The sequence below is a fragment of the Triticum urartu genome, chromosome 7 (assembly GCF_003073215.2).
Source record: "Triticum urartu cultivar G1812 chromosome 7, Tu2.1, whole genome shotgun sequence".
NCBI classification, from domain to species: Eukaryota; Viridiplantae; Streptophyta; class Magnoliopsida; order Poales; family Poaceae; genus Triticum; species Triticum urartu.
This window is the reverse complement of record NC_053028.1, coordinates 29,863,174-29,935,262: the sequence shown is the minus strand read 5'-3', so window position 1 is coordinate 29,935,262 and position 72,089 is coordinate 29,863,174. Positions and strand designations below refer to the sequence as shown.

Below are 72,089 nucleotides of genomic sequence, written 5' to 3'. Positions count from 1 at the left end.
CTGTAGCGACAAGACCTCAAACGGTCCAATCTCTATGCTCAGGTGTCATCCCTGGATCAGTAATGCTGACACCACACAGTACTTGAAGGATTTATAACAGAGTAGCAATCACACACTTAATACATCGAGTGTCTCAAAAGAGAACTTATTACAATAAATATGGCTTAAGGCCATCTACTAATGATAACAGCGGAAGGCTTGGAAGATAAGTGAGTCCATCAACTCCAACGGCATCACTTAGTATAGAACCACGACCTAAAAACTCCTTAATCGTCGTCTGAAAAGTCTGCAACATTAACGTTGCAGCCCGAAACGGGTCAGCACATGGAATATGCTGGCAAAGTAACACATAGAGAATAATGGAATGAAACAGCTATTCTATATGCATATTTGGCTGGTGGAAAGCTCTATGGTTACAGTTTTGCGTAAAGCCAATTTTTCCCTACTGCAAAGGAATAAATTTATTTAACTATCATGGTAGTTGTTAAACATTGAGAATGGTTGACAGCATTCTCAATCCCAATTAAGCATCATCATTAAACAAAACTGAACAAAATTAAATTTTAGAGTAACATGTTGAGATTCACATGATAATCCAGGTACTAGATACTCAAGATGTCCATAACCGGGGACACAGCTAATCATGATTAGTTTATACACTCGGCAGAGGTTTGCGCACTTTTCCCCACAAGACTCGATCGCCTCCGTTTGATTTCTCGCACTACATGGTGTTTGAGAAGACGGATGACCGAGACATAGTCTTTCAGAAGCGCTAGCACCTTACGATCGGGTAGACCGTTACACATACTTTCCCCTACATCTGCTAGTCTACCACTGTAAGAGTTCGCACAACTTAATCAACTATGCTAGAGCCCATAATAGCTTGTGGCTGCACATGAAAGTTTCTAGCATGAATAATCATGATCCATTTGAGCCTGGGTGGCGGTCCATAAAGAAAAACAGGCAATCGCTGGAATACCCAGGTGCCTCAATCCACCCAGATGTGTATTTAAGTTGCCACCTTAAGTAAACCATTAATTAACAATCTCACATCTGTCATGGATTTCACTCACCCAATCCACGTCTACTAGCATAGCATGGCATAATAAGCAAACGTAGAAGTAACTCCCAAAGGTTTGATAATAACAGGTAATAGGTACTCCTCATCTACTTCCCAAACCCACAATTTAATTAGATCCTAATCATGCAAAGTGTGAGGATTGACCTAATGCAATAAAACTGGGTAGTGGGAAAGCATGATCAAAGTGTTACTTGCCTTGCTGATGATCCGGGAAACCTAGCGATTCGAAATAGCAAGCGGCGCATTCTGGGTACTCTATCGCAAACAAACAAGCATACAATAAGTACTCAACTAATGCACAGGTAAAACTCAAATAAGAGATCTAACCAGAAAGTTCAACTTAAGAACTCCGGTTAGCAAAAAGAATCAAATCGAACGAAGCAACAAAAGACAAATGACAAAAGAAACAGGCTTCGTTTACTATTCTGGATCTAGGGCAATTTTTATAGTGGCAAAAACTAGTTTGAGTTTGTTAAACAGAAAGAGGGTTTCGAGGCGAAACTCTAGGCGCTTGAATCGCCTGATTCCAATAAACGAGCGAAAAGTTAGACTAAAACGAAAATCGGATCAGAGATCGCGATCAGAAAAATCGCGGATTAAATCCGAGAAAAAGAAAAACGACGAACGTTCGTTAAAACGAACGAACGGACGAACGCTCGCTATTTAAATAAACCGGAAAAACCGATTTATTTAAAAAATCGAAACTAAAAAAACGAGCAAAACCGTCGGAAAACCGAACGGTTTTTCAAGAAAAATCGGAGGCTAAAAAAACTACCTCCGGCGACTCCGACGGGGCGGCGCGGCGGCCCGGCGGCGGGGCGGGGCGGTGGCGGGGCGGCGCGGGTGTAACGCCCCGAGACCGATGTGCCAGGTGTCGTTCAGTTATTCGATGTTGTTGCCTTGTCATTGCTTGCGTGTCATGCATTGCATATCATGTCATCATGTGCATTTCATTTGCATACGTGTTCGTCTCATGCATCCGAGCATTTTCCCCGTTGTCTGTTTTGCATTCTGGCGCTCCGTTCTCCTCCGGTGGTCATTTCTACCTGTCTTTCTTGTGTGGGGGTTAAACATTTCCGGATTGGACCGAGTCTTGCCAAGCGGCCTTGGTTTACTACCGGTAGACCGCCTGTCAAGTTTCGTACCATTTGGACTTCGTTTGATACTCCAACGGTTAACCGAGGGACCGAGAAGGCCTCGTGTGTGTTGCAGCCCAACACCCCTCCAATTTGGCCCAAAACCCATCCTAAATCCTCTCCATCTTCTAGAGCGTTCGATCACGATCGCGTGGCCGAAAACCGCACCTCATTTGGACTCTCCTAGCTCCCTCTACCTATAAAAGAGCACCCCTCCCCGAAATTTCGGATCAATTCGCGGATGAAACCCTAATCCTCTTCCCCTCTCGCCCGCCGGACATGTCCGTCCCGGACGGACGAGATCGCGCCGCCCGCCGCAGCCAATCCGCTCCTGCCACGTCATCGATCGCCGCCGTCTCCACCGCGCGGCCCGCGGAACCCAGATCGGGCCCGCGCGGGCCCATCTCGCCGCCGCCTACCCGCGGCCTCCCGCTCATGCCCCGCCGCCTCAGGAGCTACGCCGCCGCAGAGCCCCATCGCCGGCCGCCTCGCTGACCACCCTCGCCGGCGAACCCCAGTGATCCTCGCCGCCACCGCCATGGAGTTCGTCGTTGGCTCCCTACTGCCGCCCTGCTCCAGCGACGGATCCGGCAGGATCTGCCCCCACCGCCCGGATCCTTCCATCCCCGATGGGATTCGCCTCCCTCCTCCGCCGGAGACCCGCTGAAGCCTCGCCGTTGACCTAGGGCGCCGCCACCCCTGCTCCTGTTCGTGCGCCAGGCGCGAGGAGGACGACGCCTCGCTCGCGTGGGCCGCCTTCCTCTCCAAGGCCCAGCATCGCCGGCCTGCTTCCCCTCCAGCTGGGCCAAGAGCCCATGGTGAGCTGCCACCCCAGCGCCCCGCCTCTGTTTTTTTCCTCCTGTTGGGCCATCTTGATTCGGCCCATATCATGTTTTTTTCAGCGCCTGGGATTTTCCTATTTATCCAGAGATTGCTAGTTTTGCAGAAAAGTCCTCCTAGTTCATGCATTTAATAACTCACTAACCGTGCATCGGATTAAAATGTTTTATATATGAAACTTGCTCAGAATTTTGTGTAGATTAATAATATCCAACTTTCATATATGTTTGAGATGTTAAAAATGTTGTTTGCATTAATTTGCTCCTATGCCATGCTAAAATGATTTAATTCATAACTAATTAACCGTAACTCTGAATTTAATAAATTATATATGTAAATGGGGTAGAATTTTGCCTAGTTTAACATGGTGGCCTTATTTTGCATGTTTAACAACTCTAAAATAATGTTTAGGGCAGAACAGTACCAAACCTAATTTATGCATATGAGGATTTTCCGGAATTGTTGTTCGTTGCTTCCGGCCTCATTTAAACTTGCCTAGATAGGTAGTTTTGTTGTGCTTCACCTCTTTCCATGTTAATCAACATTTAATCTTGTTGGGTACATAAACGAGATCGAACTAAATAACTTGTCGTGGTGTTTCGTCAATATGCAACTCGTTGCATATTGAGCTCCACTTAATTTGTAGGATTGCTTGTGCATTTTGCCATGCCATGCCTCTTTAAACTGGACATGCATCATACTTGATTGTGCATCATGCCATGATTATGTGTTGGTTGTTTACTATGTTGTTTGCTCTTTTCCGGTGATTGCTTCTTCGGGTTGGTTCCGGTAACGTCGTGTTGTGAGGATCCGTTCGTCTACGTTCCGTTTGTCTTCTTCATGGACTCGTTCTTCTTCCTTGCGGGATCTCAGGCAAGATGATCATACCCTCGAAATCACTTCTATCTTTGCTTGCTTAGTTGCTCGCTCTTTTGCTATGCCTATGCTGCAATACCTACCACTTGCTTATCATGCCTCCTACTTTGTTGAACCAAGCCTCTAACCCACCTTGTCCTAACAAACCGTTGATTGGCTATGTTACCGCTTTTCTCAGCCCCTCTTATAGCGTTGTTAGTTGCAGGTGAAGATTGAAGTTTGTTCCTTGTTGGAACATGGAGTTGTTGTTCCTTGTTGGAACATGTTTACTTGTTGGGATATCACAATATACCTTATTTAATTAATGCATCTATATACTTGGTAAAGGGTGGAAGGCTCGGCCTTATGCCTGGTGTTTTGTTCCACTCTTGCCGCCCTTGTTTCCGTCACATCGGTGTTATGTTCCCGGATTTTGCATTCCTTACGCGGTTGGGCTATTATGAGAACCCCTTGACAGTTCGCCTTAAGTAAAGCTCTTCCAGCAATGCCCAACATTGGTTTTACCATTCGCCACCTAGCCTCTTTTTCCCTTGGGTTTCGCGCGCCCAAGGGTCATCATTATTTTACCCCCCCCCCCCCCCCCGGGCCAGTGCTCCTCTGAGTGTTGGTCCAACCTGTCAGCTGCCGGTGGCCACCAAGGGTAACTCTAGGCTGGCTTACCCGTACCTACGACAATCTGAGTGTGCCCTGAGAAAGAGATATGTGCAGCTCCTATCGGGATTTGTCGGCACATTCGGGCGGTGTTGCTGGTTTAGTTTTACCCAGTCGAAATGTCTTGTTGTACCGGGATACCGAGTCTGATCAGAACGTCTCGGGAGGAGGTCTATTCCTTCGTTGATCGTGAGAGCTTGTCATGGGCTAAGTTGGGACTCCCCTGCAGGGATTTGAACTTTCGAAAGCCGTGCCCGCGGTTATGGGCAGATGGGAATTTGTTAACGTCCGGTTGTAGAAAACCTGAACTTGACCTTAATTAAAATGAATCAACCGCGTGTGTAACCGTGATGGTCTCTTTCCGGCGGAGTCCGGGAAGTGAACACGGTGTTGGAGTTATGCTTGACGTAGGTTGCTATAGGATCACTTCTTGATCATACTTTTAACGACCGTGCTTTGCCTTCTCTTCTCGCTCTCATTTGCGTATGTTAGCCACCATATATGCTAGTCGCTTGCTGCAGCTCCACCTCATACCTTTACCTTACCCATAAGCTTAAATAGTCTTGATCGCGAGGGTGCGAGATTGCTGAGTCCCCGTGGCTCACAGATACTTCCAAAACCAGTTTGCAGGTGCCGATGAGACCGTGCAGATGACGCAACCAAGCTCAGGAGGAGCTCGATGAAGATCTTGTCCTTTGTGTTGATTTCATTCTAGTTGATCAGTAGTGGAGCCCAGTTGGGGTCGATCGGGGACCGTGTCGCATTTGGGGTTCTTCTTCTATTTTGGTTCCGTAGTCGGACCATGAGTGGATTTGATTGATGTAATGTTTATTCATGTAATTGTGTGAAGTGGCGATTGTAAGCCAACTATGTTTCTCTTTCCCTTATTTATTACATGGGTTGTGTGAAGATTACCTCACTTGCGACATATGCCTTCAATGCGATTATGTCTCTAAGTCGTGCCTTGACACGTGGGAGCTATAGTCGCATCGAGGGTGTTACAGCGGGGCCGGCTAGGGTTAGGGTTTGGGCGGGGCGGCGCGGGGCGCGGCGGTGGCGCGGGGCCGGCTAGGGTTAGGGTTTGGGCGGGGCAGCGGCTTGGGCTTCGGCCGGGGGCGGGGCGTGGCTTATAAGAGGCCCGGCAAGGAGAGTCCTGGCCGGTTACGGCCCAAGGTCGGTTCGGACCCTTTTTTAAAAATAATTACGCTCGGAAGAAAAAACGAAAGAAATACTAAACGGACTCCAAAAATCCCGAAATAAATTTTCCCCGGCTTCTAAAATCAAGCCGCACAGGATGAACATTTATTTGGGGCCTAAATGCAGTTTTGAAAAACGCGCATTTTTCCTAAATTCAAATAAAATAGCAAATAAAACCAAAATAAAATATTATTTGATTTTTTATTAAATCCTCAATATTTCTTTATTTTGGGAAAGTCATTTTATTCCCTCTCTCATATTTTTGTAATAGAAATAATTGAAGATAGAATAAATAAAATCAAATGATCCTATTTTCAAAATTTGAGACAACTCAAATATGAAAATAACGAAATCCCCAACTCTCTCCGAGGGTCCTTGAGTTGTGTAAAATTTCTAGGATCAACCAAAATGCAATAAAATATGATATGCAATGATGATCTAGTGTATAACATTCCAAATTGAAAATTTGGGATGTTACAAACCTACCCCCCTTAAGATGAATCTCGCCCTCGAGATTCGGGTTGGCTAGAAAATAGGTGAGGGTGGACCTTCAGCAAATCTTCCTCTCGCTCCTAGGTGGCTTCATCCTCCGTGTGGTGGCTCCACTGAACCTTGCAAAACTTGATAACCTTGCTGCGGGTGACTCGACTGGCATACTCTAGAATCTTAACTGGTTTCTCCTCATAGGTCAAATCACTGTCCAACTGAATTGCTTCCAGTGGTACCGTATCTCTTAGTGGTATATCAGACATCTGTGCGTGGCACTTCTTCAACTGGGATACGTGGAACACGTCGTGAACTCCCGACAATCCTTCAGGCAATTCCAACTTGTAGGCTACTTCTCCCATACATTCCAAAACTTGGTATGGGCCTACAAAACGTGGCGCTAACTTTCCCTTAACTCCAAAGCGCTTAACTCCTCGAAGTGGAGATACTCGAAGATAAACTCGGTCTCCGACTTCGTAAACTGTCTCCTTGCGTTTAGAATCTACATAACTCTTCTGCCTGGATTGGGCTACCTTGAGCCTATCGCGAATCAATTTCACTTTCTATTCAGACTCCCTAATCAGATCTAGTCCAAACAACTAGCGGTCTCCAATTTCATCCCAAGACAATGGGTCCTGCACCTCCTTCCGTACAAGGCTTCGAAAGGTGCCATCTTCAAACTGGATTGATAGTTGTTGTTGTAAGAGAACTCTGCATATGGCAAATTCCCGTCCCAACTAGATCCGTAATCTAGTGCACAACCTCTTAGCATATCCTCCAAAATCTGATTGACTCTCTCAGTTTGTCCATCTGTCTGCGGGTGGAAAGCTGTGCTAAACTCCAATCTGGTACCCAAAGTCTCATGCAACTGATTCCAGAACTTTGAGGTAAACTGGGTTCCTCTATCTGATACAATGCTCCTTGGAACTCCATGCAGACATACGATCCTGGTCATATATATCTTTGCCAACTTTGCACTGGTATAGGTAGTCTTCACTGGAATGAAATGAGCTACCTTTGTCAAATGATCGACTACAACCCATATCGAGTCATAGTCTGAATGTGTTCTGGGCAATCCTGTAATAAAATCCATGCCTAGCTTATCCCACTACCATTCGGGTATCGGCAATGGTTGTAGCAATCCGGATGGCTCCTGATGCTCTGCCTTTACTCTCTGACATACATCACAAACTGCTACATACTCCGCAATATCCTTCTTCATTCCGGTCCACCAGAAAGTATCCTTCAAATCCAAATACGTCTTGGTATTTCCTAGGTGAATTGAGTATGGTGAATCATGGGCCTCCTACAGAATTAACTTCCTGATCTCCGGGTCATTGGGCACATAGACACGGTCTTCAAACCATAAGGTATCGTGCTCATCCTCACAAAATCCCTTAGCTTTTCCCTTGCTCATTTTCTCCTTTATGGAGGCAATCTCCTTGTCAGTCTTCTGGACTTCTCTGATCTTATCCATCAAAGTAGACCGAATCTCCAGTGCTGCTACATAGCCTCTCGGAACTATCTCCAAACATAGCTCTCAGAGATTTTCGGCTAACTCCCTTGGTAAATCTCCTGTCATTAGGGTGTTGACATGGCTCTTGTGGCTCAACGCATCAGCTACTACGTTAGCCTTTCCGGGGTGATAATGCAATTTCATATCATAATCCTTGATGAGCTCCAACCATCTTCTTTGTCTGAGGTTCAACTCCTTCTGTGTGAAAATATACTTCAAACTCTTATGATCCGTGTACACCTCGCAATGGTTTCCAATCAGAAAATGTCTCCAAGTCTTCAATGCATGCACTACGGCTGCTAACTCCAAATCATGCGTAGCATAATTCAACTCATGAGGCTTAAGCTGTCGTGAGGCATATGAAACAACTCTTCCTTCCTGCATAAGAACTGCTCCAAGTCCTCGACGTGAAGCGTCACAGTACACCTCATAATCCTTGGTCTGATCAGGTAAAGTCAACACTGGTGAGGTAACCAAACGTTTCTTCAACTCTTGGAAACTAGCCTCACATTCCTCAATCCATTTGAACTTGGTATCCTTCTTCAAAAACTCCGTCATAGGCTTCGCAATCTTTGAGAAATTCTCAATAAACCTCCGGTAGTATCCTGCGAGTCCAAGAAAACTCGGGATCTCTCCAACTGTTGTTGGCGCTTCCCACTTGGTCATGGTATCAACTTTAGTGGGATCTACTGCTATACCTTCTCCGGATATAACGTGTCCGAGAAATCCAACTTCCTTCAACCAAAACTCACATTTGCTGAACTTGGCATATAGTTGATGTTCTCTGAGTTTACCAAGCACCAAACGCAAATGCTCCTTATGTTCCTCTTCATTCTTCGAGTAAACCAGGATATCATCAATGAACACTACGACGAACTTATCCAAGAACTCCATAAACACTTTGTTCATCATGTTCATAAAATATGCAGGTGCGTTAGTCAGACCAAATGACATAACGGTATACTCATACAGCCCATACCTGGTGGTAAAAGCTGTCTTGGGTATATCCTGTTCTCGAATCTTCAACTGGTGGTATCCTGATCGTAGATCGATCTCGGAAAATACCTTAGCTCCTTGCAATCGATCAAACAGATCATTGATCATCGGTAGTGGGTACTTGTTCTTGATGGTTACTTCATTCAATCCTCGATAGTCAACAACCATCCTTAACGATCCATCCTTCGTCTCCACTAGAAGTACTGGCGATCCCCAAGGCGATGAACTTGGGCAAATGTATCCTTTATCCAGTAACTCCTTAATTTGCTTCTTAATCTCCACCAAATCCTTTGCAGGCATCCTATATGGTCTCTTTGATATTGGCCCTGTGCCTGGCAAAAGCTCAATCAAAAAATCAATATCTCTATCCGGTGGCATGCCTGGCAACTCTTCTGGAAATACTTCGGGGAAATCTTTCACTACTGGTACTTCCTCCTGCACAACTCCTGTTAAACAATTTACTTGAGTCCTCTTCGGCACATGCCGGGATACATACTTGATCCTTCTACCTTATGGGTGGTAAGCAAGATCAACTTACTGGCGCAATCGATGTTTCCTCCATACATCGACAACCAATCCATACCCAGAATTACATCCAAACCTTGTGATTCCAATATTATCAAATCTAAGGGGAACACATGCCTACCTATACTTAATGGCACTTGAAAACATCCTTGGCTAGCCATATACTCCGCTCCTGGTGAGCTTACTAACATAGGTGTTCTAAGAACTTTGGTGGGCAGGTTATACTTATCCACAAATCCCCTTGATATGTATGAATGCGATGCACCAGTATCAAAAAGAACGAGTGCAGTAAAAGACTTAACCAAAAACTTACCGATTACTGCATCCGGCTGCTCTTCAACTTCCTCCACGTTAATGTGGTTCACCTGTCCCCTGTTGAAAGGGTTCGGCTTCTTCCCAGAGCTTCCATTGCCATTTCTATTCTGTGATACGAGACATTCATTAGCATAATGTCCGGTCTTCTGGCACTTAAAGCAAGGGACTTGGCTCAGGTCTCTCTTGGCTGGGGTCGATGGGTTGGTGCGATTCTGGCCGTTGCTTCCTCCATTCCCATTACCATTTTTGGTGCCATTGGGATTGCGACTACCTCCTCCATGGGTATGCTGAAAATGATCTCCCGGTCTAGGGGTAAAACGTGGCTTCTGCTGAGCTCCTGAAGTGTGCTTCCCTTGTCCATACTTCCTCTTGCGGTTCTCAATCTGCTGCTGCTTCCCTTCAATCATGAGAGCACGATCTACCAACTCCTGGTAGCTGTTAAAGGTGGCTACCATCAACTGCATGCTCAACTCACCATTCAGTCCTTCCAGAAACTTATCCTGCTTAGCTGCATCCGTAGCAACGTCATCTGGGGCATAACGTGCTAATTTACTAAAGTCCTCCACATACTGGCCAACTGTCCGTCCTCCTTGGCGCAAGTTGCGAAACTCTCGCTTCTTCATGGCCATAGCTCCTGCTGAAACATGGGCAGTTCGAAAAGCCTACTGAAACTGGTCCCATGTGACAGTGTCGACAGGGAAAGTGGCTGTGAAATTCTCCCACCATGATGTTGCGGGTCCTTCAAGCTGATGTGCGGCAAACTTCACCTTCTCTGCATCTGTGCATCCTGCTGTGGTCAACTCCCTAGCTGTCTTGCGGAGCCAATCATCTTCTACTATCAGCTCGGTGCTACTGGAAAACACCGGCGGATTCAGCCTAATAAAACGGGCTAAGTGATCAACAGGTGGTGGTGGTGGTGGTGGGTTGTTGTTGTTGTTGTTGTTCCCCTGATTCTGATTCTGGACTAGCAACTGCATCAATGTGTTCTGCTGCTGGATCAATTGGGTGAGCTCCGGTGGGAAGGTAAATCCGGGGTCACGTCTCGGAGGCATCTGAGGGTTTTAGAAAAGATGAGATTTAAGAATAGAGAGGGGTCTAAAGAGAAAACACCACCCATATGAACATGAGGCAAAAGCAAACAATTCACTTCATTCAATCAATCAAACAAGGGCATACAATCGATCTAACTATCGCAAAAGTGCTCGGGCTACTATATTTTCATGGTGGGCTACTACTACTGATGAGGTGGTCTACTAAAAATATTCTTCGGTTGCAGACTCCATGATATCTGCTCCAGCTTCATCAACATAGTCATCATCGCTATCATCTGGATCTGAGTCAATGTCGTTGATGATGATGTAGTCTTCTGGGCGAATCTCCTTGGGTTCTTCGTCTTCTTCTACTGGTGTAGGGCCTCCCATGAATATTCCAATCTTCATGGTTAGATCGGCATTTTTGTCCACTAGTACTTCGATTTCCTCTTCATAATCTTCACATGTAGCATTGAGCTCTTCCTCCAGTTCCTTGATTCTTGTCCTCGCCTTCTTCAGATCTATCATGTCGGCACACATCTGGTTTTCCTGACGTCGAATGTGTTGGTTTAGCTCCTGGATAAAAGCTGCAGTTGATCTATCCTTCCTGGTGCTGATCATCTCCCAGTGCTCATCTCGGCGCCCACAAATCTGGTAGATAGTATCCTTAAGATCTTTGCAGTAGACTTCTCCAATACGTCCCATGGTGATGTGAGATGCCATGCTCTTTCCTAGACTCCAAGTTGGTGCATCAAAAGAAAACTCTATGGGCTCGGTGACTAGCATGAACGTCCTTCCTGGAACTTGAACTTGAATCATCCATCACTCTTCTTTAGGTAAAGTGGCGTTGTAGGTTCCGGTGAAGCTTGGTACTCCTATGTTCAGGTATCTAGTGACTTCCTTCAAGTGACGTCCAAAGGGCGTATCTTCATCTGGTTGCGTGAACTTGTTCCTTGCATCCGCCATCGTAAAAGAGTAGAAAAGATGAGAATTCAGAAAGAGAAGAGAGTGAGTACTGATCTACGTCTTTAGCTTAGTGGTCGTGTCCTACAGTCAGTCTGTGCTATGATACCATCTTGTAGCGACCAGACCTCAAACGGTCCAATCTCTATGCTCAGGTGTCATCCCTGGATCAGTAATGCTGACACCACACAGTACTTGAAGGATTTATAACAGAGTAGCAATCACACACTTAATACATCGAGTATCTCAAAACAGAACTTATTACAATAAATATGGCTTAAGGCCATCTACTAATGATAACAGCGGAAGGCTTGGAAGATAAGTGAGTCCATCAACTCCAACGGCATCACTGAGTATAGAACCACGACCTAAAAACTCCTTAATCGTCGTCTGAAAAGTCTGCAACATTAACGTTGCAGCCCGAAACGGGTCAGCACATGGAATATGCTGGCAAAGTAACACATAGAGAATAATGGAATGAAACAGCTATTCTATATGCATATTTGGCTGGTGGAAAGCTCTATGGTTACAGTTTTGCGTAAAGCCAATTTTTCCCTACTGCAAAGGAATAAATTTATTTAACTATCATGGTAGTTGTTAAACATTGAGAATGGTTGACAGCATTCTCAATCCCAATTAAGCATCATCATTAAACAAAACTGAACAAAATTAAATTTTAGAGTAACATGTTGAGATTCACATGATAATCCAGGTACTAGATACTCAAGATGTCCATAACCGGGGACACAGCTAATCATGATTAGTTTATACACTCGGCAGAGGTTTGCGCACTTTTCCCCACAAGACTCGATCGCCTCCGTTTGATTTCTCGCACTACATGGTGTTTGAGAAGACGGATGACCGAGACATAGTCTTTCAGAAGCGCTAGCACCTTACGATCGGGTAGAACGTTACACATACTTTCCCCTACATCTGCTAGTCTACCACTGTAAGAGTTCGCACAACTTAATCAACTATGCTAGAGCCCATAATAGCTTGTGGCTGCACACGAAAGTTTCTAGCATGAATAATCATGATCCATTTGAGCCTGGGTGGCGGTCCATAAAGAAAAACAGGCAATCGCTGGATTACCCAGGTGCCTCAATCCACCCAGATGTGTATTTAAGTTGCCACCTTAAGTAAACCATTAATTAACAATCTCACATCTGTCATGGATTTCACTCACCCAATCCACGTCTACTAGCATAGCATGGCATAATAAGCAAACGTAGAAGTAACTCCCAAAGGTTTGATAATAACAGGTAATAGGTACTACCTCATCTACTTCCCAAACCCACAATTTAATTCGATCCTAATCATGCAAAGTGTGAGGATTGATCTAATGCAATAAAACTGGGTAGTGGGAAAGCATGATCAAAGTGTTACTTGCCTTGCTGATGATCCGAGAAACCTAGCGATTCGAAGTAGCAAGCGGTGCACTCCGGGTACTCTATCGCAAACAAACAAGCATACAATAAGTACTCAACTAATGCACAGGTAAAACTCAAATAAGAGATCTAACCAGAAAGTTCAACTTAAGAACTCCGGTTGGCAAAAAGAATCAAATCGAACGAAACAACGAAAGACAAACGGTAAAAGAAATAGGCTTCGTTTACTATTCTGGATATAGGGAAATTTTTATAGTGGCAAAAACTTGTTTGAGTTGCTTTAACGGAAAGAGGGTTTCGAGACGAAACTCCAGGCGCTTGAATTGCCTGATTCCGATAAACGAGCGAAAAGTTAGACTAAAACGAAAATCGGATCAGAGATCGCGATCAGAAAAATCGCGGATTAAATCTGAGAAAAAGAAAAACAACGAACGTTCGTTAAAACGAACGAACAGACGAACGCTCGCTATTTAAATAAACCGGAAAAACCGATCTATTTAAAAAACGAAACTAAAAACGAGCAAAACCGTCAGAAAACCGAACGGTTTTTCGAGAAAATCCGGAGCTAAAAAAACTACCTCCGGCGACTCTGGCGGTGGCGGCGGTCTGGCGGGCGGCGGTGGGTCCGGCGGTGGCGGCGGGGTGGCGCGGCGGCGGCGGCGCGGCGGCGGTTTGGGCTTTCGCTGGGGGCGGGGCGCGGCTTATAAGAGGCCCGGCCAGGAGGGTATTGGCCGGTTACGGCCCAAGGTCGGTTTGGACCCTTTTTTTAAATAATTACGCTCGGAAGAAAAAACAAAAGAAATACTAAACAGACTCCAAAAATCCCGAAATAAATTTTCCCCGGCTTCTAAAATCAAGCCGCACAGGATGAACATTTATTTGGGCCCTAAATGCAATTTTGAAAAACGCGCATTTTTCCTAAATTCAAATAAAATAGCAAATAAATCTGAAATAAAATCTTATTTGATTTTTTTATTAAATCCTCAATATTTCTTTATTTTGGGAAAGTCATTTTATTCCCTCTCTCATATTTTTAATAGAAATAATTGAAGATAGAATAAATAAAATCAAATGATCCTATTTTCAAAATTTGAGACAACTCAAATATGAAAATAACGAAATCCCCAACTCTCTCCGAGGGTCCTTGAGTTGTGTGAAATTTCTAGGATCAACCAAAATGCAATAAAATATGATATGCAATGATGATCTAGTGTATAACATTCCAAATTAAAATTTTGGGATGTTACAGAGACTAGTTCATTCTTTTCAACAAAGATGAGACTTGTTCATAGTTGGACTATGTAATTAATCTACGTTCCAAGCAAGTCAAAGAAGAAATACAAGAAATCAAATCAAATAAAAACCCAACGGGTATATATCTAATATCTGTTCACTCGCCCGGACGGTGTAATCTAAGCTCCAAGCTCATCGAACTAACCGAATGCTCAAAATAGGCTTTCGCCCTGTTATATATATTAATGTATCAACCACACAATTCAATTGCCGGGATCTTAGCACAATCACGCCCAAATGATACAAAAGAGAAAATAATGCCAACCACATCGGATCAGTGAAAACGATGATGAACCGCAACCGTTGTGACAACCGGAAAATTCTCACCACGCTCCTAGCACTCCGGTATGCAGCATACCAAGCAACACCTTCAAGAAGGAACACGACGACGACGCTTCCCGGACTTGTCCCAGGGTTTCCCCTGGTATGCGAAGGGGCATGGGGTAAGCGGTATACCCGACGCCCTTAAGGAAGGAATAGTGGCGCCCACAGGCATCACTGCGTTGGTGCCGGTCAAGCCGACAAGGATTTCCCCTGACTGCCAACCAACCACGACCCGGACGATCCATCGCACTCCATCAATGAGGAGCGGTAGAGTCAGCAGCCACGCAGGAGGGGACAATCTCCACCGCCCTCGGCGGTAACTGACCAGATGCAACATCAGAAGCAAACCAGGCAACCTTGGCCCGGCCGTGCCCAAAAAGGGCTCGTGAAGCTCCCGTCGCCTCGCTGCAGTCAGCGTGTCGGCGTCTCTACCACCACCAGCATGAGCCGCACCTCCTTTTGCTGGAGACGATGCAGGCAAACCCAACATGTCCAGCTCAGGCCAAGATGGGGCCCAAAAGGGCCTAGATCTGGGCCGGGAGGGCACCGCCGCCAGCCGACGCGATGTCCTGCGACCAAGCAGCCCCGCCACCGCCACCTCACCACTCGACACTGCCCTACCCGAGACTACACACCACTGCCGGATCCGTAAAAGGCCAAGGGGCACCACCGCCAGCCGCCTCCAACCGAGCCGGATCGCCGTGCGAGGTGCGGCGGGGTGGCATTCGCTGCTGGCACCACAAGGGTTGAGGGGGTTAAGGAGGGCGCTGTAAGGAGGGAGATAAGCCCCTAGTCTCCTCGCTCGGTTAGATGACACGGGGGGAGGGAGATCCGAAATCTCGGCCAGATTTGGAAATTTTCAACTAACTGCATGAATCCTCTTAAAAGCAAAAAAACCAAAACCTAATAATAATAATAATAATAATAAAATCATGCCTAATTCACAAATCACACCTCATACGTCCTTGCCCCGATGGATGGATCGAGCAAAAACAAATCACCAGGAGAAACAATTGATTCGCCCCCAGCCCCCAGCCCCAGCCATCGCGCGGATCACCAAAGAAGCATAGACATCTCTGAACCGCGGCAAGGAGGGGGGCTCTCACCGTGGTTCTCGCTGTTGTCGGGACGCCCGCCGCAGCGTCTACTGCCAGACATCGCGAGGATTCGCTCTGCTCTTGCTTCTAGGGTCGAGCGGAGCTGCCACTTTCCTTTCCTTTTAAGCTGGATGGAAATCACTTTAAACCCTGGCGACCAAAGTAGACATCCCCTTTATTTCCAGCTCATGTCTCTGCTTTGTAGACTACACAATTAGAAAGAAGGAAATTTATTTGTTTCCCTTTATTGCTTTCATTAGTTTCCCTTAATTTACAGATAAGAGTTATAAAAGAATAATAGGTTTAAAAGCCTTTACCACTTGCCCTCTACTTCAAATCCCCCCCTGCACTATTCTATATATACAGGTCAGATCAATACATAATATTATTATTACGGTTTCGATATTTTGTATATGCATGTTCTTTCCTATCGAATTTTTTTGAACCACGTGATAATACCTTTTAATGTTTATTAAACCGACCCAAGTTATAGATAAGGAGTAAGAGCATTTACCCGTAAAAAAGGAATCAGAGCATTTACAACTAGAGCCCTCAAAGCCGCCCCACAACCAGCCCAACCGTTTGGGCTATCAGGAAAACCCATATCTAGACGTATGTGGGGCGGGTATGGCGAGGCTTGGACACTGCCGCCACGTCGTATCGGCCTGCTATGGCCCAGGTCACCCACACTCCCCCTAAAAAACTCCACCTACGTCGAACAAAACCTAGTCAAAACCTTAGTCGTCTCGCCCTCTCCAGCCCGCTCCCGTCCCCTCTCCTTCCTCTTCAATCTCTTGTGCCTACTCCATCATGGCCAGGTCCGGCCACAACTCCAACAGCGAGCCCCATCTTAATCAGTAGAAAGCTAGTACAACATGCAAGAGAGCCAACTTTCACGAGCGCGCGCAGACACACACACAAACTATGACACACACATACGAATGAGTGAATTTGTTAATGGTACCAAACTTTTTCTTAAATTATACAATTTTTCAAAACTTTTATAAAGCAATTTAAAAATTCATGAACATATTTTTTAATGTGTAAATATTTCATTTAAATGGCTGAAACATTTTTTGGAATGAGATAAAACATTTCAATTGAAATTATGAGAACAACTTTATTTTAGATTGTACGAACAATTATTAAAGTGTCACAAACATATACTTGAAACTTCTATACATTTTTTGAAAATGTTGGGAACATTGTTTTAATACTATGAAACATTCCATATTATATATGAAATATCGGTCCCTCTCCATGTTGAATCATAACGATACTTCAAGTGTGAAGTTTTTCTTTCCAGATAGATACATCCCAAGAAAGATGGAAATCAAGTATCACATCTACAAGGAGTTGAGGAGCAGATATCGCCTCAAAATGCAAACTCTGACTTCTTACGTGTTCCCAAAGATGAACATTGCCATTCAAGTTGAGGAGTCGAATTGTTTCCTGAAGGATGTGAAGATCCATTGCCATTCAAGTTTGGCATGTTGTATTGGGTGGAGCATTCAGGATGAAGTCCGTGGTGCCCATTGTCCCCTCCTAGATGTTTGTCATGATTTCTTCTTCTTATTCTCAATAGTCTCCCAACCACCCCCGGACCTAGATGCAGGACTGTAGGATCAGTTATCAGTTTATCACAATTGCATCAAGTTGGGAAAATTGTTTGATCAGTTTTGGTATATATACAATTAGGTTATGAACCAAATATAGACCAAGCAAGCAGTAATTGGCAATGGACAGCATGTTATAGAATTGAGCATGGTAACGTTAAGGAAAACCTGAGACAAGCAACCAAACAGTTGGCAGCATGAATGTATCATCGGTCTTAACTATATGAGATGAGACTAGTTCATACTTTTCAACAAAGATGAGAGTCCTTCATAGTTGGACTATGTAATTAATCTACGCTCCAAGCAAGTCAAAGAGGAAATCCAAGAAATCAAATCAAATAGAAACCCAACGGGTATATATCTAATCTCTGTTCACTCACTCAGACTGTGTAATCTAAGCTCCAAGCTCATGGAACTAACCGAATGCTAAAAATAGTCTTCCGCCCTGCTGTATACATTAATATATCAACCACACGATACAATTGCTGGGGTCTCAGCACAAGCACGCCCAAACGAAACAGAAGAGAGAATAATGCCAACGACATCGGATCAGTGAAAACGATGATGAACCGCAACCGTTGCGACAACCGAAAAATTCTCACCATGCTCCTAGCACTCCGGAACGCAGCATACCAAGCAGAACCTTCAAGAAGGAACACGACGACGACGACACTGCCCGGACTTGTCCCAGGGTTTCCCCTGGTACGCGAAGGGGGTATACCCAACACCCTTAAGGAAGGTACGATGGTGCACATGGGCATCATTGCGTCAGTCTCGGTCAAGCCGACAAAGATTTCCCCCGACTGCCAACCAACCACGACACCGGACGATCCATCGCACTCCATCAATGAGGAGCGGTAGAGTCAGCAGCCACGCGCAAGGGGACAATCTCCACCTCGGCGGTAACTAAACAGATGCAACATCAGAAGCAAACCAGGCAACCTAGGCCCGGTCGTCCCCAAAATGGGCTCATTAAGCACCTGTCGCCCAGCTGTAGCCAGCGTGTCAGTGTCTCTACCACCACCAGCATGATTCGCACCTCCTTTTGCTGGAGACGATGCAGGCAAACCCAAATAGCCTGCTCAGCCCAAATGGGGCCCAAAAGGGCCTAGATCGGGGCTGAGAGGGCACCGCCGCCAGCCGCCCCGCGGCCAAGCAACCACGCCACTGCCACCTCAACACCCGACACTGCGCTACCCGAGAGAACACACCGCCGCCGGACCATGAACGGCTAAGGGGCACCGCCGTAAGCCGCCTCCACCCGAGCCAGATCGCCGTGCGGGGTGCGGTAGGGGGAGGGGTTGGGGCATTCGCCGCTGGCACCACAAGGGTTGAGGGGGTTAACGGGGGCGCTGTAAGGAGGGAGAAGAGCCCCTAGTCGCCACGCTCGGTTAGATGACGTGGGGGGAGGGAGATCCGAAATCTCGGCCAGATTTGAAAATTTTCAACTAACTGAATCCCCTTAAAAGCAAACAAACCAAAACCTAATAACAATAATAATAATAAAATAATCATGCCTAATTCACAAATCACTCCTCATCAGTCGTTGTCCCGATGGATGGATCGAGCAAAAACAAATCACCAGATGCAACAATTGATTCGCCCCTAGCCCCAGCCATCGCGCGGATCGCCAAAGAAGCATGGACATCTCCTAACCGCGGCAAGGAGGGGGGCTCTCGCTGGGGTTCTCTCCGTTGCCAGGAGGCCCGCCGCTGCGTCTACTGCCAGACATCGTGAGGATTCGCTCTGCTCTTGCTTCTAGTGTTGAGCGGAGCTGCCACTTTCCTTCCTTTTGAGCTGGATGGAAATCACTTTAATCCCTGACGACCAAAGTAGACATCCCCTTTATTTCCAGCTCATGTCTCTACTTTGTAGACTATACAATTAGAAAGAAGGAAATTTATGTGTTTCCCTTTTTTGCGGATTCATTTGTTTCCCTTAATTTACAGATAGTAAGAGTTATAAAAGAATAATAGATTTAAAAGCCTTTACCACCTGCCCACTACTTCAAATCTTTCTCCCCTGCACTATTCTATATATACGAGTTAGATCAATACATAATGTCATCATTACGGTTTTGATATTTTGTATATACATGTTCTTTCCTATCGATTTTTTTCGAACCAAGTGATAATACCTTTTTATGTCTATTAAACCGACCCCACCTCCTTAAGTTAGAGACAAGGCTTAAGAGCATTTACCAGTAAAAAAAGGAATAAGAGCATTTACAACTAAAGCCCTCAATGCTGCCCCACAACCAGCCCAACCCTTTGGGCTGTCCGGAAAACCCATAACTAGACGTATGTGGGGCGGGTATGGCGAGGCTTGGACACTGCCGCCACGTCGTATCGGCCTGCTATGGCCCACGCCTCCCACCACTCCCCTAAAAAACTCCACCCGCGTCTAACAAAACCTAGTCAAAACCTTAGTCCTCTCGCCCTCTCAGGTCCCCTCCCGTCCCCTCTCCTAACTCTTCAATCTCTTCTGCTTACTCCATCATGGCCAGGTCCGGCCACAATTCCGAATGCGAGCCCCATCTTAATATGTAGAAAGCTAGTACAACACGCGAGAGAGCCAACTTTCACGAGCGCGCGCGCACACACACACAAACTATGACACACATATGAATGAGTGAATTTGTTAATGGTATGAAACTTTTTCTTAAATTATACAATTTTTCAAAACTTTTATAAAGCAATTTAAAAAATTCATGAACATATTTTTTAATGTGTAAATATTTCATTTAAATGGCTGAAACATTTTTTGGAATGAGATAAAACATTTCAATTGAAATTATGAGAACAACTTTATTTTAGATAGTACGAACAATTATTAAAGTGTCACAAACATATACTTGAAACTTCTATACATTTTTTGAAAATGTTGGGAACATTGTTTTAATACTATGAAACATTCCATATTATATATGAAATATCGGTCCCTCTCCATGTTGAATCATAACGATACTTCAAGTGTGAAGTTTTTCTTTCCAGATAGATACATCCCAAGAAAGATGGAAATCAAGTATCACATCTACAAGGAGTTGAGGAGCAGATATCGCCTCAAAATGCAAACTCTGACTTCTTACGTGTTCCCAAAGATGAACATTGCCATTCAAGTTGAGGAGTCGAATTGTTTCCTGAAGGATGTGAAGATCCATTGCCATTCAAGTTTGGCATGTTGTATTGGGTGGAGCATTCGAGGATGAAGTCCGTGGTACCCTTTGTCCCCTCCTAGATGTTTGCCCTGATTTCTTCTTATTGTTCTCAATAATCTCCCAACCACCCCCGGACCTGGATGCAGGACTGTAGGATCAGTTATTAGTTTATCACAATTGCATCAAGTTGGGCAAATTGTTTGATCAGTTTTGGTATATATATATATATATATATATATATATATATATATATATATATATATATATATATATAATTAGGTTATGAACCAAATATAGACCAAGCAAGCAGTAATTGGCAATGGACAACATGTTATAGAATTGAGCATGGTAACGTTAAGGAAAACCTGAGACAAGAAACCAAACAGTTTGCAGCATGAATGTATCATCGGTCTTAACTATATGAGATGAGACTAGTTCATACTTTTCGACAAAGATGAGAGTCCTTCATAGTTGGACTATGTAATTAATCAACGCTCCAAGCAAGTCAAAGAAGAAATCCAAGAAAGCAAATCAAATAGAAACCCAACGGGTATATATCTAATCTCTGTTCACTCATTCGGACTGTGTAATCTAAGGTCCAAGCTCATGGAACTAACCGAATGCTCAAAATAGTCTTCCGCCCTGCTATATATATTAATATATCAACCACACGATACAATTGCTGGGGTCTGAGCACAAGCACACCCAAACGAAACAAAAGAGAAAATAATGCCAACGACATCGAATCAGTGAAAATGATGATGAACGGCAACCGTTGCGACAACCGAAAAATTCTCACCATGCTCCTAGCACTCCGGAACGCAGCATACCATGCAGCACCTTCAAGAAGGAACACGACGACGATGACACTGCCCGGACTTGTAATTGGCAATGGACAGCATGTTACAGAATTGAGCATGGTAACGTTAAGGAAAACCAAAGACAAGCAACCAAATAGTTCGCAGCATGAATATATCATCGGTCTTAACTATTTGAGATGATACTAGTTCATTCTTTTTGACAAAGATGAGACTCGTTCATAGTTGGACTATGTAATTAATCTATGCTCCAAGCAAGTCAAAGAACAAATCCAAGAAATCAAATCAAATAGAAACCCAACGAGTATATATCTAATCTTTGTACTCTCACTCGGACTGTGTAATCTAATCTCCAAGCTCATGGAACTAACTGAATCCTCAAAATAGGCTGTCGCCCTGCTATATATTAATATATCAACAACACGATACAACTGATGGGGTCTCAGCACAAGCACGCCCAAACGAAAAAAAAGAGAAAATAATGCCAACCATGTCGGATCAATGAAAATGATGATGACCCGCAACCATTGCCCCAACCGGAAAATTTCCACCACGCTCCTAGCACGCCGGAACGCTGCATACCAGGCAGGGCCTTCTAGAAGGAACACGACGACGATGACGCTGCCCGGACTTGTCCCAGGATTTTCCCCGGTACATGAAGGGGCATGGGGTAAGGGGTATACCCGACGCCCTTAGGAAGGCACGTCGCCGCCCATGGGCATCACTACGTCGTTGTCGGTCAAGCCGACAAAGATTTCCCCGACTGCCAACCAACCACGGCCCCGGACGATCCATCGCACACCGTCAAAAAAGAGCGACAGAGTCAACAGCCACGCAAGAGGGGCCAATCTCCCCCGCCCTCGGCAGTAACGGACCAGATGCAACATTAGAAGCAAACCAGGCAACCTAGGCCCGGACGAGCCCAATATGGGCTCGTGATGCTCCTGTCGCCCCGCTGCAGGCAGCGTGTCACCGTCTCATACTTTCGTTTACTATAGAACATATACACTTATTGAAGTTATTTTCCTTGCTTACTATATTTGGCATATTTGACATCATGAACTTTGGATATAGGAACATGATGTGGACTTGATTTTCACTGAATACTGCAAGCCATATATGACTAGTTATGATTTTCTTAGAGAGGTGAAGGCATGTACTTTTTGGGAGATTTCTAAACTTCATCATAAGCACAATTGTGGTTTTGCTGTCCTATATTTACTCAAGTGCGTGTAAATACTATGATTCGTTATGAAGTAATAATGAACTCTGTATTTATGAAATCGAGAATCTCATAGGCTGTAGCACATTCCAATAGTGATTGCATGCACTGATGTTATCCTTGAAAGAATTATGGAGTGAGTAAATGCAAAACACCAAGTATTGCATTAGTTAACTACTCCCTCCTTTCCTGTTTACAAGGCTCAATTCAAAAATCTCACCAACCAAGGTAGATAATGAGTGGTGGAATATTTTTTGTAGTTTGCAAAAGCACCCAATTAATGCTCTTGTTTTCCTCAAAAAATTATGTTTACGAATGCATTAATCACAATGCATGCATGCACTGCACCTTGAAGTTTGAACATGTGATGGGGAACAACCAAATTGAGCCTTACAAAATGAAAAAACTAAAATTTTGAGATAAGCCCTATAAACCGGAAAGGAGGGAGTATTTTCTATACAAGTATTCAAATTGAAATCAATTTTTTATTCAGGTGCTTGCATGGGGGAGCTGAGGACTACATCAATAAGGCTGGTCATAGTGGGAAGTAACTTATAGTAGTGTCATGCATATGACATTAGTCTAAGTTACTACCTTCATAGTGTAAAGTATCATAAGAGTGGTGTCATAGATGGCTTCATTTATTAGCCTATAGACTCATTTTACCTCGGGAAGCGCTATGTTACAGTAACATATTATATTACTCCAAACATCTCTTTTCTCATTAAATATTTGCCACATAAGCAAAATTGCCTTGGAATATGTTAAGTTACTACCTAAGTTACCCCCACTATGACCAGCCTAAGCCTCTGAGGATTGCTAGCGTGCCTCGTATTTTCAGCTACATTCAATGATCTAGAGGGATAAAATAGATAAAGATGGAATTCAATGCAACACCCCACCCCATCAACAATCTTCCTTGGGGTTATCTGCTCTCTATTAAACATGATTAGTTGTTATCATGTAACATTTTTGAGCCTGTGAGGGAATAATCTTGCTTGGGCAGTATGGGGCGCCGACGAGCGGCACCAGCAGTACGACGACGTTTGGTTAGATGGGCCCACTTCACCGACCACGCCTCGCGCCTCACGAAGTTCAAAGACAACCAAGTCGCTTAGGCCGCCGCCGGCGGTACCCCGCCACCGCCGTTGCCGACGCCGTCCATGAACTGGACTGGCGTAAGAGGAGCTTCAGAGGCACGTGGAGGGCATCGCCAAGCAGCTGCTCCTGCTCACGGTGGATGCCTGGACGTTGCAGGGGTCTTCCGGCAGCTACTGAAGGTGCCACACAGGCACCTCAACATCACTTCCATCCAGATCTGTGGCAAGTAGAGGAGGCAGACGACAGCGGTGTTGGAGGTCAACTCCGCCAGGGATGCGTCGGATCTGGCGCGTCAAGGACTGGCACGGTAGGGAACGGGCGCGGTAGAGGTCGGTGATGTCTGGCGGGCGGTGAAATGGACGGATCGGCGCCGGATCCGAATGTGGGGGTCACCAGGGCTCGGTCTCTGACCGGATCGAGGCGGAGGTGAGAGGTCACGGCGATGGTCGTGGCATTATTATTTGTTTGACCAGAGAGAGGAGGAAGAAGAAGACTTGGCATTTTTTGTCTATATGTGTCACTTTGTTATGCCAACTCCGCCCGATAGGCGGGCCCAACCGATCAGTGACGTCATCAAACTTGTTAGCATTTCTCATCAGTGTTTTTTTGTCACTGTCAATTCTTCGGCTCGGTGCAAAGTGTCACGTTTTGTAAAATGGCGGTTTTCTGAGAGAAAGCTTGGAGGAGGGGGGCATGGTACTATATACAAAGGGATTTTTTCTGACTTGCATGTTGTAGCCATTAAAAGGTCAAATATTGTGGTCAAGAGAGAAATTAGTGAGTTTATAAATAAAGTTGCCATAATCTCACAAGTCAACCATAGGAATAGTGTAAAGCTTCTTGGATGTTGTCTCGAGACTGAAGTCCCTTTGTTGGTCTATGAATTCATTTCCAATGGTACCCTATGTGATCTTCTTCACAAGGAACCGCTGGGATCAATAACTTGGAAAAATAGATTAAGAATCGCAACAGAAATTGGCAAAGCCCCTGTTTACCTTCACTCAGCCATTTCAGTCCTAGTAATATAGAGATATCGAGTCAGCCAATATACTTCTTGATGATGCATTCACAACAAAGGTGTGTGACTTTGGAGCTTCAAGGTACATTCCTTGTGATCAATCAACTACAACAACAGTGGTTCAAGGAACTTTTGGATATTTAGATCCTACATACTATTACATTGGTCGACTAAACAAAAGTGACGTTTATAGCTACGGGGTAATTCTCATTGAGTTGCTTACTAGCAAAATTTCAGCTACATATAGATCATCCTAAGGAGATGGGATTGTTGCACAATTTGTTGAACTATTTGCAGAAGGTAAATTGGTTGAAATACTGGATCCACAAGTCATGAAGGAGGGAGGTAGCACTAGTAGAAAAGGGGGCAACGGTCCAGGCCGGGTCAGCCCATTAGTCCCGATTCAGTCCAGAACCGGGACCAATGGGGGCATTGGACCCGGTTCGTGAGCCCAGGGGGCCGGCCGGGCCACGTGGGTCATTGGTCCCAGTTTGTCTGGACCTTTTGGTCCCGGTTGGTGGGACGAACCGGGACCAATGGGCCTCGCTCCTGGCCCACCACCATTGGTCCCGGTTGGTGGCTTGAACCAGGACCAAAGGCTCCCCTTTAGTCCCGGTTCATGCCACCAACCGGGACCAATGAGGTGCCTATATATACCCCCTCGTGTAAGAGCAGAGCACACTGCTCTGTTTTTTTTTGGCCGAGGGGAGAGGGCTTGGTGGTGCTCTAGCTCACCTCCTATGCACACAAGGTGTTCGATGGAATGCCCGAGCCACACTACTTAAGCTTTCTCCTCTCCAAGCTCGACCTCCAAGATCCATTTTCCTCAATATTTGTCTAGGTTTAGCGGTCCGTCATGCCCCGTCCCCGTCTTCACCGCCGTCGATCACCCGCGCCGAGCTCATCGCCGGCACCACCGTGGTGAGCCTCTTGTTCTTATCTTCTTTCTGAAAGGAAAAAATATTCTTACTTGTATGTTTACATAGATACTTGTATTATTTTCGTACTTTTATTATTGCATCTTATATAGTGCGATGGTTTTGGTATCCGCCCCCGTCGGCCCTTGTCATGTCTATGATTCGGATGTGGTATATATATTATCTTTATAACTACTGGTTCATTTACTGTTTATGAAAATTATGCCGACCAACGTGACATAGATTTTATTTATGTAGGATGTATGTGAATCGGAAATTCCAACCGACCCTATTGTCGAGAGGTTAAATTTAGTTGAAGAAGAAAACAATTTGTTGAAGGAAAAATAAAAAAATTGAGGAGAAGATGATATAGGAGTTGCATGTTGCGGATGTCATCGATGATCACAAGATCAAGATGGATGCAATGCGCTTGAAGATTAGAAAGATTAGAAAATATGACATTCATACCGAGGCTTGGTATCATTATGTCGTTGGATCAATTGTTACCTTGGTTGCGATTATGATCGCATTTGTTTTCGCATTGAAATGTTTTACATAGTTTCAATGTATGGTTTAATTAATTAGATGCTCTAGAGAGCTATATGTTGTTAGATGAGAACTATGTATGTACTTTGGTTTTAATGTGATGATGAACTTCTATTAATTTGGACACTTAATTATATATAATGCACGCAGATGAACCGGCAATGGATGTACGGTGACAGACACACCTCCGAGTACATTAAGGGCGTGCATGAGTTTCTCGATGCGGCTGAGGCAAACAAGCAGAATGGTTTTATGTGTTGTCCATGCACTGAATGTGGGAATACGAGGTCTTACTCTAACCGGAAAATCCTTCACTCCCACCTGCTTTACAAGGGTTTCATGCCACACTATAATGTTTGGATGAGGCACGGAGAAATAGGGTTTATGATGGAAGACGGCGAAGAAGAAGAGTACGATGACAACTATGTGCCCCTTGAATACGGTGATGCTGCAACGGGGGGAGCTGGTGAAGATCAAGAGGAACCAGACGATGTGCCCAATGATGCTGCAACGGGTGAAGCTACTGAAGATCAAGAGGAACCAGACGATTTGCCCGATGATGATGATCTCCGCCAGGTCATTGTCGATGCAAGGACGCAATGCGAAAGTCAAAAGGAGAAGCTGAAGTTCGATCACATGTTAGAGGATCACAAAAATGGGTTGTACCCCAATTGTGAAGATGGCAACACAAAGCTCGGTACCGTACTGGAATTGCTGCAGTGGAAGGCAGAGAATGCTGTGGCTGACAAAGGATTTGAGAAGCTACTGAAAATATTGAAGAAGCTTCCAAAGGATAACGAATTGCCCGACAGTACATACGCAGCAAAGAAGGTCGTATGCCCTCTAGGATTGGAGGTGGAGAAGATACATGCATGCCCTAATGACTGCATCCTCTACTACGGTGCATACAAGGATCTGAACACATGCCCGGTATGCGGTGCATTGCGGTATAAGATCAGACGAGATGACCCTGGTGATGTTGACGGCGAGCCCCCCAGGAAGAGGGTTCATGTGAAGGTGATGCGGTATGCTCCTATAATACCACGGTTGAAACGTCTGTTCAGAAACGAAGAGCATGCCAAGTTGATGTGATGGCACAGTGAGAACCGAAAGAAAGATGGGAAGTTGAGAGCACCCGCTGACGGGTCGCAGTGGAGAAAAATCAAAAGAAAGTACTGGGATGAGTTTGCAAAGGACCCAAGGAATGTATTGTTTGCTTTAAGCGCGGATGGCATTAATCCTTTCGGGGAGCAGAGTAGCAATCACAGCACCTGGCCCGTGACTCTATGTATGTATAACCTTCCTCCTTGGATGTGCATGAAGCGGAAGTTCATTATGATGCCAGTTCTCATCCAAGGCCCTAAGCAACCCGGCAACGAAATTGATGTGTACCTAAGGCCATTAGTTGAAGAACTTTTACAGCTGTGGAATGGAAATGGTGTACGTACGTGGGATGAGCACAGACAGGAGGAATTTAACCTTAAGGCGTTGCTGTTCGTGACCATCAACGATTGGCCCGCTCTCAGTAACCTTTCAGGACAGACAAACAAAGGATACCATGCATGCACGCACTGTTTAGATGACACTGAAAGTATATACCTAGACAAATGCAGGAAGAATGTGTACCTGGGCCATCGTCGATTTCTTCCAACCAACCATCAATGTCGAAAGAAAGGCAAGCATTTCAAAGGCGAGGCAGATCACCGGAAGAAGCCCGCCATGCGCACCGGTGATCACGTGCTTGCTATGGTCAATGATTTACACTACGTAATCTTTGGAAAGGGTCCCGGTGGACTAACTGTTCCCAATGACGCTGAGGGACACGCACCCATGTGGAAGAAGAAATCTATATTTCGGGACCTACCCTACTGGAAAGACCTAGAGGTCCGCTCCTCAATCAACGTGATGCACGTGACGAAGAACCTTTGCGTGAACCTGCTAGGCTTCTTGGGCGTGTATGGGAAGACAAAAGATACACCTGAGGCATGGGAGGACCTGCAACGTTTGCACGAAAAAGACGGCATGCCTCTGAAGCAGTATAAAGGTCCTGCCAGCTACGCTCTTACGAAAGAAGAGAAAGAAATCTTCTTTGAATGCCTGCTCAGTATGAAGGTCACGACTGGCTTCTCGTCGAATATAAAGCGAATAATAAATATGCCAGAGAAAAAGTTTCAGAACCTAAAGTCTCATGACTGCCACGTGATTACGACGCAACTGCTTCCGGTTGCATTGAGGGGGCTTCTACCGGAAAACGTTCGATTAGCCATTATGAAGCTATGTGCATTCCTCAATGCAATCTCTCAGAAGCCTACTACTTCAAGTTTGGGGTTTACATGCAGCACCACGACCAGTCCAGCTGCATGGATCTGAACACATGCCCGGTATGCGGTGCATTGCGGTATAAGATCAGACGAGATGACCCTGGTGATGTTGACGGCGAGCCCCCCAGGAAGAGGGTTCATGTGAAGGTGATGCGGTATGCTCCTATAATACCACGGTTGAAACGTCTGTTCAGAAACTAAGAGCATGCCAAGTGGATGTGATGGCACAATGAGGATCGTAAGAAGACGGGAAGTTGAGAGCACCCGCTGACGAGTCGCAATGGAGAAAAATCGAGAGAAAGTACTGGGATGAGTTTGCAAAGGACCCAAGGAACGTATGGTTTGCTTTAAGCGCGGATGACATTAATCCTTTCGGGGAGCAGAGCAGAAATCACAGCACCTGGCCCGTGACTCTATGTATGTATAACCTTCCTCCTTGGATGTGCATGAAGCGGAAGTTCATTATGATGCCAGTTCTCATCCAAGGCCCTAAGCAACCCGGCAACGACATTGATGTGTACCTAAGGCCATTATTTGAAGAACTTTTACAGTTGTGGAATGGAAACGGTGTACGTACGTGGGACGAGCACAGACAGGAGGAATTTAACCTAAAGGCGTTGCTGTTCGTGACCATCAGCGATTGGCCCGTTCTCAGTAACCTTTCAGGACAGACAAACAAAGGATACCACGCATGCACGCACTGTTTAGATGACACTGAAAGTATATACCTGGAGAAATGCAGGAAGAATGTGTACCTGGGCCATCGTCGATTTCTTCCGACCATCAATGTCGAAAGAAAGGCAAGCATTTCAAAGGCGAGGCAGATCACCGGAAGAAGCCCGCCATGCGTACCGGTGATCACGTACTTGTTATGATCAATGATTTACACGTAATCTTTGAAAAGGGTCCCGGCGGACTAGCTGTTCTAAATGACGCTGAGGGACACGCACCGATGTGGAAGAAGAAATCTATATTTTAGGACCTACCCTACTGGAAAGACCTAGAGGTCCGCTCTTTGATCGACGTGATGCACGTGACGAAGAACCTTTGCGTGAACCTGCTAGGCTTCTTGGGCGTGTATGGGAAGACAAAAGATACACCTGAGGCACGGGAGGACCTGCAACGTTTGCACGAAAAAGACGGCATGCCTCCGAAGCAGTATAAAGGTCCTGCTAGCTACGCTCTTACGAAAAAAAAAGAAAGAAATCTTCTTTGAATGCCTGCTCAGTATGAAAGTCACAACTGGCTTCTCGTCGAATATAAAGGAAATAATAAATATGTCAGAGAAAAAGTTTCAGAACCTAAAATCTCATGACGGTCACGTGATTATGACGCAACTGCTTCCGATTGCATTGAGAGGGTTTCTACCGGAAAACGTTCGATTAGCCATTATGAAGCTATGTGCATTCCTCAATGCAATCTCTCAGAAGCCTACTACTTCAAGTTTGGGGTTTACATGCAGCACCACGACCAGTCCAGCTGCATGGAGTCACGGTGGACCAACGTCACGCTCTACAGTAAACACTGAGTAGATGCATGGGTAGCATGCGTATTGGTATTGTGGTCTAGGGTAGCATGCATGTATATTTACGCCACGTACGGGCCCTATGTATATTAGTTTCCACGAGTTGAATAAAATTTGTCTCTTTGAGTGTCCGTAGTGTGAGTCATACTTGGAGGTCTAGCTGTGACAATGCCCTTATTAAGATATGAATTTAGAAACATTAAAACTGTGCACTAACAGAGCCCTCTCATGCCATTAGGATTCCCAGCCGTAGGATCTGGTGTTCTGGCCGTTAGATCTCGTTCTTGTCCCGCATGGGCTTTGTAAGCTGACCACTAACCTGCTCAACAGGAATGGGCTGCTGCTCCGGTAACTAAATCGGACATCTCCTGTGATTTTGGGCCAATTGGGTTGATGTGATGTAGGCCTGCGGTCTGACCACGCCAGCGACAAGGTAGCGCTCTCAGAGAGGGCGGCAACGCCGTCATCATCGTTGTTGACTCGCCAGTTATTGGCAACGTAAATCGCAGTTGCTGCAGGTCATTACTAGCAATCGATGTGCGATGATAATTGCAGGTCAGTTACTATTGTGATTCACCTTCTTCCTTTCCAGGCTCGCATATATAATCACCAGCAGGCCTTCCAAGTCGTATCCTCCTCGCCGATGCCTACCACCTCCCAGCAACGGCGACCCCGCTCGGTGGCCGCAAGTGACGGCGCGTGCGAGCCGTGCGAGCTACAATGGTCATCCATTCCCTTACAGCCCTACCTTGTTCATGCGCTGCTGGATGGGACACCATCTGTAAGACGACCCCTTCAAACCTTAAATCATTCATGTCTGAATCTAATGGATGGAAGGGAACTTTGTATTAACTTGCTCTGTCCAATAATTCATCTACCAATTTGTTGTCAAAATCATCGCGAGAAATATTTTGTGATCTTAGATCCAAACTAAGTTTTCTTATTGATCTGGTGTGCTAAAAATTCCATTGCAGGAGAGCTATTCCGTATGATCATCTAATTTCTACACGTGCCTTTCCTATGGAACTGCAGAGTGGTTGCCCAAGATGTCAGCCCATTCTTCATGGTAATACATGCATGCTGAGTATATATTCTAATAATTCTCTTTTCCCGGTCCGAGACTCCGAGTCCCAGTACCAGTCCACCATGTTCTTATAAATTCTGAATATTGTTTGTCCAGCTTATTTCAAATTATAAAATTTAACAGTATAAGATTATATTCATAGTCAATACTTGCACAAAAAGCTGCTCATGTCCTTGCTGTTGAATGGAGACTTGCAATTGCTTAACTGGTCAGTGAACTCTCTATAGTTATCTACTCCCTCCGTTCCTAAATACCGTATAAGACCTTTTAGATAATCTAATAGGGACTACATATGGAGCAAAATGAGTGAATCTACACTCTAAGATATGTCTATACATCCGTACGTATAGTCCATATGGAAATTTTTAAAAGTGCTTATACTTAGAAAGGGAGGGACTAAATGTCAATATAGCTCAAGATACCCTGAAGGTCTTGAATGAAAGTAGTGGAGCGCTGTACAAGCATAAGCAAATTGATGGCCACTTATTCGGTGTTACAGCTAAACCAGAAAGCACACTTCTTATTTTATCCATGCATGCTCTCACTGTTGCCATTGTTTTGTGCCATGTCTTACTTGTTTCACAGAAATTTCATCGCAGATCTATTGCAGCGTCATTTTCAATCCTGATCATTCATGGATGCATTCACTGTTGCCATTTTTGTACCCTGAAGATCTACGACAGTGTCGACTAAACCATGTGCTTTCTCATATTTAAAAACGTCTAATGAAACTGAACGAAATAACATGACTTCTACATGGATTTCCTTGATGAACATTAGCCTGTTATGGAAATCCAACCAAGTAAAATATTGTCTTGTCACCAAAAGATGAATTGAAGTCTTTGCGTAACAAGACCAAACTCAGGTACAGTACGGGATTAGTTATTCTCAACTCTTGAGGGAAATTATCAAACTTTGTTCTTACCTTGTTTCAAACTGAGCAAAGCAATGGCGAGTTTGTGTTGACCTCTGTATGGGAGACAGCCTGTGTGCTTGTGATTGTTCAATATGATTTTCAGTTAATACAAGTGTAGCTACTATCGTCGAAGCTGGTTTATTGTTATATAATTTTACTTTAGATGTACATGATGCGAGTTTAAAGTCTTTGATTAAGTCATAGCTAAGTGTGTTTCAGCCAACTTGAATAATTATCGGGGTAGGCTGTGCTTAGAAATTACATGCTAAAGGGGTGTTAACTATTTACTCTAGCTATTTTGTTAAACTGTTTAGTGGCGGGCTACATCAAGTTCCCAAGAGTTTAGTAAAGATGTGGCTATGTGATATTTGTGTAAACAAGAGCTTAGTAACGATGTTTTTGTGCCACAATGGAGACAACTGATCAGTACCATTCTGCTCCTTTTCTTATTATTTTTGGAGTGTCACTAATCCAACCATCTCAGTCTATTTAGCGTTTCTAGCCATCAGATCGAGACTTTGGGTAATTATGAATTCATGGTGTAAAAAATTCCCATCAATGCACATCATTATTCATGCATGAGAAGGTACGCAACAAAGCTACATAGAATCATCATTGTCGATAGAACAATAAGAATGTTAAAAATACTATCACTCTAAATAGTTGTATCAATCACAATTATTAAAGCGCCAAAATTGATTGGCGCAGCAACACGCGCCATCAATTATCTAGTATTGTTATGATGTGAGATACAACGGTCAGATTTGGCCAGTGTTAAACGGTTTCCTATCTTAAGGAAAGCATTACACAACCACATGTTACTATGTAGTGGTATATAAACAGGACACAACAATTTGATAACTTTCACAAGTAGCAGCGACAAGTGGGGGCCGCAGCACTGGAGGATTTCATTTTTGGTGGTGCTCCTCAGGTGCCGAGTCTTGAATTTCAGGGTGAAAAACTAAAGTCTGACCTTCATTGGATGTGCCTTGCAATTGCATTGCTGAAGGATTTGTTTTGAGAGCTTGGATTTCTTTAGAATGAAAACCTAAGATCTTGGATCGGTCAATGACGACGCTTGTCGACAGTTTTCTTCTTGAAGGCATCGCTTTTGGAGACCTTTTATGTTTTCCGGGTATTGTCTTTGGTGGTGGTTTGGAATTGTTCAGTGTGACGAGGCCTTTGTTTTTTTATCGTTTCGGGTTGTGTGCATCCTGAATGTCTTTTAGACATCTTGTTGATGCAAAGGCTGGTATCTTCACGATATTAATATATTCCTTTTTCAAAAAGAAAAAAACAAGACACAACTGTTCTAAACCCGAGCTCATATGGGCTCGGGTGAACAGTAAAATAAAAAACATTTGAAAATATATTAACATAATTTCTTTTTTTGTGTGAAACTTTGGCAAATGTTTTCATAGCTTGCAAATTTCATCATCATATGACATTCATGGAAAATGTGGCGAAAACAAACAAAATCAATGCTCTGGACTCTGATTGTGCTGAGATGACTGAATCACAACTCATTCCAATTAAAACACATTTTTTATCTGTCAATAATATTATTATGTTTGATAATATGATATGTGTTAGCTGATTGTCAAAAAAAGATGTGTGTTGGTTGAGATGGCATTGTTCTCGGTTATTTTAGCTTCATAGCATCTTTTTTTTCTCATAAGCCCGTTGCAACGCACGAACATTCTACTAGTTAGAATAATTTCTCTTTTTTTGCTTCCAACGGTGCTGGAACTAGCACTTGCAATTTCATAACACTCAAACTTTTATGGGAAAAAAATGACCATGTCTGAAAGTTTTAAACCCTAGAAAATAGAGAGGCCTTTCACGAAATATACTTCTGTTTGTGTTTCTCCTATTAAAACTGGGCAAGTCGGTCATGATACTCACTTACTATCCTTAGAGATACAAAGAATGATGCGTGACGGATTTAAATATTTCACCGCCAGCCTAGCTAATAAGACAAAATCCAATTTAGTGCACAATGATTTCTAGGAGTGAGTAGTGCTATTACTCGCACAAGGGATTGTGTCTAGTGATCCCTACTGAACTGCAATTATGCCCCACGGCCAAAGAAATCATGTGCGATAATTGTCTGCCACGAGCCACAGAAATATTATCCTGACAACCGGTGCCATCCATGGGTACCCTGCATCATCAAATAATAGCTACTTCACCAACATCGGATCAATTTTGCTCAAGATTATGGGAAATTCCAGCTATTGAGACGTGGTGCTCAACATCATCGTCCCCCTGTGTGCGGTTATGGGGCACCAGAAACAATGACCTTGATCACCCTCCTCCCATCGCCTCGGGACCTATTTTCATGCCCCTATGATGGCATTATTAGCAATTGGATCTCTTCAACCCCGCAACATCTCAAAATCCTACGAAATACCAAGGTGCTCTTCACACCCAAATACCCAATTGTACCTACAAGCGAACTCTGTATTACACTGTTTCCTCTCGCGTCATGGTGTTCCTAAGGATTGGTTGGAATCAGGTCATTAAGGGCTCTCTTGCACACGTACCAACCATATAGAGTCTTGATCAAAGGAAATTTCTAACAATATATTTATTTTGGCATATTATACATTTTTATTAGTCAAATCAAGGACTTAAAAACTCATAGCCAACTTATAAACCCAACTAGAGGGAGTACCTTTTCTTGGGTTATGTGTTATTAGCTCCAATAGTTATACGAGTTGACGATAAGAAAATAGTGATGTTTAGGTGATACGTTGTATTTGCATTTTATATAAAAAATTGTTTGTTTACATCATTTTATTTTAGTACAAAAATTTGTGATCTATTGTGGAGCTAGTGAGTGCGAGCTATCGGCTGTGTACCGCAAGGGGTGCTAAGGCTGGTCATAGTGGAGGTAACATGGGTAGTGACATGCATGCCACATAAGCCAAAAGGAGTGTGTGACAAATTATTGAAGAGGAGGGACGCAAATAAAGTAACATAATATGTCATCATTAGATAGCGATTCCCAATGCATGACACTACAAAGTAATAAATGAAGATAGTTATGTTATCACTCCTATGACACTACCAACTATAGAGTTAGTAACATAGGCAAGTAATAATATATGAATGTTTTTAGTCTAAGTTACTCTTCACTATGACTAGCCTAAATTAACATATCGAAAAGTAACCATCATTATCAAAATGGGAGACAAACTATCACGGAGGCACAATATATTGGTTGAACAATGCTCAACGGTATGCACTGACGCACCGAGGCTCTCGCCAACTGACTATCGTTGTCCGCATGAGCCCTGTTTCTGACGCTCCAAGGGTGGTTGCCCCTTTCCACACTTGTATTTTTTGAATATAATATGAAACCAACTCCAAGAGAAAATGGCTGTATAGTTATCCAATCCTACAACTGGGCTCGGCTACTACACTGTCCGTGCCATTTTATTTTAGTATGCAAACTTGAGATCTATTCCTCGCAAAAAAAAAAACTTGAGATCTATTGTGGAGCTAGCGAGTGCGAGCTCTGCTACAAGGGGGCACAAGTTAATCATAGCGAAAATGAATCATCATATTAAAATTAGAGGCGTGCAGACTACTCTCTCCGTTCCTAAATATATATGTCTTTTTAAAGATTTCAATGCGAACTATATACAGAGCAAAATGAGTGAATCTACACTTTTAAACAAATCTATATACATTCATACGTAGTCCGCATTGAAATCTTTAAAAAACATATATTTACATCATTTGTACTATGCCAGGCTGTGCGCCATGGCTTTCAACATTCAAAATTCGTACTGAGTAACTGCAGTTCATGGGTTGTAGTAAAACTGTGCGCTGTGGGCGAGGATGAGATTTTGGGGCGCGGCCGCGCGGGTTAAAATATAGAATGCGTGACGGACTGCCGTTGTCGTTACAGCTGTCCGTTGACGGTTTTTATTTACTCCGCATATTAGAGTTGACTGAAGTCAAATTTCGTAAAGTTTGACCAAGTTTATAGAAAATAATAGAAACATTTATCATAACAAATTTATACTATATGAAAGTACATTCAATAATAAATCTAATGATGTTGATTTGTTATCATATATGTTAATGTTTTTGTTTATAAAATTGATCTAAGTTTATAAAGCTTGACTTTGACCAAAGCTAATACACGAACTAAATAAAAACGGAGAGTACAGAATAACATGTTGAACAGAATTCAGCTCCGTCTGGTACAAACGGCCACCTGCGTATTTATACTGCAGCCAAAGGCCCGTTTCTTTTGGACGACCAGCAACACCAATACGCAAACGAATACGTGCCCTGGCTCAGATCTACATGCTCAACTGACGGGATAGATTTCAGGAGCATCTGAACCTGGGCACCAAAACGAATATTTGTGGAGTAGTATTTATCCATCTCGAAATAGGTGTAAATTAAGACATTTATTTTGGGACAGAGAAAATACAATCTTGGACCAATAATAGGAATGAAGGTGATAACAAGCATGATATGCTACTCCCTGATGGACCATAAACATCCATGGGAGCATATCCAACAATCATAAGGGCAAGTACAATAAGGTGGCTAGGTGGGTTGTAAGACTTTAAATAATATATTTTTGCTTAATTGGTAGAGAGAAAAGAAAACCTGACTACAAACTAATAGCCGGCTGCAACATGTGCTCCTAGAGACTTTATGAGAGAGGGATGTAGGGCATGTATCAATAAAAAAATAGTTATTTACATCTAAATATTGTACTCGCCGTTTATAAGCTTGTCTATAGATGACATTGCAACACCATATGGCCAGCAGCTGGCTGTACTATTAACCATACTCTCATGCCACAAGAGCCCACCTGTGCAATGATAGACAAAACTTCACCCAAAAATAGGCATGATAATTAACAACCTAAGATCGTTCTCCAGCTCCAATATATACAGTGATGCATATAGTCGGACCAATCAAGTGGTCTCAGCGGGTTTAAGGGAGAACGTACGCTCTTAAATTCACATGAATTCGCCCATTTTAGGGGCAGCAGATCTGGCACCAACAACAAATGGATGAGCATGGTAGGAGTAGGTTAGCAGTAAGTAGCACCGCCTGGTGTGTGTGCAGCAGCTCCGTTCTGTTTTTTGTGCACGACATCAACCAGAATAGCCTCGCTCTGACCGGCGCCTTCCAGGAAGAGAAATCCGATTAAACCGTGCATCCAGCCAAAACTTCTCTCTTTTTTTTTGAAAGGGCATCCAGCCAAAACTTTTTAATAAAAAAGGGGAGCGCCTGTACTGTACGTCGGGCATCTGAAAAGAAGTTTTGCATCGGTCACATTGATCCTATCCAGTGGCTAAAAACATAACACACAGTGCGTCGTGCTATAGGGAATGTCCCGTGCTATCTTCTTGGGCCCATCGAACTAGGCCCCTTTAATGTTCTCCCCTCCCATGCGGGATTTTTAAAAGGCTTCAAGGGATACTCTTCCCGGGTTAGGGAATGTCCCGTGTTGTCTTCTTGGGCACATCGAACTAGGCTCCTTTAGTCCTTGCTCACCACGGCACCTCTGTCGAACCTCTCAGTTGTCCGGTCCTGGGTACCCTGTAATCCATTGGTCCGACGGCCGGACTCTTGCTTGGCCTAAGTCTTGGGCTCTATGGTAGCGACATAGACTCTGGCATTTCCTTGTGCAAGACGTCCCGCTCTCCCTCTTGATCGAAAACCACCAACTTACTAAGCACGCAACAAATGCTCGCTGGAGCTGAAGAATCGAACGAGACATTTCCTCCTTCTGATCTTCTTCTCAAGGATATGGCAGGTATTCTACACACATACACACAACTTGCATTTTTTGGTTTGTAACTGAACAAAGGCAAAAAGATAAAACTAAAGACACATAAATTAAAATGAAGTAGCATGTATATGGGCTGAGATGTTTAGCAAAATTTGATGTGCACCGTCATACCCGAGTGATGAACATTTATCTACTGTTTGTTATGTTCAAGAACTTCAATCCTATCATGGTGCCGCAAACTCATTCCACTGCTTTCCTTCGTGAAACGCGACATACGAATGAGGTTCTAAAAATACGGTTAGCTACAATGATCCCAGCCCCATGAGTTAGTACTTCTCTATTGGAATTGAAGCGATAGCAAAATTGACACCAAGTGTTCAAATAGAAGTCTTTCTTTGAGACTATCATAGGCTATCATCTGTTGTTCTCGCCTCACCATGCTATGTCGTCTCATCTCCTATGCAAGACATTTATACACCATAATACTTCATAACATTCGTTGCTCCCAAAAAGACGCCGATTAGTGACCCTCCTTTGCTCACGAACAAAATGATTAAATATTTATATTAAACTCTTCTACCTAATGATAAGTTATTTTTGTAAAATGAAAATCATAGTCAATATATTTTGATAATTCACTAAATAACAATGTTGCTATATACTTCCTCCGTCCCAAAATTCTTGTCTTAGATTCGTCTAGATATGGATGTATCTAATAATAAAACGTGACTTGATACATCTGTATTTAGACAAATCTAAGACAAGAATTTTGGGACGGAGGAATATTAACAATAGTGTATTCAAGTTACAGTCATAATTTCTATCATTAAAAAGTATGTATTGTCTCTCACAGATTTTAGTCATGCTTGCAATGAAAGTTGTATTATTTTTTATTTTTGATATGTTATACCTTACATCAATATTTAAACCAAAAGTTTTGTAGTGTGAGAAAACTAAAAATATAAAACACAAATTTAAGTATGCCTTTCGCAGATTACTTTGCGATGCTCTATATATATCCATAATAGAGACCTTTAAAATGTATAGGCAGATTAATATCTTAGTAGCAGCTTCTAGTTTAGGATTTTCGTATGAAAAGTTGAAAAAATAGAGTATACATAAAATATTTACAACGAACTTGCCACCGAACCGTTAGCAAGTTGCTTTATCTTTTTTGTTGATTTTGTTTGATATGTTACACCAGGTTCATTAATCAGTTGAGACATGTATGTGATCTATATGTGGTACTCATATTGAATTGCTCTAGCTCGTACGATCTGTATGTAGGGCACTCATTGAAGAGAGACTAACAATCTAACTAAACTAACCTTCACCTATATATATTTAGCGGTATTACCCGATACTCTCCAACACCCTTTCGGTGACCCTGGAACGCTTCTGGATCCTCCCGAAACTATTTCGAATATTTATCAAATAATTCCACAAATACCTTCTCATCACTCCCGTTCTACTAAGACTCGGCAGATCGTAATTGCCTTAAGCTTGTGACCCCGTAGATTCGGTAACTCATAGACATGAACAAAACCACTTCGTTCAATGACCGACAGCGGAACCCTAGATGTCCATATTGATCCCTATGAGCATACAAATAATATTCGAGTGAACCTTTGGTTTTCGTGTGATGTTCCTTTTGCTTCGCGATACTTCACAAAACCCGGGATTTGTCGGTGTCCTCCTAAGTCATCACATGATCACTACAACGATATCCTCATTACCGGTTTTGTTCTTCTTTCTTGTTATCTCCGGCATTACCATGACGAAGTCACCTGTGTCTGGCTAGACGATGATGGATGTCGTCATACCGAGAGGGCCCTAAGAATATCTCTCCATCATCGGAGGAGAAAATCCCTCTCTTGAGCTATCTAGTCCCTTGTCAAACTTTTCGATTAACCCATAAGTTGTCGTTATGATCACCGTGTTACAGGTGACGTTCGAGCCACCCCAAAGCCCACCGTACGTTAAGAAGTGACTACGATACTCTCATGGTATAAGGAGCAAAGTCACACGTTAACATTCCGTTATTATTACAATTGATTACAATAATATTAACTCAATTTATACAGACAAGTTTGGGTCGATTCACTATGACCGTTCTTCCAACGTCATAATCTTAATGTTGTTTTAGAATCATCGTTATACTTAACGATATCCTAAGATCCGGAAAACGTGATTGCCAACAACAGTTGAGCTAGTCCTAGAGGCAAGACTAATAACCTTTTATTTAACTGTTTGTCATTCCACACGTGCATATGAGTTTTCCACTGAGTCGCATATTCCAGGATCATAGCAGTTATAACATAGAATATAAACTCTTTAATTATGAATACGGAAATATAATAATACAAATATTATTGCCTCTAGGGCATATCTCCAACACGTCTCGGCGCGACTGCTCCCGACCCGTCCTCGTCTCTGTCCTCATCTTCTTCGACTACTTCCCCTGCATCGACTCCATGGCAGACAACGAAGTAGCCAAGAAGGTCGCGGAAGACGTCAAGGCTGCTGCCGCCGCTGCTGCATTGGCCTGGCTAACTGGAGGGTATGATTTGTTCATCCCCTATCTGGTCGTTTATGTGCTAGCCGTGTAAGCTATTTTCATAGATGTTTTGGTTATCGGTATGAGTTGCATATACTGTGATTGCCATGTTTATTATCTACTCGTGTATTAGATTAATCAAAAGAGCTAATATTTCCAGCATAGAATCTCTAAAAGGCTTACATTTAGGAATGGAGGGAGTAGTTCCCATCATATTTTGGGTCAAAATTTGACTACATATTTGACTAGAAAAATATAAATAAATGTCACTGAAAATTATATTGTTGGATTCATATTTGAATGTAGTTTTCAATGATATTTTTTTGCTACGTATAATTAACATATATTTTAAATCACGATCAAAATATGATTCGGAATAGGACTAGTAAATTAGTACAAAGGTAGTAACAAGTAAACATGGTAAAAAAAGCCAGTCGCGTGGATATACATTGCCAATGTGACGAGTAAAAACGAAAATACATACAAAATCTCTACCCATTCTTTTAGGGACAATCCCCTACCTTTGTGTCATGTTCATGTCAAGTCGCCTGCAATAGGTCATCGGCAACAAGTTCTCCACACACCGCTGGCTGTGCGTGGCCCGATCGCCGGTCTTCAATGCGGAGCTATTTCACGCAATGAAGGAGAGCGACGTCGCCGCCGGCGTGGTCGGCATAGGTGACATGGAGGCATAGGTGTTCAAGGCCTTGCTCAGCTACATGTACACCAACTCGTTGCCCGAGATGGCAAAGAAGGAGGAAGACGCCATGTACCGGCATCGCCTTGTGGCAGCAGACAGGTATAACATGGAGAGGCTCAAGTTGATGTGCAAAAACAAGTTGTGCAAGAGAATCGATGTGAGCACTGTGGTCAACGTGTTAGCATTGGCTGAGCTTCACCACTGCCGTGATCTCAAGGGTGCATGCTTCGAATTTCTCAGCACTCCTCAAAATCTAAGCGAGGCCATGGCCACTGACGACTTCGAGTATCTGAGCAAAAGCTGCCCTTGTGTTGTCAAGGGGCTGATTACCCTGTGCTCCGCACCCTAGGCCAGTGATACTGATCGATGGGCTCCTATGTCTGGAGGGGATGCATGAAGACACTTCTGATTGTTGCGAAGTCCTGGATGTCGGATGTTGTTATTCGATCCTTTAATTTGTTGCTTCGTGGTTGTGATCTATGATTCTGCGATGCGCGCTGGTTATGCAATATCTAGTGAAAATGTTGTCGGTTAAACTCTAGTGTTGTCTGGCTTTCGTCCAGTAGTGTAATATCTAGTGACAATGTTTTTATTTCATCTATTTTGTGTTGCTTATGACATGTGCCACATGGTATCTAGTGACAATGTTGTTGTTTAAACTGTAGTGTTATTGAGTTTTTTGACGTAGTGTTTGTGCCGATGCAGGAAAAAGTATATATGAGCTACACTCAAATGATGTTTACAATGTTTGCACGAGGGTGTGGGAACACAGGCGTGTTGAAAGAAATGGGGTATTTCACACACATTATCTTAAGAGCCTTCTGTAGTGCTATATGTATATCACTAAAGTGATGGCTATAATAGTATGGCTTAGTGATGACTATAATAGTATGACTTTTGACTAATTCCCATTAAAGATTTCAAACAAAAACAATATCAAACAAATAATGACAGTCAGATAGAATTTCATATAAAATACTGAGACTATAAATAAAAATATGATAGCGTTCAACGCATCGTGGGTCACACATTGCAACAATCTCGAATAGTTGGTAGGTTGGCACTGTGAGTTTGTACATGATAGGAAAAAGATGGGTATGGGCGCTCTTGAGAAATTGAGCAAGCCATGAAATGCATTTTTTTACAGTGAAGCACAAGAAACATATCAGAACTGCATACTCTGAGGTACTTACAATGTTTCATCTCAGCTCCTCCCGCTCTGCATATTCATGGCCATCCGATGCATACTACAAGAAATCACGGTGTTGGATCAAGTTCATGGAGTGAAGTTACATTCACTTTGACATTACCCCTCCTTTGACTATCACACGACCCGCCAAATACTGGCCCATGACACAAAAGTCAACCATGTCAGCCAAACATAAAAAAATACCAAGGGTGAAAAAGTAACGAAGCCCCATGGTCTTTGTTTCAAAATCTTGTGGCAATGCTTGTTAAGGAGTTGGACCGATGCTTGACCCTCACGCCACTACGCCATACTAACTCCTCTACCTCTGGCAAGTAGTGCTCAGGGTTTGGGGGCAGCTTTCTTTTCGGGGGGTTTCAGCCACCATTTTTTCATATATATATTTTTGGATTTCTCTTGGAAGCAGTTTTTTACTTGCTTTTCAGTGTTTTTTGTTTAGTTATTAATTTTTATTTTTAAATTACTTTTAGGTTCATTTTCCATTTTATTAATAATATGCATGAACATTTTTATAAAAATGTGTGGACACATATAAAATTGAATTGACATTTTTCATACTTGTGAAAGTTTTTAAAATTAAAATAATTTTGAAAAAATATGTTAAGACTTTTTAAGTAACATGGATAGTTGTATAAATATGTGAACACGTTTTTTACAGACGCATAAATTTTTAAAGTATTCATGAACATTTGGTTCAAATGGTTGGAAACTTCTCTAAAATTACTTGTACATTCTCCTGAAATGCTTCACACTTTTGAAATTACGTGGACTTTTCATTTATAACTTTTAACTCTGGTTGCATTAAATTTGTAAAATAAGTTTTTACAAAATATACAAATGTGTAGACCATTTCGAAATAATTATAAAGGTGGGAAATGAAAAGGAACTTTGCTAAAAGGCCTGAAGCTGTGAGCTTTCTTTGAACGATATGTCGTAGTGTAGCGCCCTACCTCTACCTAGATCACCTATTTAGTTCTCACTGCGAAGGATACTACACAAAGTGTACAAATGGTGCACTCCAGCGCTATCGCCGACGCAACTCATTAGCGTCCCTTTTTGTGCTTCTTTACTACTTTTCTTCCCTTTTTCCTTTCTACGATTTTTTCATTTTTTTTCTTCGTTTCAATTTTCATCATTTTAACATAAGAATATTATTTAAAAGTTGAAGAATTTTTTATTTTTATAAAATTATAAATATTTATTTTAAATTTAATGAACCTTCTATTCAAGTTTGTGAACATTTATAAATTTCACAAACATTTTCTAAAAATTATAGACATTTCAAGATCCGTTTAAAATTTTTAAATGGTTTAAAAATCATGATTTTTTTGTAATCCGTGAATTTATCTTAAATGACGGAACATTTTTGAAGTCGTGAAAAGATTGTAAAATTACAGCAACAATTTTTTTAATCTACCAAAGGCAATTGATCATCCTGGTTTTGTGGGAATTATGGATAGAACGAAACCAATGCATTTTCAGAGGAAAGAGAGCCAAGGTAGAAGATGTGTTGGTCATATTTGACTAGTATTTATTGATCTCTATCTTAACAAACCATTAGGCAACCAATAGTTACTATATAAACATGGGAAGGTCCTATTCATTTACTCTATCCTTATACCCCTCTGGCGCTTCTTCAGTAGTGGGCCGGCCCATGTAGTGTTTCTTTTTGCACCAGTTTTGGGAAGTGTCTAGATGCTTACGGTCCTGCTTTTTTTCTTTATCTGTGGTTTCTCCTTTTTCACTTGGTTTTTCATTATCCATTTTTGTCCATTTTCTAAACTTTCCTAAGAATCATGAATATTTTTAAATATTGTGAGCATTTTTACAACTCCGCAATTTTTTTAAAAAAATTCTTGACTTTTTAAATATTCACGATTTTTAATTTACAAACATATTTAAAATTTGTGTTTTTTTTCAAATTCATGAAATTTTAAAAAATCCACAAATATTTTTTTTTCAAATTCAAGATATTTTTAATCTGCAAACAATTTTGTAATGTATGATTTTTTTTTAATTTATAAAAACGGAGTGGGGGTGTTACAACTTTTTAATGCAAGTGATTGAACAGTGCGTGAGGTAAATAATTCGATACGTGAGGTCCGCTCTAAATTTCAGCTCATTTGGACATCTGAGCAGGTCTTGGCAAAAAAGACAAACCGGATCAGAACAGTTCATGAATAGTAAACTTTTTTACAGACTCCAATTTGTCTGTTTTGCAGAGAGCTGCTCAGATCTCCAAATAAGTAGAAATTTGAAACGTACCTCACGCATCAAATTATCTACCGCGCAAAAAAAGTTGAATTTTTTAGTATTTGTTTTGTTTTTCTTTCTAAGCGCGGGTGCAGATGAACCCCGGAGGAGAAACTCCGCGTCCGGAAATCCTAAACAGTATATGCTTCTGACACTGGCAGCACGGCCTTCGAACATATAGCTCCCGGCGCAACAGCTGCGCCCCTTTCCTCTCCCTCGTTTCTTTCTTGGCCCACCAGAGCAGAAAGCCCATATAGCCCCAGCTCTCTCATCCAAGCTGCCTCTTTCTTCTTGCTCAGCCTCGGACGCAATGGCCGCCGTTGGTCTTCTCGGCGCGCGTCCGGCTCTGGCGACCGGCCGCCTGGAGAGGCGGGCGGGGGCTCCACCGGCCGCGGGTAGCTGGGGCTGGCGTGCCCGCCCGCGCTCCCTTCGGTCCGTTCCGCCGCCCGGGGGAGCGGGGAGGGGAGGGGTAAGGGCGGCGAGGCCCACGCGCGCCGCGATGGGCGGCGGCGACCTGTACGCCCTCGACTTCGACGGCGTATTCTGCGACAGCTGCGGGGAGAGCTCCCTCTCCGCCGTCAAGGTCCGCTCCTAACTCCGTCCTCCTCCGCCGTGTTTCTTGCGTTGACTAAACGTGGATGTGGTTGACCCGGTGCGCTGTGGCAGGCCGCCAAGGTGAGGTGGCCGTGGGTGTTTGAGCAGGTCGACGCCGCCTTGGAGGAGTGGATCGTGGAGCAGATGCACACCGTAAGCCCCTCCTTTGCTCTTGTTCCCCACCGACTAATGTAGTACTTAGCTGCTGCCTATGTACAGTATGTCAGTCTGTCTGTATATGCTCAATCCTATGTACAGGTTCTTGGCTAACACTAGCATGTCGAAGCTCCATTTAGAAATGCTGTGGCTTTGCAGAACTGATTTTGTTGATTAGTTGGAAGCGTCTTTTATGGAGATGCAGGAAATCTCCCCCTAAGCAGATTCCATGTTGCAATGCACCTTACCACAGCAAATTTTGCGGCTTACTGTAGCAGTTTTGACTGACAAGAATGTGACAAAAAAGAACAGTAAAATGAATAGCTAACACTTACCCCCAAAATGTGATGGATGATTGAGGTTAGTGGGTTGGAGCGGTAAGCACTGTGCGGCTTGCTCATGTTGCTGGTTCTGTGACGTTATTTGGTGCCCTGTCCTGAACTACTCAGCCACTTAGTAAAACTTAGCTTATTGTTGCCTCGGGCTTTCAAATTCAACCAAGAATCTACTTTCCCCTATGGTCCTCGCCAATTATCATCACCATCCATCCTTAGTAGTGAAATCACCGCTGCGCATCAGCCAGCCGCCATAGTTATTCGGAAGCTTTGCAGCAACTTCGGCGCAGTTCTCTGCTCCTCAGTGTGCAGATACAGACCCGGGACTGGGTTAAATTTAGGTGCATTTTTTGGTAATTAAGAGCCCTGGCGTCGAAGGACAGTGTCGGTATCAAAACAAATTTTAAGGTTGTTGTAAGCAGGTGGTCTCTTGAGAGTTGAGAGGATGATGGTACAGAATAATGGTGTCAAACCTTCCTCACTTAGTTTCTCCAGAACACATGAAACATGATTTTTGACCAAGCAAACAAGGTGAATATTGCCCCCTTCATTCATATATCCATTATATGAAGTTATCCCATATATCTACTCTTATAAAAAGCAGAGTTGGTGATGATGGTGTGCCTGCCATCCTGCAATATAGGCCGTCCGATCTATATCTAATGGATAGGAAGGAAACTATGACAATTTACCCGCACTCCTCTCCACATTTGCAGATAAGGCCTTTCCTCGTTCATCATTTTCTCCCACAAGATATTGATGTTCCGTGCAACGCACAGGCATCTTGCTAGTACAACTAAAAATGTATTGTTACATACTTGTTTGCCCACAGTTCCTAAACGTATGAGCAATCCACATGTTACAAATATCTGGTACTACTGTGGATAGTAGAACACCAGTGATAATTAACCTTTTCTGTTTTTCAAATAAGGCTTTTAAAGAATGGTGCTATGAATAAATTGAGCTGCTCGCTCTCATGAAGCATAATAGGACCATGTTCTCATATTGGTTCCATGACGAGTAACATAGTATCCCTCTTATAATTTTACTGTTTATAGTTCATTACTTAGGATGTTTTGTTCTATTTCAGCTCCGTCCAGTGATAGAAACAGGATATGAGAACCTGTTGCTTGTAAGGTTGCTTGTTGAGATCCAGATACCCTCTGCTCGAAAATCATCAGTAAGTTCTGTACTGCTTCATCTGTATTATATTCATGACCAAATAACATCAGTCCTGTCAAAGGTGGTAAAAGAATAGGCAAATGATTTTAGGCTTCTAGCTTGATCGAATTTTTATATTAAGGTGGTATTTGCAAGGTTGCAGATGGGCTTAGCATCCAACAAATATTGGACAACTGGTCAAAACTGTTGCCCACTCTCATGGATGAGTGGCAAGAAGATAGGGAATCTCTTGTAGATCTCTTTGGCTGTGTAAGGGATGACTGGCTTGAAAATGATTTGTCTGGCTGGATAGGTGCTAACAGGTGACTGATCTATGGAATAATTGGTGTATATTTTCTTGCTGGTCTGACCAATATACTCAGAGAAATGGAGTTGCATTTAACTAAACATTTTGTTTTTTCACTATTGACGGTTGGTGTTTTATCCTCAATTGAGAGGTATACTTAAAAACTTTCCAAAGCACTCTCAGGCTCATGACCACATGGATGCAATACAGATCGTGCATTTCTATTCCCTATTTCTCTTAGACAGAGATGCAAAGATAGTTTAAGAAATAGTAGCAGAAGACTCATTGAATCTAAGTGGGACTAACCTGTAAATGACTTTCTAATTTGTGTTACTCAATGTGATATGTTGATCAGTGGTTTTCAAATACGTTGGAAAGAATATTGATCATTAATAGTTCTTGATTATTGGCTCCACGTTTGCACCCTATCCCTTTATGTGCATGCGTGTCTCCATGAGAACATATGTGCTTTGTTATGTGTTAATATTGCTTGAGTTTATGATTCTGTCTTACAATTTAAGTTGATTTTATTGCTCTGCGTGAAAGTTTTGTTTCACTTGACAAATCAAAATTCTGTATGTCACTTCCGAGCAGGCAGTATCTGCACTTTTCCCACTCTCTTTTCAGTTTTATAGCTAGTACACGTCCGAAAAAGTTGAAATGGCGTGGTGTCTCTCAAGTGTCTCATGTTCATTATACATATCGAACAAAGGATATTGTGCAACTGATGGACAAACCAATGTGTGGCTGCAGGTTTTATCCTGGGACAGCTGATGCATTAAAGCTTTCAAGCTCTGAACTTTACATAGTCACAACAAAACAGGTCTATCTCCTACATTTTTCTTCTGTGCAACCTAACTTATCATGATCTTCTATATCATAGGGTTTCAGTTTCTGTTTTATGAACAACCAAGCATTTTGTTTCAACAAATGGTTCTAACAACCATCTTTAGGCTTTATCATTTTGTTGATGTTTTTTACAGTGATGATTTAGCTTTTAGTTAATTCACAGCTGCCCTGTAGGTAACGCAGAATGCTGATCTTCTACTGATCACTTTTTTATTGTCTTTCAGAGTAGATTTACTGGAGCACTACTTAAAGAATTGGCTGGAGTAGATTTTCCCTCTGAAAGGATATATGGACTTGGATCTGGGTTAGTAAGGCCCTTTCTTGCCGTTCCTTCACTTATCAAGGATTTTCTTACTGACTCTGATTTCATTATTCAGTCCGAAGGTAAAAGTTCTCCAGCAGTTGCAGGAAATGCCACAGCACCAAGGTCTTACACTTCAGTAAGTCCATCATTTGTATGATTGACTTTAATACCATATACTGCATCGGAAAGCTAAGTTCTGGAGAACAATATATAAATATTCCTCTCCTGCATAATCAATTAGTTGGTATACAATACTACTTACAGCTGGTCATAATATTGTTTTTCTTTTTTTTTTCTGTCTACTTATTAACCTATGTTTACAATATGCACAGTAATCAAACAAAGCAATTCTTTGTACATTATGGGGATCACTTACTACGTCGTTATCTTGATTTTTAAACAGATTATTGTTATATCGTGGATCAAAAGTTGCTCATCTGAATCATTGTTCAATATACAAATTATGCAATGGATAACAGTACCTTCAAACTCAAGAAAATCAAGGAATGATAATTTTGTCTTTTTTTTCTCTTTGTTGCGCTTTAACAGTTTCGTCGAGGACCGACTAGCGACTCTGAAGAACGTGATCAAAGAACCAGCGCTGGACAAATGGAACCTCTACCTGGGTAAGTCATAGTTCTGGCTAGCCAAACCCAGTGGTTAACTCGTAGTTGAAAAACTAACCTATGTAGCTGATGTTGCTGGATGCCGTTTGGGCAGTGAAATGGGGATACAACACGCAAAAAGAGAGGGAAGAAGCAGGGGCTTTACCAAGGATCCAACTCATTGATCTCCCAGATTTCAGTAAGCAGCTGAAATAATCGACTGGCAGTGACACTCGGACATTGACGTGACCTACAAAACTTTGTTTTGTTCGATGTACTTGCAAACAGCAGGAGAAATACTTGATGTTCATTTTTCCGATTGTTTGCATATTTGTGAACTGGTTTACTTCCAGCACATATATATGCACATTGGATCTGTCAATCGAGCACAGCTAAAAACCTGGAGCAGAGTTCCTGTCAAACCTGGCATATTTATTTTTTGCATTATTAGTGTCCAAATGTAGAACAACAGTATTTGTGGCCTCTCACACTTCACCTGAATTATAGAGAGTAATCAACTCCTGAATATCTCTCACCCATCCCTAGCAGTACATGCCCTTGAATTCGGATCCAACTGTAACCAAATCCACCTCTCAACCCTTTGAACTGGACGACTGGAGGACCTGTTGGTTTGTTTCCGGCATATATCTAGCTGACCAACACTAGTGCAACCAGCAATACTTTGGCTTTAGCAACTGAGTACACCCTAAATTCAAATTGTACCGCCAAAATGTCTTATATTTAGGAACGGAGGGTGTGGTATATAAACTAAGTACTCGTAAGAAGCTTTATGAAACGCCATAGCTTGCAAAAACGTCTTACATTATGGGATGGAGGGAGTACACCCTAAATTCAAATTGTACTGCTAAAATGTCTTACATTTAGGAACAGAGGGTGTAGTATATAATGTGTTACATTTAGGAACAGAGGGTGTAGTATATAAACTAAGTACTCGTAAGAAGCTTTGTGAAACGCTTGTACGGCTCCCTGACTTGATAGCATTGTGCATGCCCACAAGGCCACAAATATACACTAAGCAAAAAAAAAAAAGGGCCACAAATATACTGAGATTTTTCGGCACATAAATAGCTAACGCGTTACAACTAGGCAAGGGTTGCAATGTCACATAAAATAAGATAAATCATCATTGCAAAGAAAGACCTAACATTGGTTGTGCATAAAAACCTGGCCTTTAGCCATCCAAGTTTAGGCAGCTAGAATTACAAATGGACAGTGAATCTTGCTAAAACTTTGGCACTAGAAAGTACTCCATCCGTTCATAAATATTAGATGTTCTAAAAAAATTCACAATTGGATGATTACAGACAGTCTTAGTGTGTGGTTCATATTAAAATATTCAAAATATCATATATTTGTGAACGGAGGGAGTACATGACTATCCTTGTTAAATTATTTGTTAAACAATCATTCTCACTTCCGAATGCCATCACCAGTGACCATTATACGACATTCCAATACACTAGTGCATCATCTAAAACTCAGGCTAAGACAAGGTTCTCTGTCAACTGTTAACCCTCTTCTACCTACTATGGCTTCCAATTCTACAACATCTTAATAACAGCTACAACACGATGTTAGACATGACGCTCATCAGCCATGGAATCCAAATCACTATCATACTCATCGCTCATCAAAGTCATGTCACTGCCATACCCATCACTATCCTCCAACGGATCATTGTAAAGGCGATCCTCTTCTACCCTACCATTAAGCCTCTCCGTTGTGACGCGACTATGGTCGATGATCTTTGTATTGGTGTAATATGGTTGGTCCACTGCAGGATCAAAATCATCGTCGCAGGGGTCTTCTCCACAGACCATCTTCTCAAACTCCAACTTGCGCCCATGGAAGTCTTCCCCAACCGGATGCACGATCCTAATACCCATGTGGTCACAGTAAAGGCACCGTACTCGTCCTGCCAAAAACAAATGTCATCAATATTCATGAAGGGCTGCATCCTAAACTCTAAGCGTCAAAAATTCATTAAAAGATAAAAATGCTCTGTGGCTCACAAATTTCATCATGCATAGAACCATAAAATATTTGTTGCTCCTAATTGTTGCAAAACAAAGTAACCACCAATGCATACAAATATAAACCATATGTTTCTTGAAGCAAATTAGCGTGCGGGTTAGGAGGTCATCCAGCTACATGTTTGCCTGCTTTGCTAGGGAGCAACGCCGCTTGATCTGAGTGTTGGCTAACAAACCTACACCATTGAGATATTTGATTGAAAGCGTTTTTTCCTTGAAATATTTCGTCTTTCACACTAAATAGGAGGTATCGGCCAAACACTTAGCAACAACATTTCATTTGCTAACACCTAGTAGCTGTTAATAAATTAACTAGCAATAGCACATAACAACAAACTAGATCACCAAAGTATACATATCAGTCATGCTCTTCAGGCGTTTACATAAAGGACAAGATATGAAAACAATTTGCACAGGGTTAGCTAGATCATACCGGCACATGGTAACGGCACCCACACGCGACAGACGAAGGGTTGTGGCATTCCAGCTCTGTCATCATCATCATCATTGCAAACCTCAGCGAAGAATAGCAGCGGAGTTGTGCCGGCAGGAAACTGAGTGCCTTTGGGAGTTGCCAGGAAATTGACATGGGTGCGGTAGCACTTAGCATCAGTGCCAACTGGGCCTGACACATATTTGTTCACACCACAGATTGTATGAAGCTCATACATGGGTTCCTGTAAATGGAGAGGGGAGGTAAATTAAATTAGTTCAGTTAGCTAGTTTTGCATAGCAAGGCATTTGACAAAATGCTAGCAACAACAACAACAACAACAACAACAACAACAACAACAACAACAACAACAACAACAAGCAAGCAAGCAAGACAAACAAACCTACCCCGCTGAGCATCGCGGCATATGCACTCAATGCAGCATTGATCTTTTTGCACATCATTGTTTGCGATGACAAGTACCATGGATGGGGGAACCGGCGAAGCGGCTGCTCGCTGCAGGCAGCCTCAGGACACAACAACCTGGCAAGGCACTGAACATCTTGAGAGGAGAGTTGGCCAGTACTACCTTGTAGGATAGATGATATCCGCTCATCACATGGACATAGACGTCGCAAAAGCTTTGCTTGAGCATCGGGGTTGGGGTGGTAGGCCGCCGTAGCGGCGGCCAAGAAGGCTCTGTCCAAGCCGGCAGCTGCGTCGTCGTCATCATCGAGGCGGCGGTCCGCGAGGAGTAGGTCGCCGTCTGCCTGGAGCAGGCAGTAGATGGCCTGATCGAAATCGGTGAGATGACGGTGGCGTGTGCAGAGGAAGGAGACGAGGCCGTACAAGGAGCAGTTCTCCGTCCGGTGGAGGATCATGGTGCCGATCACGTCCACCTCGAGTTTTACGGCGGGCGGGAACGCCGCGTCGTGCCAGATGGTGTTGATGATAATGTTGGAGACGGGGTCGAGCGGGCCGTAGCAGTGGCCGGCCACGAGCAGGCTGCGGTGGAGCCGGGAGCGCAGCTCGCCGGCCGGCAACCGGGCGATGGCCTCGAGGTAGAACCCGTGGAGCGCGTCCTGGAGCGTGCCGTTGAGGGCGGTGGTGGTCTGGTGCGGCACGCTGCGGCGAGGAGGAGGCGGACGAGAGGCCGTCAGTCGTCGCCACAGGTCTTGGTGGGCCGGGGGCGGCAATCCGTCGAGCAGGTTGGGGAGCCTGTCGAGGCTGGATTCGGGGGAGCGGCGGCGCACGTCGGCGAGGAGGCGCACGGTGTCGTCGAGGCGGCCGGAGATGGCGAGCCAGTCGCGGACGAGGCGGTCGGGGTCCGGGTGCCTGGCGGCCAGGGCGGCGCACCTGAGGGCCATCACGAGGGCCTCCTCGACGGCGGGCCCGGGTGATGACCCTAACCGCGTCATGCCGAGGTCCGACGCGACGGCGCGGACGGCGGCGAGCAGGTCGGCGCCGGCGAGGAGCAGGAAGCGCACGGCGTGGCAGTCGGTGAGGTAGGGGAAGAATCGGGTGAGGAACGCGACGAGTCCGTCCAGCGAGCGGCGCTCCAGGTCCCCGAGCTTGTCCTCGGGGACGTGGACGAGGTCGCCCGGCTCGCCGCGGGAGACGAGGGTGTTGGCCACGATGTTGGAGACCGGGTCGAGGAGGCCGAGGCAGAGTGCCCCGCCGCCGCCGTGGAGGAAGCGCGCCGCCATGCCGGGCCTCGCCCTGGCGTTCAGCCGCTCCAGCGCCTTGCGGTAGGAGTCGTGGATCTTGCGCAGCAGCCGCGACCTGTGCTCGGACTGCTCCCGGGGCGACGTGTACCCGCGGTTGTAACTCGAGTCGTAGACCCGGAGGTCCGGGGGGCAGTCGGGCACCAGCGCCATCGCCGGCCGGCGTCCGCTCCGGTCAGGCAGGCAGGCAGGCAGGGAGATTCGATTGGAAGGAGCGCCGCCCGGTGGCGCGAGGATGGGGGATACCGACCACCACCAGAACGAAATCTTCTGGGTCGATCGATCATGGTTCAAACCCCTTCTGGCTTTTCTCGATCGACTCGGCTTGTTTTTTTTAGAACAGTGTCATCGGCCCAGGTTTGTGTGGGCTTCTGACTTCTTTGGGCTGGGCTTGAGCATTGTGCGTGTTTTGTGTCATCCAAGAAATTAAAGAGTGCTTGCCTCAAAACTATTAAAAAATTAAAATAGAGAGTGCTCCTAGGGACGTGAATTTTTAGGACATGCAGCCAAGGCGCTGCCGTAATCCCGAGCGTCCATGTATACGTCGTGATTGCTATTTATTATAGGCCCAGTTGAAATACATGACACGTTAATTACCAACGTTTGCGAATACGTCGCGGTATATGCACCGCCAATGAACAGGCGACATTTATGATCGTATGAATACACTTTGTCTGTTAGCGACCCACGCGCACGCCCCGTTTGATGGCATAGCTGCTTGTAGCTTGCACTGTAGATCTCCTCCAAGCCGTCTCCTGTGGAAAAACAAAAACAGAAGCAGGGGAGGAGATGGGTTCTGCACAGACAGAGATCAGGTTAGCCCATCCTAGCCATTATCTTATTATGGGGGCAAGCAACGGATCTGTGCGCTTGGGAGGGATCACACATGCGTTGACAATGTTGATTCATCTAGGCTGTCATTTGCTATCCATACAATATGGACTCGCTCATACGTACTATTTTTTCCTGTTTGACAATGTGTGGACAGAGAACACTAGCTGCATATGTTCACCAGCTTCTTGACCGTCAGCATGTGACCGATGTCCAGGTCTTGAATGCCATCAATTTGGATGTATGGAGCTGCGTTCACTTGATGGTGCATTTGAATTCGGCCAGGCATTTATCGTGCATGTGAAATATGTATTAATGTTTCCTCCTGAGTGTGGCCGACATGTATGGACTGGAGACCTAAAGAGTTGCTCCGGGACATTGATGAACACATGAACAACACTAGGACATGAACATATAATAATGGTGTTGGTGTTGGAGGAGCTAATGGAGATAAAAACACTAATGCTACGGCCTAGAGGATTGAGAGAGAGAAAAGAAAAGATGAGGGATATGAACTGCAGTATTGCTACGACTCTACATCCACATTTTTTTTTTTGAAAAGAAGCCCTGTATCTTCATGTATGAGTTCTAGTTAGCTATGCACATGAACAGAATGGATGAACTAGAGAACAAGGATGAGCAGAATGCACGCATGAACTGGAGGAGGTGGATGAGTGAGAGAGAAGCTGCTGGATGGGGATAAAATGCAGAAGGTGGTGCAGGCCGCCGATTAACTCCTCTAAAACAATAATGTGGGATTAGTACAATTATTGTGTGATGGGACATAAATACTTATTGTGTGGTGGGGCATTCACACGTACTGGCCGTGTCATACATGGACAATACAACATTGACACACTGCCAAGAAATCAATATACATGGCTCGTTGTATAATTACTGCACTGATCTTTGTGCAGCGAACGGATGAGATACCATCCTCGCATGGCCGCATGTCCACCCGTGATTTATCGGTGTCCGAAGGAGTCCCAGATTGTGCACCTTATATACCCCTCAAAACAAAAGTTGTGGCGATGGATGGTTAAAGGGACTGTGGTATCTTTGGCCCACCAGGGTTTAAGTCCTGATGCTCGCATTTATTCCTAGATTTATTTCAGGATTTTCGGCGATGCGCATTCAGTGTGAGGAGATGTTTCTGTCGATGACGAGTTGCCTATTGTTAAGATTAAAGTATAATCTGTAATTAAGGGAAATCTCCCCTTGCCCATCGAACGAGCGGTTGCTCCCGCACGGACGCCTGTGTCCGTTGCAACCGTCGCCTCTCTCCCGTCCTTCTGGAACCGATGCATCTTTTCGCGATCGTCGCATCTCTCCAAGGGGTACTCTGTAACCATCGATCAAGACAATTAATCACTTTTGATTCAAAACACGTTATCACGCACGTAGAACAGCCAGCGAGAGCAAAAGGCAACAGAGAAAGGAGAAGAGAGAAGAGACGCCGCCGGTGAGATGACAGGCCTCGTCTCCTTCTTCCTCCGTCTGATCCGCGAGGACGGTCGCCGCTACCGCCTCATTGCCCTTCGCCGTCATGGAGTTGGTGGCCACCGCCGTTTCCGTCGCCGGATGCAAGCCATCCGACGGTTCGACCGCAGCGCCTGCTCTCTTCAAGTTTTTTTAAATCTCTGTTTTATTAGTCTAGTACTAATTATTGTATATGGTGCAGTTTTAGACTCTGTTCCATATGTCCATACACAAAATGGTTTGGCTGAAGCATTGATTAAGAGGATCAAACTCATTGCAAGAACTTTGTTGACGAATTGCAACTTGCCAACCTCTTGTTGGGGTCATGCTGTTTTACATGCTGCTGACTTGATACAATTGAGGCCAACTGCATATCACAGTTCTTCCCCTCTGGAATTGGTACATGGAAATCCTCCGAGCATTTCCCATCTGCGTAAGTTCGGATGTGCTGCATACATCCCGATCTCACCACCACAACGGACATCTATGGGCACTCACAGGAAGTCGGGGATCTATGTGGGGTACAAATCGTCGTCGATTATCAAGTACCTGGAACCCCTGACTGGGGATCTATTCACAGCCCGTCACGCTGATTGCATATTTAATGAGGAACATTTTTCGGCATTAGGGGGAGATTTCAAATACCAGAAAGAATGCCTGGAAATTGATTGGAATGCTCATGCCATTTCATCCTCTAATCCACGTACCCAAGAGACCGAACTTCAAGTTCAGAAGATCATTAATTTACAACATCTTGCAAATAATCTGCCAGATTCATTTACTGGTCTGAAAGGTGTTACAAAATCCTTAAATCCGGCCAGAAACGCGCCAGATAGAGTGGAGGTACCGATAAAAACCACTCAACTCCCTATTCCCAAAAAGAGGGAGAGTAGTACAACCTCTGACCTGGAGCATGCTTCTAGAAAGCAGGAAAAGGAATCGAGGAGAAAAACCTCGGAGTCAGTAAATGCAGGTCAACTCAACGTTGACAAACACCTGATGGGTAGTATACACCCAGTGGAAGGGCAACCTCCACAACCCAGTTTCAGTGTGCACAAATTGACTGGGACATTGGAACACCCAGACTCGATCGTATTGGGAAATCACGAAGAATCACTAGGGGTGCAGGAAATTTCCATCAACTATGTTGATTCTGAAGAATCATTTAACCGCAAGACAACAACTGTCGACATATATTTTGCTGAAAAGATTGCAGATACCCTTCTCACTGATCATGATCCAAGGTCTATCGTTGAGTGCCAAAAGCGCTCCGACTGGCCTAAATGGAAGGATGCAATCCAAGCAGAAATTGCCTCGCTTATCAAAAGAAAGGTATTCACTGAAGCAATACCTACACCTCCCAGTGTCTTCCCTGTCGGATTCAAATGGGTTTTTCTCCGGAAACGGAATGAGACAATGAGGTGGTGAGATATAAAGCAAGGCTCGTAGCACAAGGTTTCACGCAGAAACCCGGCATTGATTTCACTGAAACATATTCTCCAGTAACGAGTGCAACCACTTTCCGATATCTTATATCCTTGGCAGTGCAAAATCATCTATCTATGCAGTTGATGGACGTCGTGACCGCATATCTTTACGGGTCACTAGATTCGGACATATATATGAAGGTTCCTGATGGAATCTCTATCCCGAATAAAAATGCAAAACGCAACATGTATTGTGTAAAGCTGAATAAGTCATTATATGGCTTAAGTCAGTCGGGACGGATGTGGTACAACCGACTAAGTGAGTTCCTTCTTCAGAAAGGTTACTCCAATAGTGTTGATTGCCCATGTGTTTTCATCAAGAAGTCCTCTACAGGATTTTGCATCATCTCTGTGTATGTTGATGATCTCAACATCATTGGCAGCACACCAGACATTGATGAAGCACGCAATCACCTAAAGATGGAATTTGAGATGAAGGATTTGGGTAAAACCAAATTTTGCTTAGGTATTCAACTTGAGCACCTTCCCTCGGGATTCATGGTACACCAATCTGCCTATATCCAGAAAATATTGGAGAAATTCAATATGGACAAATCCTATCCATCTAAAACTCCCATGGTGGTTTGATCTCTAGACGTAGAGAAAGATCCATTTAGCCCAAGGGATGATGGAGAAAAGGTGTTGGGACCTGAAGTTCCATACCTTAGTGCTGTTGGAGCGCTTATGTATCTTGCAAATTGCACAAGGCCTGATGTTGCATTTGCGGTGAATCTACTTGCTAGACATAGCGCAGCTCCCACCAAACATCATTGGTCTGGAGTGAAGAATATCTTTCGATATCTCCAAGGCACAAAGGATCTTGGCCTATTTTTCCAGTTCCAGAAAAATCAGGACTCTGATGTGATTGGATATGCAGATGCCGGCTATTTGTCTGATCCCCATAATGCCAGATCTCAGACCGGCTTCGTGTTCCTACATGGTGGCACTGCTATATCATGGAAGTCTTCGAAACAGACTCTGGTGGCAACATCTACCAATTATTCTGAAATAATTTCGTTATTTAAAGCAACATGCGAATGTGTATGGCTTCAGAGAATGATAAACCACATACAACAGTCATGTGGAATGGGTTCGATAAAATTACCTACCATTATCTATGAAGATAATGCGGCCTGTGTTGCGCAGATGCAAACATGATACATCAAGAATAATATCACCAAGCATATTTCTCCTAAATGGTTTTTCCCCATAATCTTCAGAAAAACGGGGAAATAAGCATTCTGCAAGTCAAATCATGCGACAACCTTGCTGATTTATTTACCAAGTCTTTACCAAATTCTACGTTCCAGAAATGTGTTCATGGAATTGGTATGCGAAGACTTAGGGACTTGCAGGTGTCAGGGGGAGTCTCTTCTTGAGATATCCTTATTTTAATGACATCACATTATGCTATATTTCTTTGTGAGTATGTGTTTCATGATCTCATCAAAGATTTTATGAAGAACTTTTGAAAGAGGATCTTTTGAGATGACAGAGCTTCCCCGACAATCGTGAAGATGATTCTACATGGTCAAGCGTAGATTAGGAGGAGTGTTAAGATTAAAGTATAATCTGTAATTAAGGGAAATCTCCCCTTGCCCATCGAGCGAGCGGTTGCTCCCGCACGGACGCCTGTGTCCGTTGCAACCGTCGCCTCTCTCCCGTCCTTCTGGAACCGATGCATCTCTTCGCGATCGTCGCATCTCTCCAGGGGATATATATACTCTCTGTAACCATCGATCAAGACAGTTAATCACTTTCGATTCAAAACACCTATGACGACTTTGTAATTTTCAAGATGATATGCCGGCTCAGTCTTTTGGAGGTGCTCATAGGGGTAGAGTATGCGTGTGTGCGTTCATAGGCGTGAGTGTATACACGTGTATATCAGCGCTTGTGTCTGTACTATGTTCAAAAAAAGAAAAGTTGTGCACCTTTATTCATGAAAGAAGAAAACAAATTAATTTCAAAGTACATTAACTTGCTATAAGCATGCTAGTTTTCTTTAGTTTCAGGACGATGTAAGCATGGTTTGATTTTATTAAAGCCAGCCATGTACGCTTTCCCCATTAAAAAAAAACATGCAGGTTTTTTAGTTTCAGGCCATCATGCCTGGCTCGGTGTTCCTTATGACCCAGTGTTTGCACTTATGAAAATGCCAGTTAATTAATTAATAAAGCTCCATGAGATTCTTCAGAGAAGAATGATTATCTAAAAAAATAGATGAATTGAATTTTTTTTTCTGCGGGGGCAAAACATGTATATTAATCAGAAAAGAAGTACACTCCTTATTACATTGCACGACAGCCACGTCCAGCTCCGAACCAAGCCAGCTTACCGTGTGGCCTTCCATTCTGCCAATTTTCTGTGTTCCTAATAGGTCATTTAATCTTTGGCCACAGCTTTTCTCGTATTTGGTATTTGGACCTTTGTTCAAGAATTCGTCCGATGAACCAATTAATTTGCTAATTAATCCCTACTTGTAGGATCACTGTGTAGCCAATAAACTGATAAATTGTCCGATTAATTGATTAACTTATCGATTAGCTTATTAATTCCCTATTCACCAGTCAACTGAGCAGCTGTCAGTTTATGATTTCCTCAAGAATGATTTGGATGATTTGTCCTCGCCTATTGACATGGATGACTTGTGACCATTTTTGCTAAAACATTGGAGTATAATTTACACTTTTTATCCATTTTGAGATTACATTGTAAAGTCGATGCCCAATAAATGACCATATTGAAAAACTATTAGATTCTTACATTTTCAACGTTGCCAGGAGATGCAACACAGATAATCCAAGGCATGAACCATTGAGTTGGAGAAAAAGAAGGCCAAACAAGGAGACCCAACCCCAAATCATTGATGAATGTGTCGTGGCGGGATCTATTGACAAGACTACCGGTGCCATCACAAACCTGGCTGGGATCATCGCAGTTGGTGGGCTCCTCTCCCCTCGACAACATGACTTATTGGATGTGAGAAAACCACCTCGCATCGCCATGACGGGGGCGAGGCCAGAGGTATTTATATTTACGGCATCGTCGGCCCTTCTTCCCAGTTTAGCAACACGAGGACGACAAAAATTGTCAATATACCACCCTGTCCATCACTGCCTTGTGGCCCATACTCCCTAGAATCCCTCCTTCCGGTGAGCAGGTCTCCAACTGTGCCCTTTTGCACACCTGCACCGGGTGAAGGGGATAAGGGTTCTGGGTAGCGTCTCGGTGCAACTGCCCGCGTTCGTTCCACTAATTCGACTGCTACCATAACTTCAAGCTCTGTTTCGTCGAGCTCACCGTGGCTGGCTGGCAATGCTAGTGCCGCGAAAACCCATTTTCTTTTCCAAAAAATCAAAATCAATTCTATGGAAATGCCTCCTACATAAGATTTTCTTTCCCCAACTACCTAGACTAGAATCCCTCCATCAGAAAGCGCAAATGATTTCGAACGTTTGAATCTCGCGGCTCTCGGCCTGGCACCCCCAGCGTCCCAGAACTCGGTGCATGCACCCATCTCATCCACCAAGCGCCCACCCCTCGCGCAAACGGTCCATATGCTCACGGTCCATAGACCGGGTCCTCCTTATTTCCCCTCGCCAGTCTAATTTATTGGCCGCCGCAGCTTTCCTTTCTGGCCTCCTCCTCCCCATTCCCATCTTCCCCAGCCCAGCGCCGCCGCAGCGAGAGAGAGAAATCCGGAGATTGCCGGAGAAGGGATGGCCGGAGCGGTCGCGTACGAGGAGCAGCGCCGGAGGCAAGTGGAAGAGAACAGGCGCAAGCTCGACCAGCTCAAGCTGCACCACCTCTCCGCCGCCCTCAGGGACGCCGCCGTCGACCCCAAGCCCTCGCCGGTCAGACCGCTCGCCCTCCCGCCCCCCTGGCCTCCTCCCCCTTCGATTCGTATGTAGGCTGTTCATTCGTTCGTTTGTTTGTTTGATTTGACTGACTCGCCGGGTTTCCGTCCGTGTCGCAGGTCAAATCTGCGAAGCGGAAGCCTCGAGGGCCGCCGCCGGGGGACGCCCCGCCCCGCCGCTCCGGCCGCGTCGCCAGCCTCCCCGAGCAGCCCAACTACCGGTTCGAGGTACGAACGTGGTTATGCTGCCGTTAAGGGTTTCAATTTTCATTTTTATTTTTTCCTTCATTCAGATTCAGATACTAACTGAAGAATGCATCTTCCGTGTATTTGCTTGTGTAGGATACCTATGGTGTCCTTGAGAAGAGTATCAGGTGGGGATAATCATGTCTCGTCCGATTCTTCCTCTCCAGAGAGCATTTGATTCGTGCATAGTACAGCAACTCTGTTTCTTGGTTGTTTTTGATGGAGCAGGGGGAGCAGGACGCACACCACAAGGAGCGACTTGATTGATCGAGTCTACGCGACCGAAGAAGCCAGAACCTATGCCACCGACATGGCCGAACAGCTGCAGGGCAAGCTGGACCCCCGCCACCCCAGTTTTGTCAAGCCCATGACCCAGTCTCATGTCACCGGAGGCTTCTGGCTAGTAAGCAAAAGGCTTCCACTGCTGCATGCTTGCATTCAGTTCACTCCCTGATTGAAACTGACGATGGTTGTCGGGTGCCGATTTGGATGGATTACTTGCAGGGCCTCCCCAAGCAGTTCTGCACCAGGCATCTCCCAAAGCGTGATGAGTGGATCACTCTGGTGGATGAGATGGGTGCTGAGTCCGATTCGTACTACCTTGCGCGCAAGTGGGGCCTCAGCGCCCAGTGGAAAGCGTTTGCCATCAATCACAAGCTGGTCGATGGTGACTGCCTGGTGTTCGAGCGCATTGACCGGGCAAAGTTCAAGGTGAGATTTTAATATGGTGCAATCCCTTGTCTGAAGCTTTGTCCATGTATGAAACATTGAATCCAATGAGAATGCACGTGCATTTTATACAATTTCTGAAGAATTGCGTTCAATTTCATGGTTTGGTGGTTTGCTGATGCCATTATCTTGAATGTTCCACACTATTTGTACACCCAAGCAGTTGACTGAATTAATTCATGGGGAATTCTTGTTATGGTCATGTAATAACTGTAGATATTATGCATTTGTTCTCTGTGGTTCGTTATGTTGTAGATTTAAACTGTTGAGTGGAGCCACAGTTTTATTTAGGAATGAATGTGAGGTTGCAAAGAATGTCTAACTATTTATTCGAAATGACTAACTAGACATGTTTTTTTTGCTGGAACCATTGCTATACAACAACATCCCTACAACATTCCTTCATTCTAAGCAGATTCTACAATGCTCCCTTGGAGCCTCCTTGTGATTGTACATGGAATAGGAAACAATTCATTGAAGGATTAACAACTGGGAACATATTTTGAAATGCAGCCTCTGTTATTGCTATGAAAGTACGAATGCAGCCTCTGTTATGTCTAACCATGTGTATCACTGCTAATAATGGAGCCTCTGCTATGTCTAACCATGCGTATCACTGCTAATAATGGCGTCTCTGCTATGTACATGATGCAGGTACACATTATCAGACAAAGTTCATATTATAAGTAACGACTGATGAGGGTGTGAGATACTTAGAGCAGGTAAATTGTTCATATTATTGTCTAGTCGGAAGTTTGAATTGAGTATTTTAAAAAGTTTATTTCTAAGCATCTTTTACTGCGTGGTAGTTCACATGTCTGAAATAATTGTGAAACATGTGTTTTATTATCATTTAATCTACCTCAACTTAACTCTGTTTCCTGCACTGCAGTTAGTTGTGATGTGAACATGGGAAAAAAGCTGGCCAAATTTCTATATCTGACAAACTAGTTGATTACATGCCAGGCATTAGGGGATTGTATTTTTTTGGGTGGGAGCGGTGCAGGATTCTGCTAATCTTTCCCTCCCTGATATATAACCATTTGAACTGTGTACTCCACTTTTGCATGTCGATCTGTACCTCTGGGCAGTTTAAAAGCAGCACTAGTCTAGTGCACACCTTGTTATGTCAGCAGTTTAAAAGAATGACAAAACCACATCTGTTCAACTAAATCGTTTCTACATTCTGAGTCTTGATACCATGAATGTGTCATATCTGAGGGAAAGACGTTAGGTTACTAGTTTGTAACTTTCTATACATATTCATTGTGCTTGCTTGCCATTTGCCAATGACCACCAACACTCGTATTTCATCTACTTTCCTATTTCTTTCCGTTCATATATAATTTATTGATATTGTTTAAACTTAACATTATTCCCTTTTTACTAAGTATTTCTGGTCTTTTGGTCAATTAGGTCTGCCTGAAGGAACTGGACAATGAGTTGCAAATGGAGATCGTGAACCGTCTTCAGCCTTTTGGGTGACGACAATGTTAAAAATATTAACTTCACAGATTCTCCTAGTAGTTATGTTTAGACTTATCTATGGGAACCAACGAAACTTGTAAATTTTGCCTGTGATGCCCCATCCTTATTCCCATCCAACTTCTTGTGATGTCCAATTTGATTCACTCTGCAGGCATGCATAATTTAGCAGATTTCTTTCGCTTATATGATCATGTATACTCCCTCTGTAAAGAAATATAAGAGCGTTTAGATCACTACTTTAGTAATCTAAACGCTCTCATATTTATTTACAGAGTACATGTTATCTTGTCACTGTGTTTGATCTTAGCTTTATGCTTCTCAAGTAATATGACATGTGCTTTGGCTATAAATAAGGTGAGACGAAGATGAGAATGCTTCCACATTGATCTAATGGCTGGAGGTAACTGTGATTTTATAACAATCTTTCACATCTATTTTTTTTTTGACATACTGATATTGATGCTTGCCAATACTGGAGGTGGCTATTTAACAAATGTTTTTACTGAACTTAACTTTCAAATGCTCATTGCTGTCCATGGGCCAAAAAATCGCATCATACAGAAACAATAGGACCAGGACTCTAGCCAAGGCGTACACAAGGACATGAACCAATATCATCTAAAACCAGGCAGAGACACGGCAAACTGAAAAAACTCTTGGATAGACCAAGTTCATCACTTGTTAATGGATGCAATAGAAACAAATACACCATTTTGCCCATCCCATCTTCTTCAGTCCCTCTCATGTAACAGTATACTCCAACTGAACCTGACACGTATGGATTTGAGGCACCAACAGCCGGTCAGCATAGGGATGAAAATGGAGTGGAAAGTTTCCGCTTTTCCGGAGGAAAAATGGGAACGGAGAGGAAATATGAAAGCAGAAACGGAAATTTGCAAAATGAAAATGGAATTGGAATTTTTTATGCGGAAATGGAATCAAAAATGGAATGGTATTTTCCGGTGGAAAACACGTGGCTACTTTGTAATTTCCGTTTCTACTATAGGCCCATGGCTACTTTGTAGCCAACTACCAAACAACACACAATGACACAATGAGTAGAATGAGCAAAATGTATCACTTGAGTACCAACTTTTACTACCACACACATACTCAGCTAGACTCTATACGGAATTATCATGTACTACTACAATACTACCCTATGTTACCAACACAACCATATTATTTTATAGCCATGTTAAGAATTCCATCAATTTATTTGTTTTTTGTTTGTATTTCTCTATGATTCAAGGGGGTTTTAAGTTCCGGTCAACACACAGTTTTGTTTACATTTCCGCTCTGTATTCGCTCCATGTTTGTTTTCGGTAGTATCTGTTTCCGTATTCGTTTTCGGGGTTTCTGTATTCGTTTCCGCTTCTGTAAAAAAATATAAAAACAAATATGATAGCACCCAGTTCCGTCCGTTTCCGCGCCGTTTTCATCCCTAGGTCAGCATACACATTATTACCAGAACGATCAGTCCATCTCTACACATCACTACTATCCACCCACAGCCTCACAAATTACTCTTCCTCGAAGAACTGTCTGCGCACGTGACTATTTGGTGCACTTTCACCTGTATGCCATATCATCAGCGTGAAACTCTTGCCGCCAGGTATTGCGCCTGCTCTTATCGTTAACGTGAAACTCTTGTTGCCAATTATTTTGCCTGCTATTACCGTCAGCATGAAGATCTTGTCGCCAGATTCGTGCTACTGTGTGCTGTCATACCAATAAATTTAAGTTGACTTGGCTGTTGCAAACGAGTTAATTGTCAGAAAAAATAAATGTTGATCTCTTGGCCTCGTGGCCTGACGAGGATCAAGCAAATCTTATCACAATGACCAACCCGTAGAAATAAAGTGGCCGCATGCATGACTTTGTAAGGTCTTGTGAGAATAATTAATAAAGTGGCCGCATGCATCGCTCAGATGCAGAGGCCGGGGGTCATCCTCCTTTTCTAAAAAAACCAACCCGTAGAAATCGCTCCAAATGGATGGCATTTCATCCGTATACATTGAAATGATACATATCCTAAATTGCACATATAAATGGTGGTATATACCCAAACTTTCTGACGCGATATATATTCAAGTAAGTACCTGATAGAAAGGAAGGTTGGATCTTCCCCTCTCCAAAAGGACGGATACCATGTTTGTTCTTGTAAAAAATAAGGATCCAACTTCCTGCTGAATTTTTAGTTGTAAATATAATATGCCTGAATGTCTCACAGTATGCTTTATAATAAATTTAAGTTTATTTTTAGCTATCATTATTTTCCTTAAGAAACAATCTTTGTTGATATTAATCAATTGTAGTAATATGTCTATGATATGTATAGGCCAACCATCCTATCAATTTTGTCCCGATCCATTGTTGATGGTGCAATTATCTCCAAATGGAGTGCTTTATATCTTGACGATGACGTTGTGCCCCATATAGACAGGGACGAGAAACTAGACATACTACTCATATAGTACATGTTAGGTTCCTTATATATGACACAAAACAATTAATCTACAGATTTTATGAGCGTATCGCTCTGGGTGCATTGAAAAGATTGATAGCTTTGCGTGATTGAAAGCGATGCAAAGCCAACAATGGATGAGATGGCGCGACAAAGATGTGAACCTGCTCGTGCAACGTGCCAAATGCGATGCTGCATGCGCGCGCTTGGTGGAGGCTTCCCTATAAATACATAGCTCATCATCACTAAGGACGTGCACTGAGCTGAGGCATCAAGATGGGTAGTGGTGGAAGGTTGGTGTTGGCTGCCTTCGTGGCGGTGGCGCTCGCCATCTTGCTCCCATCGACTGAGGCGGCCTCCCTCCGTGGTGGCGAACCGTTCGAATCCATCTTCGCCTTTGGCGACTCCTTCACGGACACAGGCAACAACCCCATCGTCTTCGGCTGGTACAACGTCTTTGACGTCGTGATGCGCCCTCCCTACGGCATGACCTCCTTCGGCGGCCTCCCCACTGGCCGCAACTGCAACGGCCGCCTCATCATTGACTTCATCGGTAATTAATCTATCAATCATCAGTAGCCTCCCTCCCTGCCTATATATGTGTATTTCAAGGTGATCAACGTATGATTTTCAGCTCAAGGCCTAGGCTTGCCTCTCGTGCCACCGTACCTGTCACACAAGGGGAGCTTCCAGCAGGGCGCGAACTTCGCCGTTGGTGGCGCCACCGCTCTCAACTCCAGCTTCTTCCACATCGGGGACCCTCCCGGCGCCAGCCTGTTTCCCCTCAACACCAGCCTCGAAGTGCAGCTTGGCTGGTTCGAGGAGCTCAAGCCTTCCTTGTGCCAAACGGACCAAGGTTATATACTTACTTAGCTTCACACAGTGGATTGAACTGAAAATGCATATAAATTAATATGAAACGGCTGCCACCCGGGTTTGAAGAAGTACTGGTTAAGTCAACTGATTATGGTCACTAACCTAGGCCAGCGTAGGATGCAACATCTTATGGATGAATATCAAACGTGATGAACATACACAGTAAACAAAGTGTAGAGAAAAAACTGATTTGAAAAAGATAAATCACTATGGTGAATATGTCAACATAAGTTTAAATATAATGAGTTTGATGATTACACATGGTAATGATATATTGTTCAAACCGTGGTGCACCATTAACCAAACACTTGATGTGCGTACATATAATCAAGAGGAGAAATGCTTCACTGCAGAGTGCAAGGATTTCTTTGGCAGATCACTCTTCTTCGTGGGTGAGTTCGGGATCAACGACTACCACTACTCCTTTGGGAAGAAGAGCATGCAAGAAATCAGATCATTCGTGCCAGATCTCATCCAGACCATCTCCATGGGTGCCGAGGCAAGACTACTTGACTCATCATGCTCCTCATGTCACTCCGGCTGTTTTCAGTCAGCGTACATGCATGTTAACATCATGTAACTAATGCAACAAGCAGAGAGTGATCGAGCATGGGGCGAAGACTCTGGTCGTCCCTGGGATGATCCCGTCCGGATGCGCGCCGCCGATCCTCGTCACCTTCGAGGACGCCGATGCTTCGGAATACGACGCCACCACCGGCTGTCTCAAGGAGCCCAACGAGATCGTGAAGCTCCACAACTCTCTGCTGCGAGACGCCGTCCAGAAGCTGCAGGAGGAGCACCCCGATGTGACCATCATCCACACTGACCTGTTCAACCACGTTATGGAGATGGTCAAGGCGCCTGAGAAATTCGGTCAGTATAATTCTGTGTATACGCTCTTCATTGTTGGAAGTGCCCTGAGATTTATCTCGCTTAGAGTTTTGTCCAAACATATTGCACACCTTTTTGAATCCATTGTTCAGCATGAATCTTGATTCGTAAGGTTTAGAAAATAGAGTAGTAGTGGTGAACATTGCAGAAGTTGATGAGTTCAGTTATGCGGTGGTTGCAGGGATTAAAAAAGACGATGTTCTTAGAGTTTGCTGTGGAGGACGTGGGAGGTACCACTACAACCTCTCGGTCGCTTGTGGTGATGAAGCCGCGACGACGTGCGAAGATCCGTCCACTCATCTATTCTGGGACGGTGTCCACCTGACGGAGGCAGCCTACCACTACATTGCTGAAGATTGGCTCAACACCATAGTAAGCAGTCTGCCTACAACAGCTAGCTCTTAAATGTGCTGCCTACGTCTGAATGCGATACATGGAATCATGTACACGGTAGTCCATCATATCACCGCAATCTTCAATAAGATACTTGTAATAAAATGGGTTTAAATGTACTTCTAAATAAAATTATTATCTATTGTATATTGTTAAACCAATAAAAAGGATGGTGGAGGTTTATGGATCTAAAATTATGGTATCTTAGTGGTAGAGATGTGTCTACACAAAACAGCACACCATCGAGAAAATTTAGACCTACTTGGACGGCATCACGACACTTTTAGTATGTGCGAGTTTAGATGTTTTACCGGTATGTTGTCACGGACTCCTATTGAACACTTGCGAGTATAGATGCGTTGCACTATGCTCACTGATCAGTGATCATAGCCATTGCATCTTCTCTTGGAACCACCGACGCAGATTTGTCACAACCATTGAAGATGTACAAGTAGCATATAACACTTCTAATCTGAGCTACAGAAAAGATTATGCATTCAAGATCGATATGTGCATACAAAAAATTCACGGCTTTTTCTTAGCTTGGTCAAGCAAGTCACTGACAAAATTGGCGTGCAAGTGAGATAAGTATAAATAAAAAGTGAGAATATGATTCGCGCAAAAGGAACTATAAACATGCACAAACAAAAGATTGATTCCTCGCTATTGATACGACTGCAACACCATCATCGGTGAAGACGCTATGAACTACTCCACACTTCTGGTTAATCTATATGCACTATGTATGCTGCCAAGATAAATATAGATGGTGCACATAGTGATCATGACTTGATGCACCACGATGTTGCACCATACTGATATGTTGAGTTGTTTACTGCAACAGAACGCATCCTTGAAGGTAAACACTTTTTTTTTGCTTGGACCTATAAAGATACAGTGCAATTTATTTACTGGCGTGGCTCTTCTTAGTTGTGTTGTTGTTTTCTTTTCATTGGAAACCAAACCTAGTGATTCCCTTCTAAATATCCCAAATGGTTTTGATCTTGTCTCCATAAATATCAAATGCATCGTAGCTATCTTAGTTATAGATAGTTGATGATTCTGCATGATGCAAATAACCAGCTTAAAATATTATTTTTAGATAAGAGTATTATGTGCAACAATACGGCCAGAAACAAAACTATATTACATACACAAAAATTACAAGTCCCGTTTATGGTGTATGAAATCACGTAGAGAAGTCCAAAGAGTAGTTTTTTTGTGCGTGGAGAAAATGTTAATTTGTTATGTCTTTGCTAAAAAGTGCATTAGCACATTTGAAATTGGCTCAAACTTATATAACTATTCACCATACCATTTGTAAAAACACCGATGAATTAATTGTACACATGTGAAGAACCTAAAGCTTGTGAGACTATTTAATTGTCTATGCAAATCGATATGATGAAGTATCATATTAAAAACATATTATTTTCCTCCCAGATGAGAGCTACGTTTCGGAGCTCATGCGCATTTGCACCAGAGTGAACAGTAAATTAAAAAACAAATTCACACAAATCTGAAATCTTTAGAAATCAAAGATGAGAAACCCTTCTAGGAGCATATCATCTCGGAATCAGATTTGAATTTTGGTTATCAGACGACATTTTGGTTAGTGAGTATATCCATCCATCAAATAAAGCCAAAAAAACAGCACCACATTTGTGTCCTCCCATCTGCTTGTCCAAAATGGAGGGGCCATTTTTTTTTTGTGCAGTTATGGCCCAGAAAAGCAAATAAATCATTTTAATGTGTCAATAGCTATATGCTCATGTAATCACTAGATTGATTTGTCATTTATGAAAAATCGACGATATTAATATGTCTAGTTTCTGTCCCTATCTGGAGGTACAACATCGTCGTCAAGAGACAACAACTCCATCTGCACATAATTGGATTATCAACAATGGATACGGATGGCTGACCTATATGTATCATACACATATGCTGCAATTAATATTTATAAACAGTATTGAGGGAAATAATGATTGCAGAAAGTAAATTAAAATAAATTATAAAACATACCCATACAAACATGCATGCATTTTCTCTTCAGCCGGAAGTTGGTATTTGAGTTTTGGCGAGATCAAACACGATATCAGCCTGTTTAGATGGGTAGATCAAACACTATAGTGTGCTTCCTTATACACCGAGTAGAAATGTGTTCAACATTTTCCGTTCTTAATATATACGGTACCATCAACCATTTGTAGTGTTTTCGATTGGTCAGTCGTTGTGATACGACTTGCCCCATCCACGGGCCAAGAAAGAGACCATCATTGATTGTGTAGGTCGATCAACTTGTTTAGAATGGATGGGTCAAATTAACTTTATTCTATGGTCACTGCACAAGAAAACAATTTTTGGTATGATAACTCACAGTACAACTGTATGCGGGTAATAATGTATTTTTGCAAAAAAGTGTGTTTTTCTTATGATTGCTAAGAGCGGGTACAATAACTAGCGATAAGAGCTTCATGCCGATGACAGAAAGTGAGACCTGACAACTAAATAGCCACGTACGTGTGCACACAGTGCTTCGAGGAAGGCAGTGAGGCAGTGGGCGGATAGTGATGGCGTGCAGTGATGGTTCTCGTAATAATGTGTATGTGACCGGTTGACGGACACTTACATATATGTGTCACGTTTGCGCCCATCCGTTGATCTGTACTGGTTTGGTTGTAGCTAGAGACGGGGATCTCTTAGGGTGCAGGTCATATGTGGTAGTAATATTAGATCATATGTTGATTATTGCATACTGGTCTTTTGGGCGATTCACCTTTGGGCATCTCTATTTCAATTTTGTTTTCAGAAGGACAATTTGAACCACTGGTTAGAGAAAAGGTAAAATAACCATGCGCCCCAGTAAAAACAGGTTTGGCTTTGCCTGGAAAACATAAATCCACGTTAATCGATTTACCGCCGCCATCCCCATCAACCCGACCTCTAGAACTGACCCCTCCCACCAGCACTGCTAGTTTCGCGCTTCCTGAGCCGCCTCCTTTACCTTGTCGTTGCCACATCGGCCATCCCTCTACCCCGTGGAATTAAATCACCCCCGAAATAGCTGCAACAGCCGCACTATTTGCTGCCTTGGAACCCTGCCGCTACGCTATGGCTGCTGCCGCAAAATTCTCTCCAAACCTTGTTCCAAAATCAGCAAAGGCCTCGAGAAATCCCACTTGAAAAATTGATGCTATTGCCATGATTGCCGCTATGGCGGCAGCTATAGCTGCTAGAAGAGGCTGCCTCGAAAACATGTCTCCCACAATGTAATCTTTGCGCCTACCCCCTCCCCTCACACGCACGCACGCACGCACGCACACACTCTTTCTTTGGCGTCGGCGACTATCCCGCACCTGCACCCGTCAACCCTCGGTCTTCCCTCCGGCAGCAATGCTGTAACCATCAGGTTCAATTTTATGCGATTGACAATTAACAAACGCTGTAAAACCAATAATGCGCCCATACGCTTATTGGTAGTCCAAGGTGCACGCCCGTCTCCACCCTAGTGGGTGTCTGTGGGTCGTCCAACCATAAGTAATTGGTTTACCTTATATATTGTTGATTGGTTTTGAGATAGCTTATTGTTTATGAAAAACGATGGTTTACCTTATATAACCTTGATCAGTGAAGGACATAGCATATATATTGCTTCTGTAAAGTCTCATCTTCCTTGATCATACTCCCTCCGTTCCCAAATATTTGTCTTTCTAGAGATTTCAACAAATAACTATATACAGAGCAAAATGAGTGAATATACACTCTAAAATATGTCTACATACATCCGTATATTGTGTTTATTTAAAAATGCCTAGAAAGACAAATATTTGAGAACGGAGGGAGTAGTAATTAGTCAGACCATTCAAATACATTATTAGACTGTATAGTAGACTCATATAGAAAAATCACACTTCCCTCCTCTTTTTTTTCCTCTCGAGATAAGAGAGAACAGAGAAGCATAACTATTTGGAAAAGGATGCATTTTTGAATTGCTTCTAGATGACGCACACTCATTGTTCAGCCTACAATACTCGTCTCCTGCTAAACCGTTTGTGCGCTCGTGGCTAGGAGTGAAAGATTGGATGAAGCGTATGCCTCTGGCAGGAACGCGTTGCATGTTATATAGGCAAAGAGGTTTACAAGATTTGGTGGTAGTTAGGTTATGTTGGATTGATCCTCAAGAAAGAAATACAAGATGAGGATGAATCCTAACAACCACAACTACTGGTTACAACACCACGCAACACGCTAGCCTTCCCGGCGTACCGGGCGTATATACGGTTTATACTTATACCGTATATACATGTTACAATGTATTCTAACACGCCCCCTCAATCATAACTTCACCAAGTTGAGATTGCTCTTAAAATAT

The 72,089-nt window shown here is 43.5% G+C and overlaps 4 protein-coding genes across 4 annotated transcripts; 3 read left to right on the top strand and 1 right to left on the bottom strand.

Moving 5' to 3' along the window:
• The first annotated feature begins 44,708 nt into the window (after positions 1 to 44,708).
• On the top strand, positions 44,709 to 49,179 carry LOC125521521. The gene is made up of 9 exons (XM_048686575.1): positions 44,709 to 45,029; positions 45,113 to 45,193; positions 46,622 to 46,711; positions 46,849 to 47,015; positions 47,753 to 47,822; positions 48,073 to 48,152; positions 48,226 to 48,288; positions 48,702 to 48,778; positions 48,873 to 49,179. Exons 1-9 carry the CDS (start codon positions 44,757 to 44,759, stop codon positions 48,971 to 48,973), a joined length of 1,002 nt encoding a protein of 333 aa, XP_048542532.1. The 5' UTR covers positions 44,709 to 44,756; the 3' UTR covers positions 48,974 to 49,179.
• Positions 49,180 to 50,093: 914 nt separating this feature from the next.
• Positions 50,094 to 53,285, bottom strand: LOC125522017. Its single transcript, XM_048687084.1, has 3 exons — positions 51,652 to 53,285; positions 51,245 to 51,488; positions 50,094 to 50,693 (listed from the first exon to the last, which is right to left on the bottom strand). Exons 1-3 carry the CDS (start codon positions 53,119 to 53,121, stop codon positions 50,353 to 50,355), a joined length of 2,055 nt encoding a protein of 684 aa, XP_048543041.1. The 5' UTR covers positions 53,122 to 53,285; the 3' UTR covers positions 50,094 to 50,352.
• Positions 53,286 to 60,394: 7,109 nt separating this feature from the next.
• LOC125520854 (B3 domain-containing protein Os06g0194400-like) lies at positions 60,395 to 63,270 on the top strand. Its single transcript, XM_048685889.1, has 7 exons — positions 60,395 to 60,622; positions 60,745 to 60,852; positions 60,967 to 60,998; positions 61,099 to 61,273; positions 61,375 to 61,581; positions 62,254 to 62,321; positions 63,016 to 63,270. The coding sequence occupies exons 1-6, from the start codon at positions 60,488 to 60,490 to the stop codon at positions 62,287 to 62,289; spliced, it is 693 nt and encodes a 230-aa protein (XP_048541846.1). The 5' UTR covers positions 60,395 to 60,487; the 3' UTR covers positions 62,290 to 62,321; positions 63,016 to 63,270.
• Positions 63,271 to 65,798: 2,528 nt separating this feature from the next.
• LOC125522141 (GDSL esterase/lipase At5g45910-like) lies at positions 65,799 to 67,908 on the top strand. The gene is made up of 5 exons (XM_048687219.1): positions 65,799 to 66,107; positions 66,189 to 66,410; positions 66,784 to 66,929; positions 67,027 to 67,303; positions 67,503 to 67,908. Exons 1-5 carry the CDS (start codon positions 65,831 to 65,833, stop codon positions 67,724 to 67,726), a joined length of 1,146 nt encoding a protein of 381 aa, XP_048543176.1. The 5' UTR covers positions 65,799 to 65,830; the 3' UTR covers positions 67,727 to 67,908.
• The last annotated feature ends 4,181 nt before the right edge of the window (positions 67,909 to 72,089 follow it).

Bases quoted from the DNA above. Each gene is read 5' to 3' on its own strand.
- LOC125521521 (XM_048686575.1), top strand. From the start codon at position 44,757: ATGGCCGCCGTTGGTCTTCTCGGCGCGCGTCCGGCTCTGGCGACCGGC. The intron at 46,712-46,848 runs GTAAGTTCTGTA...GGTATTTGCAAG, and splicing joins CCTCTGCTCGAAAATCATCA to GTTGCAGATGGGCTTAGCAT. The intron at 48,153-48,225 runs GTTAGTAAGGCC...TTCATTATTCAG, and splicing joins ATATATGGACTTGGATCTGG to TCCGAAGGTAAAAGTTCTCC.
- LOC125522017 (XM_048687084.1), bottom strand. From the start codon at position 53,121: ATGGCGCTGGTGCCCGACTGCCCCCCGGACCTCCGGGTCTACGACTCG. The intron at 51,489-51,651 runs GTAGGTTTGTTT...CTCCATTTACAG, and splicing joins ATGCCGCGATGCTCAGCGGG to GAACCCATGTATGAGCTTCA. The intron at 50,694-51,244 runs GTATGATCTAGC...TGTTTTTGGCAG, and splicing joins GGTGCCGTTACCATGTGCCG to GACGAGTACGGTGCCTTTAC.
- LOC125520854 (XM_048685889.1), top strand. From the start codon at position 60,488: ATGGCCGGAGCGGTCGCGTACGAGGAGCAGCGCCGGAGGCAAGTGGAA. The intron at 60,623-60,744 runs GTCAGACCGCTC...TCCGTGTCGCAG, and splicing joins TCGACCCCAAGCCCTCGCCG to GTCAAATCTGCGAAGCGGAA. The intron at 61,274-61,374 runs GTAAGCAAAAGG...GATTACTTGCAG, and splicing joins TCACCGGAGGCTTCTGGCTA to GGCCTCCCCAAGCAGTTCTG.
- LOC125522141 (XM_048687219.1), top strand. From the start codon at position 65,831: ATGGGTAGTGGTGGAAGGTTGGTGTTGGCTGCCTTCGTGGCGGTGGCG. The intron at 66,108-66,188 runs GTAATTAATCTA...TATGATTTTCAG, and splicing joins CCTCATCATTGACTTCATCG to CTCAAGGCCTAGGCTTGCCT. The intron at 66,411-66,783 runs GTTATATACTTA...GCTTCACTGCAG, and splicing joins CTTGTGCCAAACGGACCAAG to AGTGCAAGGATTTCTTTGGC.